The sequence below is a fragment of the Arachis hypogaea genome, chromosome 3 (genome assembly GCF_003086295.3).
Source record: "Arachis hypogaea cultivar Tifrunner chromosome 3, arahy.Tifrunner.gnm2.J5K5, whole genome shotgun sequence".
In the NCBI taxonomy this organism is placed as follows: Eukaryota; Viridiplantae; Streptophyta; class Magnoliopsida; order Fabales; family Fabaceae; genus Arachis; species Arachis hypogaea.
In genome coordinates, this window is record NC_092038.1 from 16,385,345 (window position 1) to 16,457,433 (window position 72,089).

At 35.6% G+C, this 72,089-nt stretch overlaps 4 protein-coding genes across 10 annotated transcripts; 3 read left to right on the plus strand and 1 right to left on the minus strand.

Annotated features, from left to right (window-relative positions):
- Window positions 1-767: 767 nt before the first annotated feature.
- On the minus strand, window positions 768-16,254 carry LOC112789663 (uncharacterized). 4 transcript variants are annotated; one of them, XM_025831650.3, is made up of 10 exons: window positions 15,992-16,254; window positions 14,946-15,180; window positions 3,494-3,719; window positions 2,427-2,570; window positions 2,214-2,329; window positions 2,045-2,136; window positions 1,905-1,926; window positions 1,749-1,817; window positions 1,175-1,243; window positions 768-1,088 (listed from the first exon to the last, which is right to left on the minus strand). In XM_025831650.3, the coding sequence occupies exons 3-10, from the start codon at window positions 3,696-3,698 to the stop codon at window positions 1,008-1,010; spliced, it is 798 nt and encodes a 265-aa protein (XP_025687435.1). In that variant the 5' UTR covers window positions 3,699-3,719; window positions 14,946-15,180; window positions 15,992-16,254; the 3' UTR covers window positions 768-1,007. The 4 variants fall into 4 exon arrangements, with proteins under 4 accessions (XP_025687435.1, XP_072088556.1, XP_025687436.1 ...); XM_072232455.1 differs by having other exon boundaries at window positions 14,946-15,227; window positions 15,992-16,236; XM_025831651.3 differs by lacking the exon at window positions 14,946-15,180 and having other exon boundaries at window positions 15,992-16,246.
- Window positions 16,255-21,698: 5,444 nt separating this feature from the next.
- On the plus strand, window positions 21,699-22,379 carry LOC114927449 (uncharacterized). The gene has a single exon (XM_029297375.1). The coding sequence runs from the start codon at window positions 21,699-21,701 to the stop codon at window positions 22,377-22,379; it is 681 nt and encodes a 226-aa protein (XP_029153208.1).
- A 14,482-nt stretch (window positions 22,380-36,861) lies between these two features.
- Window positions 36,862-40,294, plus strand: LOC112789665 (peroxisome biogenesis protein 22). The gene is made up of 8 exons (XM_025831652.3): window positions 36,862-37,230; window positions 38,001-38,237; window positions 38,326-38,373; window positions 38,817-38,873; window positions 38,960-39,061; window positions 39,241-39,306; window positions 39,586-39,687; window positions 39,840-40,294. Exons 1-8 carry the CDS (start codon window positions 37,138-37,140, stop codon window positions 39,942-39,944), a joined length of 810 nt encoding a protein of 269 aa, XP_025687437.1. The 5' UTR covers window positions 36,862-37,137; the 3' UTR covers window positions 39,945-40,294.
- A 1,631-nt stretch (window positions 40,295-41,925) lies between these two features.
- LOC112789666 (zinc finger CCCH domain-containing protein 13) lies at window positions 41,926-50,052 on the plus strand. Of its 4 annotated transcripts, none has more exons than XM_072232457.1 (13): window positions 41,926-42,152; window positions 42,321-42,608; window positions 43,624-44,471; window positions 44,572-44,679; window positions 45,827-45,860; window positions 46,410-46,551; window positions 46,647-46,703; window positions 47,593-47,690; window positions 47,810-47,881; window positions 48,022-48,242; window positions 48,417-48,619; window positions 48,853-49,053; window positions 49,642-50,052. In XM_072232457.1, exons 5-13 carry the CDS (start codon window positions 45,847-45,849, stop codon window positions 49,708-49,710), a joined length of 1,077 nt encoding a protein of 358 aa, XP_072088558.1. In that variant the 5' UTR covers window positions 41,926-42,152; window positions 42,321-42,608; window positions 43,624-44,471; window positions 44,572-44,679; window positions 45,827-45,846; the 3' UTR covers window positions 49,711-50,052. The 4 variants fall into 4 exon arrangements, with proteins under 4 accessions (XP_072088558.1, XP_072088559.1, XP_072088557.1 ...); XM_072232458.1 differs by having other exon boundaries at window positions 42,013-42,152; window positions 44,546-44,679; XM_072232456.1 differs by lacking the exon at window positions 43,624-44,471 and having other exon boundaries at window positions 42,013-42,152; window positions 44,546-44,679.
- Window positions 50,053-72,089: the final 22,037 nt, after the last annotated feature.

Sequence of the window (72,089 nt, forward strand, 5' to 3'; positions counted from 1 at the left end):
GGATAATTCGATTCCAATTGCAATGAAAAAGTGACATATGACATATTTTAGTTGTAAAATTAGTAAGGAGAAGAGAATTATTTAATTTGAGAGAAAATTTTGATTTCAATTACAATAAGAAAGTGACATGTGACACATTTTAGTTATAAAATTAGAAATATATAATAAATAATAGATTGATGGCGGCTAGAATTTTTCTTATCACTAAATAGCTCATAAATATTTTCACCTCACACCGTTTTCTCTAATCCAAAAATTGGCATTGCTCTCCCCATGCTTTGAGCATGGTAATAGAGTTATCAGGGAAATACATCTTAAAGATAACGCATCAGATATTCCATAAATAAATGCAATTGAAAAATAAATAATTTAACAAATTGAGAGATAATCATCGTTCTTGACCATAAAAAATTTAGACATTATTGACAATATTTAAATAGACTTTCTAATTTCTATACAGTAATTTTTACTCTATTTAAAACTTTTGGAAAGTTTTAACCAATCATTAAAGTGAGTTTTAAAAATTATACTAAATATTTTTTTTTATAAGAATAATCCTAAACGCTAAATGCTTCTGATTTGTTTGACAGTCTACTTTAATATATATGTATATCAAAAATATTATTTAAATACTATAATTAATCACTAAAGTCAACTACCATGTATAATTTAACTTAATTTTAATATATATATATATATATATATATATATATATATTAAGAAAAACCACATCTTGAATTAAGAGCAAAATGAAATAAAATCAGGAGTGTTGTGAAATCATGAAATGAGTTTCTCATCTTATTTAAACTATTCAAATAAAAATGTAATTCCACTCCATTCAATTACTTTCTATTATCTATTAATCAAAACACAGTCAAGGTTAAAATTGCCATGCTCATTTTATGTATATTCAAAAAATTGCCAGAATACCAACAAATTCCTACGTATAACGAGTAACGACAGATAAGACAGTCAAGCTTCAACGATGTTAGCAATGAAACTACAAATCAACCTTGACTAATTTCTTTCTCCTTTGCTTTGCATGTATCTTCTGCATTCTTGATAAATTTTTTGGTCAAATCATCAACCTGTAGGCAGGAAATATCAGAAACCATACTACTAAAACCATGAAATCTGTGTCTCTTCACAACAACAATAAGCATATATAACTTACCTCTTTCTCCAATCTTTTTATGTCATCCTTTGGGAGGCTTGAATACAATTTCTTAATTGCATCCATTGCCTGTAAAATTAACCATATCAATAAACACAATTGCAACAAATTCTAGTACAATACCAGAATAATAATGCAAAATGATCACCTTATTAACCGGGAAAGAAAACATAACCCAGAATGTTAGGCTGAAGCCCTATTCCGTACTTTTGATATCACCATTTCTTTTTCTTTTTCTTTTTTAAAGAAAAATATAATAAACATATCCAGTCCACTCTAATACATACATTATATAACTAGGTACATAAAATTGTGGGATTTCAAGTTTTCAACATTAGTATAACCCGGTTCATCCGACACTGCAAATCAAACTTCTAAGCTTTAGAGAATGTATGAATGCCAAATAAAGCATGATGAATTCAAGTTTAAAGTGGGCCAAGTGATTCAGGTACAACGGAGAACTCTCAATACTTAACGCAGCCCTTTTCCTTAATACTTATCACTTCACTTATGCAAGTAACTGAAAATAATACAAAATACCAATCAAGAAATAGCAAAGCTTTCTATGCCACACCTTTTGTCGTGCTCTTCTAATACTTTGTCGAGCATCTTCACAAGATTTAGCAACCAACTTAGTCATGGCCTGAAACAAATGTCCAACAATAGGATATAGCAACATGTCATGTAATAAGGCGTGCAAAGCAAAAGGAATTAAGTATTATGACCTTACCTGCATGTGCTCTTTGGTCAATCTGGTCATTCAGGGGCCGAGAGGTGAATTAGTCAATTTGTTATGAGCATATTCTTTAATAGCCACTAAAATTTCCTCAGAGGCAGGAGAAACTAAATGTAAATGGACTAAGTGCTTACGGTGGGATAACGGCAATTAATCTCTCACCATCTGCTTTAGGATTTAACCCCAATGGTGATGAAACAATGGCATTCTCTAATTGTTTAAGTGTCTGCAAAGTAACATTACTTCAGTATTTAGGACCTTGCAAAAATAAAATAAAACAAACATCTTCAAAGATATAAGTACCTCTGGATCATAGGGATTAACAGATAATGTTTTTGGATCCATGACTGAAACAACAGCAATCCGATTCAAAGGCATCTTAATACCACCAGTTTCTACAATAATGTGGTCCAGCATTCCTGTGGAGACATTTTCATGATTTGTGTGTACTGTGTCAACTATTTTATCACATACACGGAGATGTTTTATAAACTACCAATACAACCAATAGTATACCTGGAGAGGCCCTTCCAGTTCGTAGTTTGCTTAGTTCAGTTGATAGCGCAGCCATTGCAGCCTCCATCTGTGACATAGCACTTGCCTTGATATTAGGCCCAACATTTGGTGGAACTTCAATGGTACTGACACCGGCTTCATCCTCTAAAATGTATGGACCAATGACCATGAGCATTCAAGAAAGTAAATAATGAGCATTAAATTATGCTTGACAGTTGACATAATATATCTAGCAAGATGAATATGCAGCAGCGGATGAATATGTTTTAAGTCAAAATTATCACATACCAACTCCAAAATCACAGCCTTAAGATAGGTGATTTTTTTTATGAAAGAAGAATTTCATTAAGATGCAGAGAAGGATAATACAAACTGGGGATAAGAGTTCCTCTATATACTCATTTTCCTTTGGCATCTACAAGGGGGGAGGGCAAAAACAAAATACTGGATGTTTATTAGCTCCATCCTTTGAAACCCATATTTGCTTCACAATCTTCTTAGGTGCAACTTGCGAAGGTAGCTTGGAGGTGTGAACAAAAATGTCTCCAAAAGATGATGTAGAAGGATAACATTTCCTCTAGGGTGCTTCACACTACAAAAGACACTGCTTAGATTTCTTTTGAAAAAGAGGACAAATCCCTAGAAATGTTGTTAGGTTTTTCCCCTCCTTGAACCCAAGACACCATCCTTTTCTTCCCCAGAGATATCTTTATCAGAATGATCCCGTTTAACAAGCCTCCGCCGTTCACTTGATCAACATCAAGGTTCTCATAATCATCACAATTTGACAACATTTAAGAAGGATCTATTCCCAAACACAAGATAGGATATGACCCACCCACTTACAGAAATCTAATCCTTTGTTTACCTTTATCTAGGACCAAACTAACATGAGTCCAGTACAGACTGCATGCACCCTAAGTGTTTGTTCTGAGCTTGAACTTTCATTTAAAAGCTTATAAAATAAATAATGACAAACCAAGGCCCATCGTAGCTAGAAGTCAAAAAGTGAACTGCGCAATATAAAAACTGGTTCATAGGTTAGCAGAGATGTAGTGAAGACATACTTAACCTCCTTCCTTTAGCAAAGGATCTGCGACTTTCTATGATAAAATTAGCTGCTGGAACTGATAAATCTCTATTGTTATCAAAGATCTGAGTGTTAATTGGTGATCTGATAATGTGAGTGGCATCAAAACCCTGAAGAGCAGAGCTCCGAAGCATAAAAAAGTTCCTACAGGACAACGTACGTCTAACGTATCCAGACATCATCAGTCTTCTTCTTTCTACAATCTGCACCTCACACAAGTTGAGGTTAACCAACATGAGTACAGGAATGAGGAGTGTACAAACATCATGATCCTACACTAAAAAACTTCCAAAAAATGCCAGTAATCTAGTAACTTTTATTATTTCATCGAAGAAAGAACTAAAACAAAAATCTTGATATTGGTCTCAGCATCTAATATAAACATCTTATATCGCAACCATGAGTTTCATCATTTCAAATAAGACAATCCAATTGATGGGTTGCATAAAATTATCAATAACTAAAAGCTTAAGATGGAACCAAATAAACAACTAAATCTATCCAGGTTTTTACTCTTCTCTAGATCGTTAAACAAAGAAAAAGCATGTGATAATATGTGATCTAACACAACTCTGAATAATAATTTGAAATGAAAATTTTGATTGTTGTAGACCTATGTTATTTGCAGAGTTACCTATGATAGTAGTCAATCCCATGGGACCCTAATGGGATTGAGGCAACCCACCCCATCCCAGCACGCATCTGAGACGAGATCAGATGAGATATCGGTTTTTTCCAAGGTTCTGAAAATCGAACCGGTTATTGAACCACTCTAGCTACTAATTCACTGGTTTACTGGTTCAACCAGTTCAACTGTGATTCAACCGAAATAACCGTTTTATAATAAAAATGTAAATAAAATCAAGCTCATTCACAACTGTTTTATTTGCAAAACAAGGCCATTCACAACATGAACTAATACTAGAAAGAAAATGAAAGCTTTCATGGCCAACTAGACAGAATTGCTTGCATATTTAGAAAGGAGTAATCACCTAAATTTTGGTTCAAAAGAAACAATTTGGTTTTCAAAAGTATATACATTATTCTATCTGACATATCTCTAAAAGAAAAGAAAAGAATAAACTACTCTACTTACTAGTTAGTACCATATGTCACAAAATTTGATGCCTTCTATCTACCAATATGCAACAATAACTAACAAAGGCTATCGGATCAAAGGCATACAGATCACTACGACTTAGTGAGGAATATGAAAGAATATATTCACACATCAACAAACAGAATTACGAGCATCAACAAACAAAATTTCGACATCCAATTTAAAAAAGAAACTAAAAAGTTAATTCCTAAAGTGGGTCACAAGATTTACATCCTTAATCATCACAGGGCCAACCTAAGAGAGAAGGTCCAAGCATGGTGGTAGAATCTCTTTGGAAGCAGGGCTTGAGCCATACTAAACCAATAGGAGCAGTTTTAACATGGCAATTTTTCATCTTCCGCTCAATGAACAATGTATTAAATAAACAACAGCAAAACACAATATAACAATCAAAAGGTCAAGAACACCACCAAAACAATAATTTATCAAATTAACAAGTTAATAAGATCAATTAAAACTGAAAATCAAAATAACAAGAACAATTAAAATTTTAAACTACAGCAAACCAACAAAAAAAATACCCTGGGATGGGGCAGTTCTGAGATTCAAACAGCACAGGAAGAGGGAGGAGCTTTAAAACGCGACGGAGATGGCTGAACGGAGGCGGAACAACGGCGGAACGGTGGCTGAAAGGCGGCGGAACAGAGGCTCGAACACGCGGCGTAGAGGGCTGAACAGAGGGCTAAGCAGCTCGCACACGGGCAGAACAAGGGTTGGCCAAAAAGGAGGCGGACGCGCGGCGAACAAGGGCGACGAGATGGAGGGCTGCTTCGGTGCTTCCTCCAAGCTGCGTTCGAGTTCTCTTCTCTGCGTTCTTCAGTGTGTTCGTTCAGAGGCCAGAGAGACGGAAGTGAGGGAGTGAGGAAGTGAGGGAGGAGCTCGATGAGAGGAAGGAGGAGAGTGGCTGAGTGAGACTGTGAGAGAGGATAGGCCAAGAGGGTGCTGCGCCTTTTGGACTTTTGGTTAAGGGTTAGGGTTCCTCAACCAACGGCGTCGTTTTGAGCATAGGTCAGAAAACCGGTCAAGTTCCAGTTCGGTTCGACCGACCTGTTCCTGACCAGTTCGACAGTTCAACGGCGGTTTTTGAATTTCCTATTTACAACACACGTGGAATTAATGATATTTTTTACTTGAAAGAAGTATCATTTTTTCTATTCTTTACAATAGAACAAACTCTTCCAAAAAATTATACGATATAGATTTTAAAAATATTTCAAGAATCAACATAAAAACCTATACAACTATATTATACAATTGATTTATAAATTGTATGCAATCTATAAAAGTCATCACAGAAAAAGCGTTTCTATCATGTGAAGAGAGACTAACTATGCTTTGCTAGAATTTTTGACCTAAAAGAGTCTTGGTATTATTACGGTTAATGATAAACTATAATTTTATGCTTTATCTTGTATTGAATTTGGTGTATTTTATTAATTTTTCTCATATTTATTCATTAAAATAGCATAATTTTATGAATTCATCCTAATTGTGCCTAATAATTAAAAACATGTTTTTTAGGCTTTTAATTTACTAAATTTAATTCACTTTGATTCCATTCGATACCTTGATATGTTTGTTTAGTGATTTCAGGCTTAGGAGGCAAGGATTGGATCAAAGAAGTGAAGAAAAAACATGCAAAAATAGAGAATTTATGAAGAAATGAAGTTTTGGAAATCTGCCGATTCCGCATACCGTGACCTAAAATTTCGCCATGTTCCGCGTACGCGTGACACGATCACACGAAGCACGTGACTTCATTAAAGAAAACGTGGCTAGCGATTTCTGGACTCACTCAAACCTAAATCCAACTCATTTCTGAAGTATTTCATGTAATTTTCAATGAGGAACATGGTGGGAGCAATTAGGTTTAGTTAAGAATCATGTTTTAAGGTATTTTTTAAATAGAGAAACTCTCTCTTCTCTCTAAAATTATGTTAGATTTAGGTTAATTTCATCTTAGATTTAGGTTTTGATCTTACTTTGATTTAATTTTTCTTGCAATTTCTTATTACTACATCCTTACCCTTTTAGTTTTACTTGTTATTTCCTTTATTTTGTTGATTTATGCTTATGAACTCTTGTTAATCTTGGTTTCTATTAATTCAATTTGATGTCTTTATGTTAATTGATATTTAATTTAGTTGTTATTATTATTATTTTGCATTTGGTAGCTTTAGATTTTACTATTATTGCAATTTGTGATATTTTTTCTTTTATGTATATTAAGTGTTTGATGAAATGCCTCTTTTAATTTGAGGGTAGACTTTTATACTCTTGACTTGGATTGGTAACTTGGAGGCTCTTGAATTATCAAAATCTAATGTTGATTGGTAATTGAAGGTCGCTAGTTGGCTTGAATTCCACTAAAGCTAATATTTGATTAGGACTTGTGGACTAGAGTCAATATTGATCACTTGACTTCAATTGTTAGAGGATAACTAAGTGAGAGAAACTATATTTACCATCACAATTGAGGATGATAATGAGGATCGAAATTTCAATTTTCAACCCTTGTTAATACCTTTCTTAGTTGTTAGCTTTACTTTCTTGCTCATCAATCTAAAAAATTCGAAAAATACCTCATAACCAATAATATGCACACTTCCCTGCAATTCCTTGAGAGACGACCCGATGTTTAAATACTCTCGGTTTTTATTGGTTTGACTTAAGTGACAAACAAAATTAAACTTTGATTGATGGTTGATTGTTGGTTTGAATCTATACTTCAACAGAAATATTTTGTGAAAATTCCTAACCGATGATTTCCCTCCGTCAGTCAACGTGTTCAACCATAACCAACGTGAGTCATATACTCTCACCACAGCCATATTGTCACACAAAAAGTCTAAATTATGTAGAGCCATGCAAAGCATAGCACAAGGGAGTGATGAGGAGAATGAGGGGGTGATACAATTGGAAGAGGAAGACATTAGGAAAGGGATACAAACGTGCATCAATAGTCTTATTGGAGGACTTTTTGCGAAAAAATCTTTTTCAGCTGGAACTACAGAGAATGCTCTGCGGGTGATATGGGGACGTCTAGAGGGCTTTCGCGTGATTGTGATTGGTTACAACCAATTTCAATTTTCTTTAAAAGAGAGGTAGATGCCATGAGAATTGAAAAGGGAGATCCTTGGTTGTTTAAAGATTTTGCGTTGCATGTTCAACGCTGGATGGAGGAGGTAAAGATAGAAGATCAAGTGTTCACAAACCTACCAGTGTGGATCCAATTCTGGGGCTTGCCAGAAAGCTACAAAACCATGGAAGTGGCTCGAAAATTAGGTGAAGGGATAGGTAGGGTGAAGGAGGTAGGTTTCTTTGATGTGCGTGGAAGAGAATTAAGGATTATAAAAGCAAGAGTGGAGGTTGACCAACTCGAAGGGTGAAGGACATATTGCAAGTGGCTGGTCCAGATAAACAAATCCTGCTGGAGGTGGTTATCCGATATGAAAGGCTAGGATTTGTGTGCACTTATTGTGCCAAAACAAGGCATGATCATAAAACTTTCTTACAATTCATGGAGGATTCGAAGCTGAACATTGTAAAAAAGGATAAGATTGGTGAATGGCTGAAGGCCGATCAAATTGGTGCAAGGGTGGAGGATAAAGAGAGCGGTAGAAACTTGGGAGAGGAAGGAAGCCACAAGGCAGCAACTGCCGGAGAAAGAAACCCACACCAGATTGCTTAATCAAAAGCCTTAGGAGACTTAAGGTGAAAGGGAAAGCTAAAGGAAGTGATCTTGGGAGGGGCTCTAAGATGAATGATGATTGGAATGCAAAAGAAAATGTGTCGCTTGAAGAAAATTCTCTTGTTTTCTTTGACAACCAAAGGAGCCCAGGTTTTCAGAATCAAAATGATAGGAAGGCTGAAAGGACTGCTGGTTTATTGTCAGAAACTTGGTCGAACAACACCATATAGTAGAGTCGTCTGGCCGGTTCAATAAACTCAAAAGCATGGCTAGAAAAAGGTTTTGATGGAGTACGAGCTATTAGTGGGTTAAAAGAAGAGCAGTAGAAAGAGTTGCAGGTGAAGATCAACAGAATTTGCTTGAAAAGATAATTAACTCATACTTGGAGATGGTAGAGGGTGCCAACTGTTCATTGGCACCCAAATCACCATGAGAATTCTCACGTGGAACTATCGGAGTTTGAGGAGACCCTTGACAGTTCACAACTTGAAAAGGATTTGTCAATCCCAATCCCCTGAGGTGATTTTTCTATGGGAAACAAAAAATCAACCTCGATTGGTGGAAAGGAAGATCAGGTCATGTGGGTACAGTAGCTGAAAAATTGTAGAACCATCTGAGCTGGCTGGAGGAATAGTTTTGGTATGGAAAGAGCACATTGAGGTGAGAATTGAAGCACATACTGAATACTTTGTGGAGGCAATTGTTAAGGATAATTGTCACAACCTAGAATGGAGACTGTTTGGTGTATATAGCATAAATGAAGTAATAAGAGTGAGACAGTTCCAGGAGTTAACTTCACTAATTCAACATTCTTATGAAAGAGTGGTAATTTTAGGAGATTTTAATGCTATTAGGAATCAGTGAGAAAAGGAGGGTGGGAATCCTCGATTTGAGGTCTCAATTGAAAATTTTAACTCTTTTATTGATGATAATATTCTATTTGATTTGGGGATATTGGGCTGTCCTTACACGTGGACCAATAAAAGAGGAGGAGATGAACTGATTAGAGAGAGGTTGGATCGTGTGATGGTCGGTATGCAGTGGAGAGAACAATACAGGTTGGTTGTGGTGAGAAGACTATCTGAGAATGGATCCGATCATTCTCCCCTTTTGCTAGATTCTGACCCACTCACATGAAAAAGTAAAAGGCAGTTTAAATTTCAGAAGCGATGGTGTGAGAAGGAGGAGGCTAGGCAGCTGATTTTTGGAGGTTGGGGGATGGAAATTCAGGGGTCGCCCATGTTTATATTGGCACAAAAGCTCAAATTACGCAAAAACATATTGGTTATTTGGCACTAGCAACATAAGTCAAATTCCAAAAGAGAAATTGAGGAGCTAACTTTCAAACTAGAGGAGTAGAGAGCCAAGGGTACCTATGGAGGTCCTGAAATAAACGCATTGAAAAATAGATTGGAAGAAGCTTACAAAGCAGAGGAAAGTTACTAGAGAGAGAAGTCGAGATGCAATTGGCTCAAGGATGTGGATCGTAATACAAAATTCTTTCACCAAAAGTTCCAAGCTAGAAACCGGAAGAATAAATCTGGGGACTAGTTGGGGCGGATGGTACTCTAGCCACTAATTCGAAAAACATTGCCAAGGTAGCTGAGGACTATTTTAAACAGCTTTTTTCCTCGACAAAAAGTGTTAATCCGAGTATGATTTTTGAGGATTTCAATCCTTCGATTACAGCTCACATGCACCGAAAGTTGCTGAGATCGGTTAATATTGAAGAAACCAAGAGGGCAGTATTTAATGTTTGTGCCTGGAGCTCCCTGGGGAGCGATGGATTTACGGTGAAGTTCTTCCAATTCTATTGGGATATTGTTGGCAGAGATGTGTTTAAAGCAGCTTGCAATTTTTTGGTAGGGGAAGAATCCTGAAAAGTTTTAACCACATTCAGATTTGCTTAATCCCTAATATTCTAGATGCTAGAGATATGACACAGGTCAGGCCTATTAGTCTTTCATCAGGTTTTTTATAAGATTATTTCTAAAATACTGGTGCATAGATGACGATCTTTCATGAATAATGAAGTGAGTGTGAATCAAAGTGCATCTGTAAAGGACAAGCTCATTTTTGATAATATACTAATAGCTCATAAATGCATGCATCACCTAAAAACTAAAAGGAGTGGATTGCAGAATGAAATGGCAATTAAATTAGATATGAGTAAAGCCTATGATCAAGTTGAATGGAGCTTCCTATGGTTTATTATGACAAAGATGGGTTTTTATGATAGATGGATTTCTTGGATTCGAGAGTTGGTCACAACTGTTTCTTACTCGATTCTTATGAAAGGTCAACCTTTTGGTTATTTTAAATCAACCTTTATCACCCTATCTATTTCCTTTTTTGCGCAGAAGGACATTCCTTCTTGCTAACACAAGGCACATCAAAACAGGGTTATTCAAGGTATCAGGATTCATAGAAGGTGTCCAGCCATTAACCATCTTCTCTTTGCAGACGACTCTATTTTATTCAGTAAGGCATCTCTAGAATCATACAATGCTATATTAGGACTCCTAGAAACGTATGAAAGAATTAGTGGACAGAAAGTCAATCTCAACAAATTTGTACTTTTTTTCAACCAGAACACTACAATCCCCTTACGATTACAACTAGCTAACAGGCTTGGTATTCAGCATATATGGATACAAGATAAGTATCTGGGTCTCCTATCCATCATTCAATGATCCAAAAAGGCTACTTTTTGGAGCTATTAAAAGTGAAGTTAAGAAAAAGTTACAAGCTTGGAAGAAGAATTTATTGTCAGCAAGAAGAAGATATGTGCTTATTAAGGCAGTGAGGGAAACAATTACTGTGTATACTTTATCATATTTCAAACTCTCAGAAATACTTCTGAATGAAATACATAGGATGTTTACGCAATTTTGGTTGGGAAAACGAAGAATAGAGAAGAAGATGGCATGAATCAGCTAGGACAAAATGACCAGACAAAAGAGAGAAGGTGGTTTTGGCCTCAAGGATCTGAAGGCTCAGAATTTGGCACTTCTAGGTAAACAGTTTTGGCGGATAAATACCAATCCTAATTCTTTACTGGCTTGCATTTTAAAGGCTAAATATTTTCGGTATACATCACCATTGACAGCAAAAAAAAGTGTACATTCTTCTTGGAGCTGGCAGAGCTTACTAGAAGGAAGGAAGATAGTGGAGAAGGGGCTTAGATGGAGTATAGGAATTGGTGGATCAGTTCGTATTTGGAAATGATAGAAGTTGGAACCTGGAGCTGATAAACGAAGTTTTTTCCCCTAACATAACTACTCGAATTTGTGCCATTCCTTTTAATGGAGATGGAATTGACAAGATCACTTGGGCCTATAACATAAATGCGCAATATGATGTAGCCTCTGGATATCAAATTGCATATGCTTTCTCTCATGGCTCAATAGAGCAATTTCCGCAGGCAATGCATAACCCAGCAATCTGGCGAAGACTATGGAGCCTGAAAATTCCACACAAGATTTAGCTATTTTTATGGAGGTCTATCCATGAAAACTTCCTGTTCTTAAATTGCTATATTAACGATTTTCAACAACTTTACCGGTTTGTCTAAGATGTGGTGTGGAAGAAGAGACCATCTGTTACTATTTTATACGTTGCAATGCTGCGAATGAGGTTTGGGGTTTGTCTACATTGACATCGACAGCATTGAACTAACCCATGAGTTCCTTTGAAGAGTGGTGGAAACAGATGATAGTTTCAAATGGAATCAGAAGAGAAGGTGACCGAAAACTGATATTATGTGCTATAGGAGTTTATAGAAATCAAGAAATCGAGAGACGCCTCAGGAGACCTTCAACCTAGCGATGAGACTTCAGCAAGAACTTTGGCCCAATTAAAATGTCTACCGTTATTACTTCCCTTATCTTTACTAAATGATTTTCTGTTTTTCTTTAAGTAATTTTCTTTTCTTTAAATAGTCCAGAGCTATGTCTTATGGGAGAACCCCATCTCTTGTTTTTTGTCCCATTTTGAACAGTATATTTTCTTTCCATTATATGAAGTACAATAACAATCTCTTTGAAAAAAAAAATCTATAAACACCATCACATTTATCATCGTTGTCAACTATAGCAATTGTAAACCAACCATCATCAACTTAAATTCATTATATTTTTATGGTTAAGGAGACATTCAAGTAAAATAAAAATACTATCAAAATCTAATTAAGTAACTCTAAAATCAATAATAAGTAATCAAAGTTCTCTCTCAATACACCTCTACTCGCCGAAGCCTTCACTTCAACTATCAATCCTGAAAGTCCAGTTCACTCATTTGCTGCCCTCAAAGCACCAATAAAATCCTATGTAGGAGGAGCAATTTGAAGTTCTTTCACAGAAATGAGAGGATTTCTTTCTTTGAGTTAAAATCAAACATTACTCATCATTAAAGCAGTTTCTTTCAGAATATAAATATACATAAAACTGAGAATAAAGCAAATCAACCATGTAAAACTTCTATAACATTGTTCCACACAATCTCTTCCAACTGTTACGGGGCGGATTGCCCTCACACCATAGACCAAAACCATAAAATTCAACAAACAAATGTATCCCAAAACCAATGACATTGGCTTGACAATTTTCAAGGTTACTTTTTGCCCGATCAATGTTGCATCTGTAAGAAAAACGAACTACCTCATAATTTCCTACATCATGGTTGCCAATTCCCATGAAATTGTACCTATTCAGGGAACTATGCATCTTTTTTAATATATAATTAAAGCAAATCAAAGAGACATGAATTTTAATCTCTCATATTTCAAATCAAAGATTAATATTCATGTCGGTTTCATTATTAGGAATTTTCTAAATAAATTAAAAAAAATAGGAAGAAGGAGGTGGTCAATATATCTGGAGGGAGAGAGGAGGCAGCTCCAGCGACCTATTACGTTACTTCGAATGGAATCTTAGCCCGCCTCACTTTCTTAACAGGGAGCGGCGACGATAGCAGTGCAGCAGTGGCTGCAGCCGCAATGGCGGGAGCGACGAAAACGGCGGCGATAGAGCGACCAACGCAACGCAAGGAGTTCACGCAGTCTTTGAACGTTGTTGGTGGTGGCCAACGCTGGTGGAGGGGCTAACAGAGGTGGTTTATGATAGAGAGAGAGGGAGTGACGGAGAGAGAGAGGAGAAGGTTAGAGAGAGAGAGAGTAGTTCGAAAATGAGGGGGGAGAAGATTCGCGGTTTAAATTTAGGGCAAGATTATCGTCGGATTTACCGCGCATAAATCCGACGGTAATGCTTTGCGAATGACCAAAACGCAACGTTGCACTAATTCGAATTACCGGCGGATAACTGCCGATAAATCCGACAGTAATGATCGCGCCAATTTTTTTTCCCCCCCCCCTCCAATAATTACCGACGAATTTACCATCGGAAAACCGAATCCGACGGTAATCTTTTTATCCGACGGTAATCTTTTTATCCGACGAATTTATTGCCAAATCCGCCGCTAAATCCGCTGTTAATGTCCGACACTAAATCCATTGTTAATGTCCAACACTAAATCCAATGGTAAATCTTGTAGTGTATTATCTAACCAATTCACAGAACCTATCCAACCAGAGTAGAGATGGCAAAACTCCCTGAAACGCGGAGATCCCGCATGGACTGCTGCAAATGGGGACCCGAAGACGGCGAATTTTTTCCGTGTGATGGGAACGGGGGTTAAAATTCCCCCGAGGCAGACGTGGGTACTCGAGCAGGATCCCCGCCCTGTTCTGCTAATCCCCGAATTATTAAATTTATTTAAATACCTGTAATAATTTATTTCTAATATAAATTTTTTTGTCATTTCACATACCATATATATATTGAAAAACCTAACATTAATTTCAAAAGTGTCTTCCCTTCTCTCCATAACACTAACACTGCGTCGTCCCACTCTCCAGTCACCCCAGAAGGCCAGAAATCGCAAATCCCAATTTCCCATAGCGTCACAACCATACCCCTCGCCACTCCTGCTCAGTGCTCATCGTGTCATCACCCCCTCGCCGTCTCATTGTCTCTGATCGCGGCGTCCTTTCCCCTTTTCACCGCTGCATGACTGTGTCCTTATATGTTGTAATAATGTTTTTTTTTTTTTCATTAGAACTTTCATATAATAATCAATATAGGAAGAAGGGGAATGGGACCCCGCGGAGAATGGGGATCCACTAGGAATGGGGATAGGGGAAATATTCTCCCACGTCGGGGGTTGGGGCGGGGAGGAGGAATCTAAGGGCGGGGACAGAGAGTGGGAAGGTATTTCCCGCCTCTATCTTGCTCCGTTGCCATCCCTAAACCAGAGCATCTATATACATATCTCTAAAAAAACAACAACGATCAACATAGAATAAATCAAGAGTAAATAGCCATTTTGGCACCCAAAAGATTCTGATCTTGATAAAAATGGACCCTAATATTTTCTTTTAACAAAATGAATCCCAAAATATATATTCCCTTTGACAAAATGACCCAAATGTTAAGTCAACCGTTAATTTATCCAGTCAATTGTTAAATTTTTATGAAATTACTAAATTAGCCTTGTTTTGTTAAATGACAAATATATTTTCATTCCCTCTCTCCTCTCTCTCCAAATATATGATGACCTTACCGAGGTTGTAGAAGTGGCTGTCGGAGAGCTTCTTGGTGTGGCAGATAAGCTCGGATTTGAGGTGGGACTCGCCAATGCGGAGGCAATCCTTTACTTTCAGGACAATGGCTTCCACCAGGTTTGTGTTCTGCTGCATATATCCATTCTTCACTGCGAAGAATTTGGGGTGTGTAAAAACTACGCTCTCAAACTTTATGAAGGATTGGGAGGCGAGGAGGAGGCGAATAGGTCTTTGCTGCCACAGTAGAAAAAGGAAACATTGGAGTGACGGGTGAAGGACTCCTTTAAGTACACATGGATGAAAATATTAGCTGTTGACTTGATGTTAGTGACATTTTGTCAAACGAATCACATATTTGGGGGTTCATTTTGTCAAAAGAAAATATTAAGAGTCTGTTTTGTCAAAATCAGAATATTTTAGGTGCCAAAATGGCTATTCACTCATAAATCAATATAGAATAAACAGTAACATCAACCCCTAGATAACTTTTTCGTTCATTGTATAATGATGTATTAGAACTTATAACATTGAAAATAGAAGAGCAACTTTTCTAGAATCAAATGAAGCTGCACGCTTATATCTTCTCCAACTGTTACTTGGTAAATCATGTGACTTCTCACTGACTGGTTTATCTGTTAATTGAGATATGAAAGTTCAAAAATATACAGAAATCACCTGTCTAGTCGGTGTTGGACAATACAAGCACACAAACACACTTGGTGGCTTAAACATCACAAAAAGGACCAAGATAAAAACATGGAAACTATGTGTTACCAAACTATGAAGGCTTCTCAATGTGATTAATCAGGAAATGCATAAGGATTATAAGCAACTTATAATTTTCCTCATGTTCAGATCAACCAAGTGTAATTATCAGAGTGTTTAATATGTTTGATTAAATGCAAATGGAATGATGCAAAACCAACCTATCCATATTTACCACCTTGCAAAAGTTAAATATATGGTTAATCAATACTCTATAGTACATGTCAGTATCATCCAGATCCAATCAGTCAAAAACACGTTTCAATAATAAAAAGCTCACCTCAACAGAGAAGAGAAGCCACGGGCTCACAGCTGACGGCACGCAGAGAAGCGAGCTCACGCCGAAGCACAGCAGTGAAGGCAACCCACTGCGGAGGAGGACGACACGAGGAGCACGGCGAGAGGCTCGGCAACGAGGCGGCGATAGTGCAGTGGCGGTGAAAGCTCTGTGAGCTGCGGCTAACGTTCTGCCGTTCAGTTCAATTGAGAGAGAGAGAGAGAGAGAGAGAGTGAAAGCGAAGCTCTGCCTCCCTTCCTTTGATCAATTAGTGAAATAGGTTTTTTTTTTTAATTACAAATTCGAACCGGTCCAGGTTTTTCAAACCTGCCAGCTCACCGATTTTTCACAAAAATCGGCCGGTTCAAACTGATTTTCACCAATTCTATTCCTTATCCGGTCCATTGTCCAATCTAGTCCGATTTTGAGATTGGGTCACCGATTTTTTAGTCCGATCACCTGAATCGGTCCGGTTTTTATGTTTATGGTGCCAACTAGGTGCCCGATTCTCTATTGAATTTTGATCTAATTATTCAAAACACGGTTAAATTCGATCTAAAAATAATCATAATTTAATTTATTCATTCGTTGGAGTTAAAATTTCTACAATATCAAAGGAAAAAAAAAGTTAAAATTTCAAGCCGAATAAACACCAACCTATTAATTAATGACTCCATGACATAAATCTAAGAAAAATTATTTTTAGTAGGATAACTTAAACGTATTTTGATTTCGTTATATATCTAAGCGTTTTTATTAATCTAGTCTAATTAAATTGGTTAAAATTTAACAAAAATTACTCACACAATATGTATGTGAATTATATATCTTTTTTATTTTTTCTTTTTCACATATTTTTTACTCATTATCACTTTTTAATTGCTATTATTATTGTTGCGTTTTTTTTCTTCTTTTTTTTTGTTGCTAGTGGTGGTTATTACAACATTTTTTAATTTTTTTTTATTTTTATTCTTGTTAAAAGGGTGAAACAAAAGAAAAATGATGAAAATGTAAAATAATAATGAGAAGACGAAAAGAAAAAAAAGAATATGATGATAATGAACAAAAAGATTTTTAATTGTGACACCGAAAAAAGAGAAGAAGAAATCAAACAGAAAAATTCTTAACTTTGACACTAAAATTTTTTATAACTGTAATATAGGTTTTTATTAAAAGGTAAAACAAAAGAATTACGAAAATGTAAAATAAGGAGGAAGAAGAGTTTTGAATTGTGTAGAATTTATTAAAAAGATAATACCAAAATTTTTTAACGTTAACGCAAGTTCTTGTTAATTAAGAGGGTGACAAGAAGAATTATGAGAATGTAAAATAAGAAATATGAGGAGGAGGAGGAGTTATTGTTTTGAATTATGCTAAATTTATTAGAAAAATAGTACCAAATTTTTTTAATCATGATACCGTAAGTTTTTTAATTTTGACACCAAAATTACTTATCCATGACACAAAAATTTTTTAACTAAATAAAATTTATCAGAAATTTTGTTAACTTGTGATCCTTTGAAAATTTTGTGTTATTCACCAAAAATTTTTATGTTATTTTCAACTAAATAATGTGCTTTTTTATTATTGAACTCATCGTATATAAGAGATCTAGCTAATTTTATGTCATTTACAATAAATTGATGTATTTTCTGTTACAAAATATATTTAAATATATTTTGTTAATTGAGTAAGTGATGATTTTAGACTTATAGCTTTTTAAAAATTTCTTGTGTAATTTATTAAAATTTCAGTGTCATGTCAACAAATTTCTTGTGTCACAAACTAAAAATTATTGTCACTTTTATTATCATCAAATTAATTGTGTGTGTTTTGTCGATTTTTAGCAAATCGATGGTGGTTCGATATCTAGTGGTTTGGAAGCGAAACATACTCCTCTTTGCAGATACCAATTTTCTAAAAGTGCATCAAAGTGTTTTTGATTAGATGGGAATTGGTAATAAAGATGAATTTAAAAATTATAAATCAAAGAAAGAAATGAAAAAAATAAATTTTTCGAAAAGATAATATGCTGGAAACGTAAAAGTTTGCATAAAAATTTAAAAGAAAGCAGTAAAATGCCTTCGATTGGATCAAAGGTCTTTGACTTAGAAATTAAACAATGTAAAAATGTAAATTAAACATTGAAGATAAATATATTTGGAAGATAAACTTGCTTGAGAAAATAAAGTTTACAAGAAAGTAAATTGAAAGAGGAAAAATAAACATGGAAGGAACCCTATAGAAAAGTAATTCGATCGCAGACTCAGAAATTTGCTGGGATGTGAGTGTGCTTGAGTGTTTTTCTAAAACAAAGTTTCAACCTTTATTCCCTAAGAATTCCTAGTATTTATAATATATTTTTAGTAACTGACAATTAATTATAAAATCACAACTTTAAATGCATTCTCCTTGGTAACCGCCTAAACGTTTCTCATGATTTCCTCGCGTAATAGAAGCATCTAACTTCTCCACTACCATAATTACTCGAATCACTTATTCGAATAACTTATTTCGATTACCTTACTCGAGTACCTTGTTCGATTTGACTTGCTCGATTTATCGAAAGGCCTTGAAATCGAATTCGTGTCGAGAACCTCCGTATAATGCTTGCGCGTGTGTCTTTTCGAAAACTGCTTATGTCTTCGACCGCTTTACCACTTCGAACCTTTTACCTTCATCGGAAATATTTTTTCGATCAACAGTGTGATACTGAATTAAGAAGAATATGATGATGATGATGATGATGATGATGATGATGATGATGATGATAAAGGAGGAGGATGAGGAAAAAGAAAAAAGAGAAGAAGAAATCAAACAAAAAAAGAATGAAAAATAAAGAGGAAAAGGAGGAAGAAGAGAAGATGAAAAAGGTGGATGAAAAGATAGCGATAATAATGATGATGATAACGGCTCAGTTTTTTCAATATTGGGAGGGAGAATGAGTTGTGCAGAGATATGGCAAATGGAGGTGTTAGACAATGGTGTGGGACAGCTTTTTCTGATCCATGGCAGGGGGCATTCGGACCGAGCGATTGGCGTGGGCGGGAATCAAAGTTGAAATTGTATATGGGAATCGGTGGGTCCGATTCCTTTAGGGTGCAATGTTAAGTTTTTTTTATGTTGTGTATGAAAGTGGAATCGCTGGGTACGTTTGTGGTTTTTTTAATTTTTTTTTTTTTTTACTCAAGGACTCGTTGGGTCCGTTTGGTGGGGGAGGTGAGTTTTTTTTTGTGTAAAGGAGTCGTTGGGTCCGTTTTGGGGGAGGGAATTTTTTTTTTTTTTAAGGAGTCGCTGGGTCCGTTTTGCAGAAGAAAAAAAAAGTTAAATTTTTTTAGTAGGATTCGGCGGGTCCGATTTGTATATATATATATATATATATATATATATATATATATATATATATATATATATATATATGTGTATGTGTGTGTGTGTGTTTTGGAAACTCGGATGCACTCCTCAAATCTGATTCCTTTTTGCTGTTCCGCGTCTTCTTCCCTTCTTCCTCCCCCTGTTTCTCTTCTACTTCTCATTGAGTCTCTGTTATTTCATTTGAACTCCAAGAGTAAATGAGAGTTCACTAGATATTTATGTATGAGAGTATGAAAAATGGTTGATAGAGTTACAGTTAGAGTATATTATTTTGGTCAGATTCTATTACAAACACCTGAAGGAGTGAGATTTAGTTGTGAGAAGCCGTTAGATATTGTAATCCCTTTCACAATCTCATTTGAGGAGCTAAAAGGTGTGATTTGTGAGAAGATAGGTTTTCAGATATCCAAGAAAATATCATGTATGGTATATAGATATCCCATACCGGTATTTGGTGGTTTCGTGCAGTATCAAACCAAGTATGTAACCGACGAAGCGAGTATGCAGGAGATGTTTTCAATGTATTTTGAAAGTCGCGGTCAGATATCGGTGATAGAGTTGTACGTCGAATTCGAACAATCTGAAGTGGACCGAAATATTGAAGAGGAAGAATATGATAGTGACAGTGAGGAAGAGTTTGAAAGCAATTACGAAGCTGTTGCTCCAAAAGGAGAAGAAGATCAAGGTGACGGGGTGGTGGGTCCAAATGTGGGAGACGTTGCACATGCACTTGCAAACGAAGATCCCTTTGAGGAGCCGTCCTTCATGCGGGTTCTGGACTTGGAAGCCATGCATGCGCCGGAGTTTCCGGAATATATGAGTGCCGGTACGTATTAACATATAAATATAAATAGTAGTAGACTTTGGGAAATAATCTATGTTGATAGATGTAAATAAGAATATAAGTCACGTGAAAATTAAGTTGTGTGCATTGGTCCAAAGTTTTTTATGTGTTTATGTTTGTAGGATGTTAAAAGTGGGATGACAACATGATAGATAGGAATAATATTTATATTGATGGGGATATAGGGAGCATTGACGTAGTCTTTAAGTTATTAAATGTATTTGCCTTAAATTATTTTGATTTGGCTGTCGTTGTGGTAGAAATTCCTATGGTCGCAGATGGTGAATTTGCAATCGGAATGGAATTCAGTTCTAGGGAAGCTGTTATGATGGCGGTGAAAGATTATACCATCCGAAGAGGCGTAGACTACCGTGTGTATGAGTCGGAGCCATTGACCTTCTATGCGAAGTGTACACAGTATGGATCAGGGTGTGATTGGCTTATCAGGGTTAGCATGATCAGCAGAAAGTATTGTTGGGTTATAAGGAGGTACAACGGTTCTCACACTTGTACTAGAGCCACTATTTCTCAGGATCATTCGAAGCTGGATTCGAACACAATTGCGGAAGCAATAAAGCCGTTGGTTGAGGCTGACCCGTCGATAAAGGTGAAATCAGTTATTGCGGAAGTGCAGTCGAAGTTCAATTACACCGTCAGCTATCGGAAGGCATGGTTGGCGAAACAAAAAGCAGTGGAAAAAATATTTGGTGGTTGGGAAGCATCATATGAAGCTTTGCCTATTTGGTTTCAGGCCATGTGTAACAAGGAGCCATCAGCAATCGTCCATTTCGAGACTATGTCTGCATATCAAGGTGATGAGGAAGTAACTGATATCCGGGTATTGCATAGAGTCTTCTGGAGTTATTACCCCTGCATTAGAGCGTTCAGACACTGCAAGCCAGTTGTCCAGGTTGATGGGACTCACTTGTACGGAAAGTATAAGGGTTGTTTGTTGGTCGCCGTTTCACAGGATGGTAACAATAATATCGTCCCTATTGCGTTTGCAATTGTGGAGGGGGAGACTTCAGATGCATGGCACTTTTTCCTTAGTAACCTGCGACAACATGTTGTGACTAGGGATGGTGTGGGACTGATTTCTGACAGGCACGAATCCATCAATGCAGCTATTGCCCGGAGCAACGGAGCTTGGTCGCCCCCGAAAGCATTCCACATGTTTTGCATCAGGCATATAGAGTCGAACTTCTTGAGAAAGTTCAAGGCACCGTACCTGCAAAAACTTGTGGTCAATATAGGTAAATGTTAACTAACAATAATTTCCTTATTAACCGAGTTACCTTCCAGCAGCTTTCCTCATGAATTCTTCTCTTGTGTGGCTTTGATTGTTGTCCAGGTTATTCGAGGACGGTGCGCGAGTACGAACAGCGCTACCAGCGTTTACGTGAACGGGGGGAGGCATATACCAACTGACTTAACCGAATCCCACGCGAACAGTACGTGTTGGCGTATGACGGTGGCTACCGCTGGGGTCACATGACGACAAACCTAGTGGAATGCATCAACTCAGTGTTGAAGGGGGCACGCAATCTTCCTATAACTGCACTTGTGAAAGCCACATTCTACAGGCTTAACGAGTTGTTCACTAGAAAAAGAGCCGAGGCGGAGTCGCGGATAACAGCTGGACATGTTTTTTCTGAGGTTGTCACGTCGAAATTGAATGCCAATCAACTTGCAAGTTCTAACATCCAGGTTAATTGCTTCGATAGGGTGAAGGAGGTCTTCGAGGTTCGTGAGATGCCAGCTGGAACTGAGTATGCCGTCGATCTCCGTCAACAACGCTGTGACTGTGGTGAGTTTCAGGTGGATCGGATTCCCTGTCGACATGTTTTTGCATGTTGTGCGAATCAGCGACTGGATTGGCGAGTGTATGTCCACGAAGTTTACAAGATGGACCAAGTTCGGAGGGTTTACCGAGCTAGGTTTCGGCCACTGGGCAATCCCACTATGTGGCCTGTGTACAGCGGCCCTCGATTTGTCCCGAATCCAAACATGAGACGGGTGAACAAAGGTCGCCCGAGGATGACACGTTTCTTGAACGAAATGGACACACGAATGTTACGTGCTCCTAGGCGTTGTCGGCAATGTGGAGCCGAGGGACACAGCCGAAGTAGATGCCGTCGGTCATCTGGTGTAGGTCCCAGTAACCCCGGATAGTAGTTTTATGCCTATCATGTTTCATTGTAGTACTTTATGGCATTTGCTTGTTTATTTTTATGCGTTTGTTTATGTTTATCGGGACATTGTTCTTTCATGAAACTTCTTTATGAGACCTGAGACTTCTTTATGACCGTAGATATCAAATTAACTTAATTTCTAATTCATTAATTAATTAGTATCTATTACACTATTTAAATATATGTTAAAAAATATTAATATTAATTCATATCATATAATTTATCAATAACAAAAATAAAACAAAAATATTAATTTATAGATATTTAAGAAAGTTTAATTTTTATTTTAATAATGATATGATTAAACCGTAATTAATTTAAGAAAGATTAAATATAAAACAAAAATAATTTAAATTAATATGAGTAAAGGATAAGCAAAATCACTCTTAGCAGAAACCGGTCCGGTTAAACCGGCAGAAACCGGTCAAAGTTGGTAGTTACCGGTTCGACCGAACCGGAAGAGTTTAAAATTTACTCAAAATGGATCATCTGAGGTTCGAACCCCCATCCCTGCACGATATAAAAAGGAGCTGCTTCCACCAGGCTAGCTTATCTGCTACTAAGAAATATGCAAATTAAATTATATATTAATATTATTTAGTAACTAAATTATTTTTATTCTAATTATAACTTCACCCATGTTTAAGGTAATTATATTTTTTACGTAACAGTAATTATAAACTCACTTATTATTTTTTTCATAATTACATAATATATATTAATATTATTTTTCAATAAATAGTTGTAGTATATACTAGTATAATACATATAAACTAACTAATAAATTATTAAAATTAAAAAAAATTACGTATTTTACTATAAGAATATTAAGTTCAAAATACAAGTACTCAACATAGAAACACAACATTAACTTCAAAATACAAGTATTCAACATAGATACACAATATTAAGTTCAAAATACAAGTAATCAACATAGATACACAACATTAACTTCAAAATACAAGTACTCAACATAGATACACAATATTAAGTTCAAAATACAAGTACTCAACATAGATACACAACTACTTTCTTGTTGCCCACTTTATGTTCTCGAGGATGTTCTTGCATTTCTTCTTGGCCTTCTTGAACATGGACGGGGTGTAGCGATTAGCGCTCCGACGTGGCGGGTCCACCCTGAGATTGTAATGTTTACCTGTCTCACCTGTACATAATTTAATGAAACAGACTATCCAAAATGATGCAAACACGGGATAAAAAGGCAAAAAAAGAAAAAAACCAACAAGTTCAAAACATAATCATAAAGTCGGACCTGCATCATCCGCATCGTCAGGAGCATTGTTGCGGGATTCTTCATCCTCATCCATCTCGTCATCCTCGCTCTCCTCTTGATCCTCATCCATCTCCTCATCATCCGGTTCTTCCACGAGATACTGATCCGTTTCATGCTCACCTATCCCGGCATTTTCTTCAATCTGACCCATTGATACACGCCGTAGGTTCCGGCTAGTAAATATCCCCCGACCGCCTTCACTTCTACTGGAATCTCCAGTTTCCAAACCTCCAGAAGCAACTGAGCCAGTGTGGCATGGAATCCTCGCGTCCAAAGAATACCTCCCGGGCATAAATTCAGGTTGATGGCCAAATTGTGACTGCCCTGCATCCGCAGCCATGAAGCCAAGCAACTGGCTAAAAGAAGCACCCTCTCCAGCATCCCATTGTGGAGTACTCCAATATTGTTGATCTATTGGGTATGACGGGGTATATTGTGTCTGAACAACATATGGTACCGAGGCCTGAAATTGTTCTTGGGAAGCTGGAGGTGGAGGTGGATGTGGATGTGAATGTGCCCCCGGTTCTTCATTGGCTACATGAATAACTGGGCTACCCTCATCTTCCATTACTGGGCTACCCTCATCATTTATAGGTGGGTTACCCTCATCATCCATTACTTGTTCACCTTCATCGTTCTCTTGAACCACAACATTTGACAATCTCAAATGGTTGCCATACCGTGCACGATACCAGTCCATGTAAACATCCAACGGATGCTGTGAAGGTTCCACATACTCACGTAGAATGTAATTATACCTGTTTGTCCAGCGCATAATCCAACATGAATGGGACGGGGCTGTGGCCCAGTCAAGATTCTTAGGACCAGCAAGTGTTTCTCCATGTGCCCTTCCCAGATTTGTTTCCTCAGATGGAACTCCCTGAACCAAACCAAATTGTCTTCTAATTCTATCCGTTGCATGCCACTCAATAGATTCGAATGAAATCAACGGAACCGTAGCGCTCCAGACTACTGCGTGAAGGAAGATGTCTTCTGGGATTATGCCCGGATCAATGCGATCCACACCATAAGCAACCCACACGAACTGCACATAGCATAAGACATACGTGATTACAAGCCAAATAACAATCAACCTCAGTTGGAGACAAATATTTTCTATTAAAAACACACCTGCCCTTCCTGAACCTCATCTAACGCCTTCCTAAAGTGGGCGAGACTAAGATATCTATACCGATTGTCACCACGCTCCCAGTTACGCCACCTGAAATTATTTATGTTACTAGCACATCTTAAATAGACTTATGAACATAACAAGTAAGTTGACAATGTTACCTGTTTGCAAGCGGAAAACTGCGTGGTTCCCTAGTAGGGGGCGCAAGATAGGGTAGGCGGATCCAAAACCAACCTAGCAGCAGTGTTAACGGACCATCGATTTCTTTACAATCAAAACGAGAGGCCCGGCATAATGACCGGTATAGGTGCGCCAAACATGCCGATCCCCAACTAAAATTACTGATACTATGAAAATCCCGGAGCAAAGGCAGAAACTTCCAGTGCACAGATGCCCCTGACTTGTCTCCAAGTAAGATAGTACCCAATAACAACATAATGTGGCACTTGACGTACCTCTGCATACTGTTTTCGTCAGTCAGTTGTATACGTTCTTTTAGATTCCTAAGCCATGTCATTTTTATGCCGCTCCCTCTGCAGTCGGCCTTTCTCGGTGCAACCCCAAACTGATGGAAACACTCACCCTCCAATGCTTCAAAGCTGCTCAAGGTCATCCCCGTCACCGGAAGGCCGTTCGTCGGGAGGCCCAAAATAACAGCTACATCCTCCAGGGTCACTGTGCACTCACCAATCGGAAGGTGGAAGGTGTGTGTTTCCGGCCGCCACCTCTCAACTAAAGCATTTATCAATGCTTTCTGTCCTTGAACTACTCCAATCTGAGAGGCATGATAAAACCCAGTAACCCGTAAATGATCCTCTACACTTGGATGGTACCGATCAGGAGGCAGTGGGTGGTCACATGTCATCATCCGTGAACTCTGAAAAAACATAACATGTTCCTAGTCAAATCAAGAATGATTACTAATTTACAACTTAAATTAATCTTACTACTTCATCGATTAATCATGATTTCTAGCCCAATTACTAAAAAATAACTAACAAATTACCAAACTACAGCATGTAAACATAACTTCAAAAGGTTATCATAATTCCTATAATTATAATTTCCTAAAATTAATCATAATAACTTACTAATTAATTATAACTTCTCAGCTATTTACTAACAACATATGAACAACATTGTCTAACTAACAACATACAAAATTAAGGTTACTTTAGTATTCTTAGTTTATTTACAATTGAATTCTTATAATTTACCTTTCTTCCCAAATGAACTATGTATTAAGTAAATTGGCCTTGCAATTAATATTAACAAATTTCGTTATTAATGATGCAGTTCCGGATTATAAATTCTTAAATTAATAACAAAAGTAAATTAATAACAAAAGTAAATTAAGTAATTCTAAATTCCAAATTCTAAATCTATTACAAAATCAGAATTATAATTTCCAACCTTGATCACAAAAGTTAATTACTAAACTACAATATCTACTCGTATTACAAAAAGATTTCTAACATATATTCTCCAACAAAAAATTATAATAAATCCTAAATATATAATTTCCAACAATAATATCTTACATTTCCTCCAACTAACTAACAACATCTATACATAATAACAAACAATTTACAATCATAATTTATAACTTTAATCATCAAAATTTATTCATTAATCAAAATAACCGTCTAACAGAATTTTTTTTAACATATTTTCCAATTAACTAACAATATCTAAACATAATAACAAAAAATTAAAAAAATTGCTAACATTATAATTTTAAAATTAATCATCACATTTTATATTAATTAATGAAAATTTCTAATACCGCTCTCAAAAAATTCTTACAAAATCTGTAACAATCAACATTTATATATCTATCTACCTAACTGCAACATTTAACCATAAAATACAAAAAAATTTTCTACAAAATTTAATTAAAATACAGAAATTTGCAAATAATTAAAAAATTTAACTTACATAATCAGGATTAGACAAATAATTAACAATGTGAAGTTCAGGACGATCAACATCTCTAGCCTTGTGTCTTTTAGCCATATCCACAGATTCAATTGCATGTAGAGTTTTTGAAGAAGAAGGGAGGAGGAGGATGAACTCACAGATGAAGAAGAAATGGGGTTTCACTTTGAAAAGGATGTTTCGGACTGAGGGAGTGGTGGAAAGGGAAAGGGGGGTATGCTGGCTGCTGGGGCACCGTTCTGGGGAGGAGCTCGTCTCCGACACGTGGAATGCTCAAGCAATCGGACCGTCCGTTTGCTCCAATCGCTGGGTCCGATCGGTGAAGAGGAAACGCTGGGTCCGAATGCCGTGTTGGGGGAGAATCGCTGGGTCCGATTCGTGTGGGGGGGGGGGAAACGCTGGGTCCGTTTCCTTCTATACACTGCTTCCTGACACCACAGCCAAGTGAATCACCCACTCACCCCATATACCCACAAAACACCAAACACTACCCAATATCAAAATTAAAAAGCGGATGATAACAATTATGACATTACATATATTAATGATTATTATATGTGATAAATTATTTTTTATTTTTTAAAAATAATTTATATATAAATCAACTAATCTTTATAACATACTATCTATTGCATAATTTTTCTCCTCTCTTAATATAGATAAATTGATGAATTTAATATACAAAATATCATTTATATTATTTAACATAGGAAATAAGTAACTTAAGCCATTATCTAAGACAACAAATATAATAGTACAAATATCTACATATTTATTAGTATTAAAAAAATATACAAATAATATAAACATGATTTTTTTGGTAGAAAAGCAATAATAAAGGTTATTAATTAAGTTAATTACACAATAAAAAATTATGAATAATATTTTAAATAATAATGAAAAATAAGATCACTATTTTCATATATTACAAAGTTTATAAAAAAATTGATAATAAATTAATACTCAATAAATTATACATTAATTCTGTTAAAAAAAATTAAATTATATGTTAGATATTATAATTTGTTTACTAATATATATTATATTATATATATATATATATAATATCAATTGTTAATATTTGGTAATTTAAATTTAAATTATTAAAATTATTAAATGTTGAATATTTTGTACCTAATTAATTTTATTTTTATTATTAAAATCTTAAAAAATGTGAGTTGTTAATCAATTCTAAATTTTTTTCATTAATTAGAATTAATTTTAAAATAAAAAATTATTTTGTACATCATATTATAAGATAATGTAGTCATTCATTTTTTTTAATGGCAATTATTGCCAAATAAAATATATAAAAATGAAAAAAATATTTATTAATCTAGAAATAATAATTTATTTTTCAATAGAATAAATTATATATTGAATAATAAAAGTTGTGTTTTGGTAATATTACCAAGAAATATTAATCAATCTAATAGCTTTTGTAATGACATAAGTTTATAAGTTTAGAAACTTGAAAATCATGTCGTAAAATATAAAATTTTAACCGATAACAACGTTGATCATATTGTTTGACTTCCTAAATGAATATGATACCAATAAATAAATAAAAATGTCGCAGGTCGAGAACTAATTCTCCACGGATTGAAGCTCTATTTATTAAGGGTTCGCCGCTGGCTAATGAGTTGTTACATACAGAAGGTGGAATTCGAAACTTTAATACTTACTTAGGTAGAAGAGTGAGATGACCACTCAACCAACCAAATCAGTTAAGACAAATACTAATTATTTTTAATATTTTTAACATTAAAAATAATTAAAATTTAATTTTAATTATAATTTTGTAAAATATTTACAGTAATAATTATTATATATATTTTTTGTTTAATCTCTTTTAATAAAAAAATTTATATATTTTTATTAATTCTTCTGTACAGTGTACACAGAAATATACACTAGTTGATATAATTTTCGACAATAAAATATTCTGGTAGTGAATTACAAAAGACATACTATATATAAGTTTCTTTTCCCTGTCTTCTTCGGCCAGATCAAACTCGGCGTTCCTTGCGTTTATATTGTGTTGGGCATTGTATAGCTCGGTTCTTAATGTGGGAACTCCGACCCCCACGGGGATTAATGCTTCTGACCCATAGACTAATTTGAAGTGTGTTTCGCTCGTAGTGGTTTGTACTATTGTGTTGTAGCTCCATAATATGTCTAGGATTAGCTCTGCCCATTCTCCCTTTGTATTATCGAATTTTTTCTTTATTGCTTGCAATATAACTTGGTTAGTAGCTTCGGCTTGCCCATTGGTTTGTGGGTGTTCGACCGAGCTAAAATGATGCTGAATATTAAAGTTTTTTAGAAATAAGCCGAGCTTATTATCTGTAAATTGTCTATCATTGTCTGATATTATTTTTCTTGGTATACCAAATTGGCATATGATTTTTTCCATATAAAAGATCGTACCTTTTCAGCTGTTATTCTTGCTAATGGCTGTGCTTCTATCCATTTTGAGAAATAGTCTATTGATACTAAAAGAAATTTTACCTGACCTGGTGCTATTGGAAATGGGCCAAGAATATCGAGCCCCCATCTGTGGAAAGGCCAGCTTACCTCCATGTTGTGTAATACTTCGGCAAGCTTTGTAGAGATGGCTGCGTGCTTTTGACATTTGTCACATGTCTTGACTTTTGTTATGCAATCCATTTTCATGGTCGGCCAATAGTATCCTGTTCGGACGATCTTTGCGGCGAGAGCTCGTCCTCCGATGTGGTTCCCACATACACCCTCATGAACTTCGTCCATCACCTCTTTTGCCTCATCTTTATTTAGGCATTTTAGCAATGGTTGAGAGTAACCGCGCTTGTATGGTTCTCCTACTATGTTTGTGTAGAGACTTGCTTTTCGTCTGAAGTGTTGCGGGTTGAGTTTGTCTCTGGGTATGATACCTGCATTGATGTACTCAAGGAAAGGTGTTCTCCAGTCACAGAGGTGGTTAATGCTTGTTATAGATAATAGTTCAATGCTGGGTTTTTTAAGTGTGAGTTGTGATAATGCTGATGTCTGTGTGTCCGCCCTAGTGGCAGCAAGTTTGGATAATATGTCTGCTCTAACATTCTTTTCTCTATGCACATGTAGTATAATGAATGAACTAAACTTTGAAATGAGATCCTTTGCTATGAGCCAATATCGCTCTAGCAAGGGATCTTTTACCTGAAACTCTCCTCAGATTTATTGGACCACCAAGAGGGAATCGCAATATGCTGTCAGGCTTTGTACTTGGAGGTTCAGGGCGAGCTTGAGTCCTGCTATGAGGGCCTCATACTCAGCCTGATTGTTGCTTGCCGGGAAGTAGAACTGGAGGGATTGCTCGGCGACCACCTTGTCCCCTTCTTTTAGGATTATCCCAGCTCCGCTCCCTCCTCGGCTGGACGCCCCATCAACATGTAACTCCCAGGGTTTATTGTGCTCGTCCGGGGTCAGTTCTGATATGAAGTCTGCAAGGATCTTTGCTTTCAATGCCGACCTTGGTTGAAATTGGATATCGAACTCCGAGAGCTTGATAGACCATTTGGTCAGACGTCCAGCCAGTTCTGGTTTTGTCAGTATTTGTCTTAATGGTTGGTTCGTCCTCACTATTATTGTGTGACTTTGGAAGTAGTGCCTGAGTCTTCTTGCTGTTATTACTAGTGCTAAAGCTAGCTGTTCTATTCTCGGATACCTTTGTTCCGTTGGTTGTATGACTCTACTGACGAAGTATACTGGCTGTTGTATTTTTTCTGTCAATGACAAGAGCCGAGCTGATAGAATAATTAGAAACAGACAAAGATAAGTAAAAAGGTTTACCAACTTCTGGTCTTTACAATACAGGTGGTGATGATAGAATGGTTTTGAGCTTGGCAAACGCGTTCTCGCACTCTTCTGTCCATTAAAATTTCTTATTCTTTGATATTATTTGGAAGAAATGGTATGATCGGCTTGACACTACCGGCAAGAACCGAGATAGTGCCGCTACCTTTCCTGCCAATTGTTGTACCTCTTTTATTGTTTTAGGGCTCGCCATGTTAAGTATTGCCTCACATTTTTCAGGGTTTGCTTCAATTCTTCGTGAGGTTAGCATGAATCCAAGGAATTTGTCTTCTTGTACCCCGAAGGCACATTTCTCTGGGTTGAGTCTCATATTGTATGCTCGGATCTGTTCAAATATCTCATGAGGTCGTCGCAGTGTGACTTTTCTTGAGTGGTCTTTGCGACCATATCATCCACATAGATTTTCATGTTCCGACCTATTTGATGACGGAACACTTTGTCCATCAGTCGTTGGTAGGTTGCACCTGCATTCTTTAGACCAAATGGCATTACTCTATAACAAAAATTTCCATGTTCAGTTATAAATGCCGTCTTGCTTTGGTCTTCTGGATGCATGAGGATCTGGTTGTGACCAGAGTATGTATCCATGAAGCTCAAGCTTTTGAAACCTGATGCATTGTCTACGAGTTTATCAATGCATGGTAAAGGATAAGCATCTTTAGGGCATGCCTTGTTTAAATCTGTAAAGTCGACGCACATGCGCCATTTACCTGAGTTTTTTCTTACCATTATCACGTTTGAGAGCCATGTGATGAAGCGGATTTCTTTGATGAAGTTAGCTTTAAGGAGCTTTCCGGTTTCTTCTAGAACTGCCTCTAATTTTTTTGCCCCGAGATTCTTCTTCTTTTGAGCTATAGGTCGGCTTGTTCTGTCGGTGGCGAGCTTGTGGCAGATAATGTTTGGATTGATACCTGGCATGTCCGCTGGGGTCCAGGCAAATAAGTCGGTGTTGTCTTGTAGCACTTTTATGAGCTCCAATCTTTTTTTTCCTTGTAGTGCTTGACCGATGTAGGTAACCTGTTCCGGTGTTGATGTCAGCGAAACTTTCTGAAGCTCATCTGTTAGTTGAGGCCTTTCTTGGGTGTCTCCTCGGGGGTCAAGCTCGGCTAGGGATAGTACCTCGTTTGTGCTGTGAATTGCCTTGACTTCTTGTTGATATCTCTGTCTTGTTTCCGACCCCTTCAGACTTGTGATGTAACATTGCCTAGCTTGTTGGCGGTTTGAGCAGAGTGTCGCTATCTTGCCGTCTTGTGCCTGAAACTTAACACATAGGTGATAAGTGGATACCACTGCCTTGAACATGTTCAGAGCAGGTCTTCCGAGAATAATGTTGTAAGGATTGGGGCAGTCAACTATGAAATATTGTACATCAAGGGTTTGTGACAACGAGGTTTCTCCCATTGTAGTTTTTAGCCATATGTAACCTTTAATCAGGACCCTTTCTCCGGAGAATCCGACTAATTCTCCGGACGAGGGTTGCACGAGTTTTTCAGATATTTTTATTTTCAGAAAAGTAGAGTAAAAGAGAACATTTGCACTACTACCTGGGTCCAAGAGGACTTTTCTTACCAATAGTTCGCCGGTTTGGATGGAGATTACCACTGGATCATCTAAGTTCGGTGCGGCCGAGCATATATCTGTCTGGTTAAAAGTGATTTCGAGGTCGGGCTCATACTCAATTCTCAGCTGTACTGTTCCTTCAATTGCTAGCATCGCACGATAGCTTTGTTTTCGTGCCGAGCTTGTCTCGACTCTCCCAGCAAATCTTCCGGATATGCAGTTTATGATCCCTTTTGGTGGGATATTGTTTGACCATTTGTTGTCTTCCTTGTTGCCCGAAGTTTGTTGACGCTCTTCTCGGTCCCTGCTGTTTTCTTTGTGCTTCCTTCCTTCGATATATTTGTCCAAGAGGCCTTGTCGAGCTAATCTCTCTAATAGATCCTTTGCTATCACGCATTCGTCAGTTGTATGTCCGTATTTTTTATGGAAAGCACAGTTTTTGCTTCTGTCTACAAATCGCTGGTCTTGGTAGTTCCCTGCTCTTGCTGGAGGTTTTATGATTTTAGCATTAAGTATCTCTTTAATTAACTTTTTCCTTTTTGTGTTGAACCTGGTGTAGTTGTCAACTTTTGGGGTGAGCTTGAATGGCTTCCTAGAGTCTTTGTTATTTGCCGACCTTGTGGTTCTGTCTTCTTCCTTCCTAGGTTGCCTTCTTTCCGTCCTTTCGACTTTGCAGAGCTCCTCAATCTCCATCTGTCCAGTTGCCCTTTCCTGGAATTCTTCTAACGTCTTCGGCTTAGTGACCGCGATCGTTTCCCTAAATTTTCTAGGCCGAAGACCGACCTTAAGGGCATGTAGGTGCACGGCAGGGTCCAGATCTGGTATCTTCATGGTTGCTTATGCAAATCTGGTCATGTAGTCTTTCAAGCTTTCTTGTGGACCTTGATGGATGGTGCCATGGTAGTCTGATCTGTGTACGTATATCTGTGCTGCTGCGAAATAGTCGATGAAGGATTTTGCCAGCTCCTCAAACGAGGAGATTGATCCTGCAGGTAATTTTGAGAACCAGAGTAATGCGGCATCGTCAAGGTAAGTAGGGAAAGCTCTACAAAGTACGGGCTCATTGTTAGGGCCGTTAAAAAACATCATGGATTAACATTTCTTAATGTGAGCCCGGGGGTCACCAATCCCCTTATATGGCTCGAGAAAGGAAGGTAGTGTGAAGTTCTTCGACATCTGATAATTGGTGATTTCTTCAAAGAAAGGATTGTCTAAGGTCAGCTTCTCCTTTGGCGGGTTAACGCTTAACATGTATGCGCTGCCTTTGACTGAGCCCTTGGAACCATTTTCCTCATTTTTGTTGGTGCTGTTTTGAGTAGATAGTTCCGCAAGTCTTCTGACTTCAGCTTGTAGATCGGTCATCTGGGCTAAAAGGTCGGCTTGAGTGAGTTGGTTGACTCTGTTATCGACCATGCAGGAAGATTGAGGAACCCTGCGTCAAAGAGAAACACAAAATGCAAATATTGAAGAAAATAGTGGGGTTAGAGTAACTCTCGAGTCCCACCGTGGGCGCCAAATGTTCCGTTCTGGGCGAGCCGAGGCTGATGGCTTCTTGAACAGTCACTCAATCCCTGAGTTGAGTAATACGTCGTTTGGGAATTGTTGCAAGTAAACCTCGATGCTCTGGAACACGGTGGCGGGAGCACCTGCAAAAAGGACTCCGACGCTCAAGTAAGTATGTGAATAATGAGAGACGAAAGTATTAAACTGAAAAGAGTTATGTGACCTATCCTTCTCGGGATGATGTGGTGTGGCTTTATAGACGAGTGATGTATCATCCTCGTACGTTTGTTCCGATATCTTTAGCTTGGGTAGTGTATTCTGTTATAACGTATAAGAGATAATGCTTGACTTGTGGGAGGTTTAGTCAAGTTTGTGATTTTAGTCCTGGTTGTTTGCTTCCGGATTTTTTAGGTTGGTTATTGATTCTGATATCGTTCCCGAGCTTAGCGGGACCCATCCCTCCAGGAAATAAAAGGTAGTTACATCCACTAAGCTAACTTACCTATTACTAATATATATGCAAATTAAAATACATATTAATATCTTTCGGTAAATAATTTATTTTTATTTAATTTATTTTAATTTTAATTATAAGCTCACTCATTTTTAAGTTAATTATATTTTTATTTAATAGTAATTATAAATTCACTTATTATTTTTTTTATAATTATATAATATATATTAATATTATTTTTCAATAAATACTTGTAGTATATAATAGTATAATAGATATAAACTAATTAATAAATTATTAAAATTCAAAAATAATACTTATTTTAATATAAAAACAAAATAAAAATATTTATGATAGAGTAAAATTAACAAAATTCTTATTGTTTCTATTCCATATTGTTTAAAATAGCTAGATATTTTTAAAATATTAGTAAAAATATGTATTTTAAATTTTTAATTCTAAATTTTTTACTATATTTTGTTTTTTATTTATATAGGACTGGATTAACTGGTTCAACCAGTTACCATCGATTGAACTAATGATCCAATAACCCAATAATTTGACCTGTTTGATTACCGGTTCGATTTTGACAACTATGGTTATATCTCTATGCACGGATGGTAGATTTAAACATGATGATTCTTATCTTTATTTTGAATTGATTGTTTTGGTTATTTTTTTATATTTTTGAATTTGAGGAATAATTCAGACCAAAATAATGCTATTGATGATAACAAAAGAAATACGGTATTAATTCCTTTGTTTGATGATTATAGAAATCGTTTTATGATGCTTCAACTACTTATTGAAGAAGACACACAAGAACTAATAGAATTACCTTTTAACGATAATTTGGTGCACTTTGAAACCGTTGCTGCCAGTTAAGAACTATATCGAGGAGAAAGATAAAGAAGAGGACACCAACAGATTGGCCGGTCAAAAAGTTATTATTGTTCTGTTTGTATAGAAGAGTTTAAGAACGGGGAGTTAATTCAACTTTTTGGAGTTTGTGCTCATGAGTTCCATTCAACTTGTATAAAGTCTTGGTTGCAACCTGGAAAAACTAATTGTCCAATTTGTTGTGCAGATTTAGAATTTTAGATACATTTGTTCATTGATCAAAAGTAGTATAGTTGTTAGTAATCTTATTAATTAGTTCTAGTTCTTGGTGAGAATCAAACTCGATATTTTGTGAAAAGATAATGTTAGGTAACTAATAATTTTTTTGAACAATATGAACAACTACGAATTAAATTAAAATATATTACACTTTTAAATTATTCACTTAAATTTTAGTATTAGAATAATTATTCGCACATCTAATAAAATGAACATCTGATATATCTATTATTAATATTATTTGGTATTTTTATTATCTACCTATACTTTTTTTTTGTAAAATGTTAGTTTATTTACATTCTTTATCCATTAAATTTGTCACATCAAACACGGAATGTTAAAAAATATTAGTTTATTGTATTTTTTACCAATTATATTTGGGATCTTTTTAAAATAAATAAAAAAGTATATTTAATCTTTTAATTAATTTTTTAATTTTTTACTGTTTTGAACATTATGTAATTATGTTGCAAATAGCTATAGCTCAAGCACTAACTATAAATAAGGGAAAAGCAACTATAACGAAGCTGCTGTACGGATGGCAAAATTTTTCGAGATGCAAAAATCTCTGTGGGGACCGCCTCAAATAAAGATCTGATTATGGGAAATTTTTTCTGTGGGGATGGGGATGAGGGACAAAATTTTCCTGAGGCAGGAACGGGGACTCGAGCGGGAATCCCCGCCCCATTCCCGCAAATTCTCGAAATTCATAAATTTATTGGATTGTCCTTAATAGTTTAATTCTTATATATGTTTTTTAGTCACAGAAACACAAAACTCCTAATCCTCATTTGCATAACTCTTCTTCAATTTAGAAATTTCTAACGGAGCAATATTCCCCACGGCAAAAACAAAGACAGGGACGAGAAATAAATCTGGGGACAGAAATGGGAAGAAGGGAGGCATCACCCGCCCCCGCCCTGCCCCATTAACATCCCTAAGCTACTGGAACGCAATAAAACAATAACGTAATTGTTGGCAGCGTAATAATGTGATAATGAATTTAATGCTGGTATATCCATTGTATATGTATTATTATAACGTTTTAATTTTAATATTATATACTCGTATTATATTTATATGGTTAATTAAATATTCGTTTTAAAAAAATAATGATTTTAATTTTTTGAATTAAAAAATTATAATTTAAAATTTTAAAATTATTCAAAATATATACAAAACCTCTTTAATACGTCAATATAATATTTTGAATAATATTATGTTATTTTATTTTTATTTTTTTATTTTATTTAATTTTATTCAAATATTTAAAATTTTAAAATTATAAAATTTTTAATTTAAAATTTAGATAAATATAATTTAAATTAATAATTAAATTCAATCCAATAAAAATAAATATACTCGTATTATTGTACTCATATAATTAATTATAAATATTATCTAATTAATTTATTAAATTTTTTAAATATAAATATAAATATTAGATGACTATCTAATAACTACAATAATCATATATTTAACAAAAACAAGCTATATAATTATTCCTTGTTATATAATAGTCCTAAGTCTGTACCCAGTATATTAAATATTGTGTATATAGGTACATATTTTTGTAAATATTATATTTAAATAATTTATAAAAAAAAATCCATTAGATAGATAATAGTAGTCATTACTCATTAGTCATTACATAGGTTGGCATCGTTGACGGCTTGACGCCCAAACGGGGGAAACGAAAGTTTAGAAGGGAAAAAAAAAGAAAGAAATTGTGGAGAAAAGAATTGGGGTTTTCCGTTGAAGAAGCGTGAATGGCGATGGAGCAAGAAAGAAGGTCCTAGATTTTTATCTGATCCATATTCAATACAATTCTTTTTCCTGCAAGGTACCTACTCTCAGATCGAAGGGAAAAAGAGGGTTCTTTCTTCTGAGTTGTTGTTTCTGCCATGGCGGAGAGCTCGAAGGAGGAGTTATTGGAGCTCATCAAGCGCCTCACTCTCAAGATTTCCGACCTCTTTTCCTCTTCCCTCAACAACCTTGTACTCTCTCTCTCTCTCTCTGATGATTCCACAAGATTCCATCTTTTTCTTTAATGCCCCCCCCCCCCCCCCAAAAAAAAAAACTTGTTGTGTGAATTTCGAGCTTTTCTTCTGTAATGATTGGGGATGGTACAATTCTTAGCTCAAATAGAGAGCTTTTAAGTTTCTCTGTTTAATTTTTTTTAATTGTTGATTTTTTTTTTAAAAATTCGGTTATTTCAGTTGAAAGTTTTGGAGGGACTAGGATTGCGAAACAGGAATGTCATTATGGGCACTTAAATACAGTCTTAGGGTTACAGTTTTCATTCATGTGTTTCTTGTCTGTATGAAAAATATGAAATTTTTGTAGCTTGTTTGACATTGATAATAGTAAATATTATAGTGCTGAATTTGAATTGCTTATTTGCTTGGGCTACCTTTTTTCTGAGTAATTGTAGTTGAAGTAACTGGTTTTTCAATTCATGGCTATGACTTTAGCGAACAATGACAATGTAGGACTTGAGTCTGTTCCTTTGTGTCTACAATGAGTGTGTATTTCTTAGTTGGATTATGTTTCTTACATTGATGCAGTGTTTTATTAATTTCTTATAGCAACTTACTCGGTTGGCGTTGTAATATGCGCTATGGAATAGCAGTGTATGTAGAACTTATCACCTCCTACTGGTTTAGTGAACCTCTCATTGTTGCCTTGACTGGTAGTGTAATACAGAGAAAAATTACTATCTTTGTGCAAACCTATTGGATTCTCATTTTGCTCAACTTGGTGTTAGGATACACACTCTATTGGTGCTGTTGCGGGCCTTGCTGTTGCAATTTTTTTCACCTGGAGGCTGTTGAGATCACCTTCTGTGTCTCAACGCAGGCAACAAAAACGACAAGTTGCTTCTTCCAGCACACCTGGAGTCAGTGCACATTCAAATGCTGTGGTGGTTCCTTCTGGGGTTTGTTCAACATCAGAGGATTCAAGGGCACAAAATGTTGTTGATGAGTTCTTTCAGCCAGTCAAAGTAAATGTCTTTGCCTTGTTTGAGTTTGGTTGCTTCATGTATAGTTGGTTCACTATTCTTAGCTTACTTTTTCTGCCATTTTTTCCAGCCATCGTTGGGCCAGATTGTGAGGCAGAGGTTGAGTGAAGGAAGAAAGGTAATTAAATGTACCCTGATTTTAGGTTTATATATAATTTTTCACTAAAATTGCTTTTTGTGATCCCTAAGTTATGTGATAAATAACTTCAAAGGTTAAAATTTCCTGAACATACTTTTTCTGGGAAGAAACACAAAATAGAATTATTGATCATAGTAATCTGTTGGGAGGAGTTTTTTTGCATTATCAATGCTTTTAATTACTAACGATGTATGTTGATAGATGCTATTAGTCTCTCTGTCATTTTTATGTATTTATTTATTTATTTTCCGGTTGTAAACACAAATAAGACTTGTTTCCCAATTGACTTTGAGCAACATAGGTACATGATGAAATGATGCAAATTTAGAATTACTGGATTTGTTAAACTTTAGACATTGCTTATGTCATTTTTCCGTGTTTTGTAATGCTGAATGTTATGCTATATTTTGGGTTCTATGCAGGTTACTTGTCGTCTTCTTGGAGTGATCCTAGAGGAAACTAGTCCAGAGGAGCTTCAGGTGGTGAGATTGTTCCTTTTTTATACTTTTGTCTAAGACATTAATGTGAACCAAGATATCAGTGTGGTTCATTCTGTTCTTGACAGAAACAAGCAACTGTGAAGTCCTCTGTGCTGGAAGTATTGTTGGAAATAACAAAATTTTGTGATTTATATCTCATGGAAAGAGTCTTGGACGATGAAAGTGAGGTATGTCATTTATCAGTCTATATTTGGTGTCCATGTTTCTTGTCTGATTCCGATGAGCTTAATGCAATTGATTATCAACTATTCACATTAGATGCAGTTTATACTATTGCTCAGCTGTTATGTTTCAGATCATCAAAACTTAATATACTTCTCTTCTTTTGGTGTAATTATTTCTGCAGAAGAGAGTTCTTGCTGCATTAGAAGATGCTGGGATATTTACTTCAGGTGGTTTAGTCAAAGACAAGGTATATAAATGTTGCATTGTAAAGTTTAAATGAAAGGTACTGTTGTAGTTAGAGGTAGAGATCTCGTAATACCTGAGGAGAGTAGATTAAAGTTTAAAGGTTTAAATTCAGACAAGATCTATGGTAAATTATTATATGGTTGTTTGATCCTTGTAGTAGTTCTTAATTCTGATAATGAGTGGTGTGATTGAAATTTGTCTTTGTTTTTTTTTTTTTTTTTTTTTTAAAATCTGGATGCTTCTCAATAACCATTTTTTAATCTCTGGTACCTGTAATCAGGTCCTCTTCTGTAGCACAGAGAATGGACGGTCATCGTTTGTTCGACAATTGGAACCAGATTGGCATGTTGACTCAAATCCTGAAATCATTTCTCAGCTAGCAGTATGTTACTGTTTAATCTCAACTATATTAAGCAATAATTGAGTTCGTGCTCTTGCAAGATAGCTGTTATGCCACCATATTATTTGTTTCTGGGCCTAAAATACCATCCTAATTCATATCATCTAATGATTAACACCTTGTGATGTTTGCAGAGATTCATCAAGTATCAACTTCATGTCGCTCCCTTTAGACCAGAACGAGCTGCTGCTAATGTGTTCTGTGCTCCGTCCTTGGAACATTTCTTTGGATCCATATGAAATTCAAACAACTAAAAATGAGATATAATTCATTAAAAAAAAAAAACAGATTAGTTTGTTTGTATTTGCATCTCCGTTGCCATACATTTTTCCTGTTTGTTAGATATTTGAGAACTAGGTTAGATTTTCAAGATTAGTTTGTTTGTGTATCCCTGTATAATGATATAAGGAAGAAATTTCTTTCTTTATACTTTTTTCTTTTTTGCAAATTTGGTTTGAAATTGTGCATTGAAATGGATCACAGCCCATGCTCTTAGGTCTTTTAACTGTCAAGGGGCAAGTTTTCTTAAAGATTTTTGTATCTGATCATAGTTAAATGATATGCCACCAGGGACAATTGTTAATGACCATCCTCTAACATTTTGTTGTTACCGAACTTTTGTTCTTATTGTATTTGCTTCTCTTTCATGTTGTAGGCATGGCAATACTTTTTTGAGAATTGAGATGGTTCAACTTATGTATCTAGACATAATTTGATAAAGAGAGAGAGAGAGCGAGTATATTTAACATTTAGTTACTTCTAATATGAAGTTGGTTGGAGTTGTAGATATCTTTTCTCTCTTAGGTAATGTTTGGTTTGGGGATAAAATGTGGTTAGTCTTTTCAAGGAGAAAAGTTCTATGAAACAAGCTGTTTGGTTATTGAAGAACAAAAATACTTGTTGCCATGGAATTTTCCTGATGATGTTCCCCAATCTTCTTGATATGGCATTGTCGTATTGATAGGTTAGCGGATATATTAATTGTTTGATACCAAGCAATTTGGTCTTTTAATGGACAAATATGATTTTATGGTTGCATGTTTTGTTTTACAGGTTAATTTGAAATTTCTGATTTTTCGAAAATCGAATTGATCTAGGGGTAGTTTTTCAAGGATCAATTTCTTTTTCTAAATTTGTTTTTAAAATTTTTTATTAGAAAAAGCAATTGTGTTTGGATAAAAAATATAATAAATACTTTTTTAATAGACAATTCACTAAAATATTTTTTCAATTTTTTTAAATATGTTGTTTGCTTAGAATAAAAGTTTTTTATAAACAAAATTATATTCTTTTTGAAACCTTTAATTTTATTTATAAATAATTCATGAACACAAAAATCTAATATCATATATTTCTTTATATTTATATATGTTATTTTACACTTTTTAAGAATAAAATAATTAATTATTAAAATAATCAAACTTATGATAGCAGAATAAATAAATTATTTAATGATTGATTTTGGTGTTTTTATAGTATGGTTGAATTTTTTTTAATTAATCCCTTTTAAATATTCCTATAACATAATTAGATTTATGCTTATGTAATTTTATTAAAATACCAATAGTTGATCTAATGTAATGAAATTAAAAGTTAAATTGTATCACTGCATATAATATTCCTAACAACATCAATCTAAATAAAATCAAAGTTAAATTTATAGTTTTAAGCAATTTATTAAGCAATTTATTTTTCTTTCAAACTTGAACCAAACCTAAGATTGAACACCAATGCTTATACGAAAAAACGTAATTGGCTATATTTATTAGGATGAATATTAAAATTATCATTTAAAAAAATATATAAAAGATAAAAAAAATTTATTTATTAAAAAATTAAAATTTTATTATTACTAATTTTATCATGTGTCTTTAGCTAATCTTTAAAAAAAATAAATAGTTTGGCACATTTCTGAAGGTCAATAACTAATTTATACTTTAGAAAATATTGGCCTACACTTTGATAAGTGTTAATTTTTTTTAGTTATTAAAAAAATTTTGATGTAATACTCAGTTATTAAATTTTATAATATTTTTTAAAATTTTGGAAGTAGAATAATATGCCTTAATTTTATGGTGTCTTTTAAAATTTTAATGGCATAAAGCTAAGAATATATTATTCTGTCTCCAAAATTTTAAAAATACCATAAAATTCAATATCTGAATGTTATACCAAAATTTTACGAATATTTAAAAAAATAAACGTCCAGAAAGCCCTAACATGAAAAAGCTTCTACAAACTACAAAGTAGCACTGACCAAAAAATAAAAAAAGTGTCACAGAAGACGATTCGGGTCGGGTCACGCGGGAACTAAACAACCCAGGCAACACCAAAAGTCAAGTCTTCTGAAAAACAAAAACAAAACCATTCTACACTTTCAGTGTCACTCCTTCTCTGTTGTGACTTGTGACTTCACATTCCTCTTTCAGTTTCAAATTTCAACCAAGGTACCACTTTCTTGCCGAGTTTGTCTTTTCATTCTCCTCATCGATTTCTGCTCAACAAGAAAACACCGTTCCCTTTTCCTTAATACAGTATTTGTTGTTTGCTTCAATTTCTTTTAACGGATTCTTGTTTTTCTCGTTGATATTATTCGTTTTGTGGCATTTTCACAGCAAGAGGCATTGTGTTTGGGAAATTTGGAATTTAGGGTTACTTGTTCGCGCGGGAACTAAAACACTGATATTGATTGTTGTAATCGCATCTTTTGGCACAACACAACTCTTTTTCTTTTTGGTTCTTTTTTCGTGGGGTCTGATTAGAGCTGAAGAGGAAGATGGTTGAACGAAAGCAATTCAAGACAAGGTTATGTGTTCCTTATCAGAGAGGACGCTGCACGCGTCATAATTGCAACTTTGCGCATGGTAATGCTGAGTTGCGAAGGTTCTCTGCCACTTATAATGGTAAAACTTTTCATCTTTGAATTGCTTGTTTATTTTTATTTTTGTGTGGGACACTTTGATAGTATTACTTGAATTTATTCGGGTGAAATTGCCTTTCACATGTTAATAACTGATTGGGTTAGGTTAGGTTCCTTTTGTTTGTCGAGAATAATGTTTTGGTATAAGTTTCTTGAAGAAGTAAATGTGTAGCTGATTGATTTCAGTTCGTTTTGTTTCTCAGTATTTGTCAAATAATGTATGCTGTAGCTCCTTGGACGAAGGATGAAGCTTCTTTATACTGTGACTCTGCTTGTTTTTTATTTGAATAGAAATTTATCAGACTAGGAAAGTCATGTATGAACAGAAAGGAGCTGCAGCACGAGGGTTTTTATGCTCAATGCAGTTAGCTGTTAGGTAGTTTAAAGTATTTTAGATATGGGCATATTATTTGAATTTATGCACATACAAATAAAGTGAACCTGAGCAGTTTGAGGATCTGTGTGCTGGACTGATTCTTATTGAAATTCAATAAAGAAACAATGGATAAGAGGACCATGATCGCATTGGTTAATCATTAAATGTTGTTTTGTTGCCATTTATCTTGCCTATGCCATAAAAAAAATTGAGAATATTATTTTTTGAAATGGTCAAATCCATCATTCTTCTTGGTTACTGTATTCTTGATTGTATATTGGCGCAGCCTATAGTTGCTAGTGTATCATCACAACCACTGCTTTTCTTAATTTGTTATCGTTCCAACTTCTTTCTCTTTTTTATTTTCAAATACGTAGTGCGTTTTCAACTAGTTAATTTGCACCTTCACATGAAAGTGGTAATACCAACTTACCCAAATGTCTATAGTCATGCACTTTGCGGAGGCGGTATATCTTCGATCAATCTTTTTCCATACGGCTTCTTTTCACTCTAATGTGGCTATTGGTGCCACTGTTGCTCTCACAGTATTTCCAGTCAAATATTTAATCATAGCCCTATTCGCTGCCTTGTTTTTTGACACACTATTCTTCAATTTGTTTAGCTGGATTCCATATTCTTAAAGGAGTGAGGATCTCAATACATATCTGACATACTGGACCTGATGTACTTTGATTCTGTGTCAGCAGAGCCAGAAGCTTAGATATGCAATAACAAGTAGCATATGAGAATAATGTCAAATTAGTTTGTCAAGGATAGGACATCATCACATTACCTTGTTGAAACTGTTGCATTTCCAGCAGTATGGGCATTTCATTTTAGATGAGTGGTTCTTCAGGATGGATGCTTCTGGTTGAAACTATTCTTGGCATAGCATTTTCTTGTCAACCATTTTTATGCGTCATTACATGAATATGTGGAACTACTGTGTTTCGTGAAGGATCATGATTATGCTCATGTGGATATGTCTGCTTGCATTATATCTTGATCAGAAGCAAGTTCAGCAAATTTCCCAATTATTTTATGCCCAAATTCTACTGCCAGAATGCATGGAGCTTATGTTGTTCATTTTGACTGATATTTCTGTATTTACTGTGGCTACTTGGGCAATGGCAAAGTGGAGCCATTAACAGAAATGATGTCCGGAGAAATCAAGTCTGATAGAATGTGGATTGTTTTTTTGGTTTACTAAGCATCTTGGATATATCTCTGCATTTGAGATTGAAATCATTAAATTCATATGTTACTGCTTATCAAGATGAGGATCTGAACTGTTCTTTAACCCATTGTTACCTTGATTACACTCCAAAGCTAAAACTACATACATGGGTTTTACCATATCTGTCATAGTATGAGGGGTGCTAGTTTCTGTTCCCTTTTTGCTCTCACCAGGGAAGCTCTATTACTATTCATTATTATGTTTCTCAGTTTCTCTTATTATTCCAGTTAATGGTAAGTGTGGTCTTGTTATTGTTTTTTGTATTTTTATTTTGTTTGCATCCATTGCTTTTGATTTTGGTCTGTAGCAATGGAATTTCTTGTCTTATTGCAGGTAGGAAAGACTTAGCCAATGACTTGAGGGATACACTAGACAGAAGGTATTTATCACCTCGAAGACACTCACCAACTCGAGATGGTAGAGGACACCAGGCCATTCATGGTCAGATGCATCTTCATATCTTTGTTTACTTTCATTGTTTTCTTTATTAATTCTTAATGTAGTTCTGTTCTGGTGTTACTGCAGCTTTAGTAACACTCAATAAATGGTTTTTATTTCCATTTATAAATTTTACCTTTTTCTTACATTGCAAGATTGATCTTTCTAAAATCTCGAAACTAGATCTTAAGCAAGGTATTGTTTGAGGCATGGTTGTCAATTTCAGATGGCTGTTATTTGAAAAACTACAGGTAGTGTCATGTCGTCCTTATGACATATATAAATGTTAAAAAAAAAGTCATGGGCAATAAAACTCATTCATTATCAATAATGAAGTATCATCAACCCTTCCATAGTCTAAAACTAAAAAACCCTCAATGGTTAAAACATAAACCAGAAAGCGATGGGAGCAGCAGCCACAATAACCTATAGAGTAGAGGTTAAAAGGAAGAAAAAGTATAGGACATTGAGAGATGGAGATGGAAAATATTTAAATAAAACAGACAGAGGGCAAGAGAATCAAAGAGGGAAATAGAAGAAAAAAGGAAGAACCTGATGGTGGTTTGGTGGTGTTCTTGTTTGTCAGATGTGAGCGCTGCTTGATGTAGTGCCGCCAGAAGGAAGAGAGAGCCAAATGAGAGTGAGGAGAAAGGATCCAGTTCACAAAAAAAAAGAAACCCTAAGGTATTCCTTTAGAACAATTAAAAAGAAAAGAGGAAATGGAAATTATTTAAATGCTCTCTCATTATGTCAATATTGGTAAGAAATATGGGGCAAAATAGGATCTCCAACAACAAACCAAATAAAGTCCACTACGCTTTTACAGCCGCAACTGCAAAAAACGATATTCTGTCATTGAAATAGCAGTTACCCTCTGCTCTGCTGTTATCACGCACTATTGCAGCGCAACTAATATCTATGATTTGAGGCACAGTTTTTGTTTGTGGGTGTGTTTATTTTGTTTCTTAATACCTATGGTTTGAGACAACTTTTTTATAGGTGCATTTGCTTCAATCTTTTAATGTGTGTAGTTTGAGGCACATCATTTATACGAGTGCATTTGTTCTTATACATGCAAATGCACGTGTTGTTTACTTAATGATTTTCTCCTTTTCCTGTTTCCTAATCTTCCTTGAATTGAAAATTGCAGAACACAGTCCGTCAAGATCCATGGAGAAAAAAAGGTAATTTAACATGAATCACTATTGATAGTATGACTTACTGCCTTCCTGCTTTTAGCAACTTAGCATTGTTGTCTACTATTTGTTCGTTGTTGAAACGTGAATGTGTATTAAATTAAAATATGCCATATTCGAGAGAAACAGGAAATTATTATTCTCTTTGAAAAGAAAAGATTTGCAATTTGACATTGATTTGGGAGAGGCAACCATTGAAGGGAGTGGAGATTGCCAAACTATTGGGTGATAATCAATGCATCATTGTGATTCATAAGAGATGAAAAAATTTAGAAGCAGCATGCATGCTAAGTAGACTTAAATTGGCAATGTGAACTGTCCATGTTCTCTCAGTTGCTCAGAAAGTGTTGTTTAATAATTAGAGTTACAGGCTTAACCATGTTCAGCATATGATACATGAGGGAACTTCAAATATTAAACTTAATGACTGGAATATGCCTCTCTCAGGGCCAATCTTCAATTTGTTCATTCATCATTTCATTTTATTTCGGATTCTGATCAATCTATTTGTCTAAATATCTGTTATTGCCATCGCAGTGACAGAAGACATTGGAGAAAACAGGGCATTACTGGCCAAAGTGATATTTCTGCAAGCTTGAAAGTCTCAGATAGAATTCAAGATCCGGTTAAAGAAGGAAAATTCGTTTCTTCTTGTTCTAGAAATACACTTGAGGAGCAGGTTTTTAATTTTTCTTTCAGAAATTCATTTTCAAAATCATCTTATGCGTTCTGTGAAAACTTGTTTACGTTATTAATTCTTGGAACTGTGTGCAGTTAAAGAAAGTACAATTGGACATCAGGACTTTTGAGGACCGAAAATTCCAACTATCGGTTAGATTCATATCTCTTAGTTGCATTTTACTTTCAATTCTCAGGCTTCTCTATATGTTTTGTCTTTGTTATCTAAACACTTGGTAGGTTGGCTATCTCAACTATCATGCATACTTCTAATTGTTTTGTAAGTTTGTGCTATTTGAAATTATTTCTCAGAAGTGGTTTTATTGAAGTTTCTTCCTAGATTGGTTGGGGCTAATGATGCTTATAGTCTTTTGGGGGCAGTGGCTAGGTCTTAGCTCTTATGATGTGGACTTGTGCATTTTAGAATTCTGCTATGGCAAGGTGTCTCTGCTTCTGACGCTGAGGTGTTTGTTTCATGAGAATATTTATGGAATTCACCTTCAAATTCATTTCCTTAATATAAAAATAGGAAAAGAAAATCCATCGTCTTTTCAGTTGATGGATACTAAATTACTAATGGTCTGTTACGGTTTCTCTAGTATCCTTACTGTTAGGGCAGAATTGAGTGTAGAAGATAAGGGTAGAAGGGAAGAACAGAATAACTGAACAGAGGAAGGAATTATCGATGTGATAATTACCTCACTGACAGAATAATATTATAGATTTAAATGAAAGAAAAACAAGAATAATTGACTTTCCAGAGGTCAATTCTCTCCCTCTAGATTTTCACTCCACTTATTTCCTGCCTACTAGCTTTTCCAGCCTACCTATTTATAATATCTAATCCTATAACTATTGTCCTAAAGATGTGGAGTTTCAGAATTTAAAATTTAGTTTGCTACTTTTTCTCCTCTCCTTTTATAAGTATATTTAAAAGGAGTTAAATTCCTATTATCTCTCTGGTTTGTTGCATGGTCCTATTGGAGTTGGGAGAAAATTCGATTCAATACCTTTTTGACTTTCAATGTATGAATATAAAAAGGTTTACCTGGATGAGAGTGCTCAAGAAGTGGATAGCCTTAATTCTAGAATTCAGGAACTTGAAGCTCAGTTAGTTAAAGAGAATGAGGAGTGTAAAAGGTACTGCATCTTTCCTAGATGTAACATGTTTTTTAATTAATAACCCCTTTGCATTAATCATTTATTGCCAACAATGTTCCTTTTCCTGGCATTTTTCCTTTGTTCAATGGAAAATTCAGAATCAATTCAGGAATAAGGAAGTTTATCAGAGTGTACAATCATAATTCGCAGCTACAAGAAGAACTGAAGAGGTAAGTTACATAATATCGTTTCTGTTTGTTTTCATAGTTTGATGTCTCTCTATGCTTTTTTCTTGAATTGATAATTTATTTATGTTTTTCTATTTTAATTGGGGGACGATTTTTGTGTTCAACATGGTTGTTTAATGTAGATCACAAGTCCGACTTCAAAAGCTTGGTGATCAGCTTGTCTCGGATATTGCTAGAATTGGTGCTGAGGAAGAAGATCTAAGCATTGATATTGTAAGCAATGGTGAGAATAATAGTCATCCTCCAATCCCCAAACATAATGCCGAGCAGAATGATGCATCTCCCCATGGAAAAAAGCTGCATGTGCATGCTGAGCAGGATGTATTGGAAGAGTTAAAACAAGGTAGTAGTTTTGGAAAATACAGTGTAGAAACAGTTCTGTTTACATTGAAAAAAATGGTAACAATTGTTGTGAGCTGTGACTTCTTTGTTGCTTTTGTTCTGGTAATTACTCACGGTTATTGCACTTGCCTCTCTATTTTGTATACTGAGCTGAATTCTTGTTACGTGCATACAGATAGATCAAAAGTTGGGAATTCGGTTGAAACAAGAAGAAACAGGAAGCGATCTCGTTGGAATTTGCCTGCTCAATTGAATGACAAGGATAATGTAGGCCTTGAAACTCCAAACGATGGAACTGAAGATGCTAGGCCTTTAGATATTGAAAGCAAGCAGAAGAGAGGAAAGCTGAATTCTTCTGACAACCTTTCTTCAGAGAAGGTACAAATTCAATTAGTTATTGGTGGCTATGCCACTATCTATGTGGGCACTCTCTTTTGTGGTGTTATAATTCTTCCTGGGTTGTCTGTGAACCTCATGTTACCATTTTTCAAATTAATTCACATATTAAGCTGCTCTATTGTCTATACCCTGCATGGTGTAATTAATATTTTGCAAAGTGGACTTTTGTCATTCAAGCTGACCTTTGTCTATTCTTCTCTATCAATGTGAAGTTGAAGGAATTTAGGAATGAAATGCCGTCAACAAGCATGGCAGCTCATGTGTTTGACGAGGAAGTTGAGATTGTATTTGATGATAGAATTGACCTCAACGAAACTGCACATACAGAAAATGACAATGAAGTGGTATTAGAGGTGAAGGGCGTACCCCTTATGCTTCCCCCAGCGTTGATTCCCCATACCAATTATTCGCAGGTTAGTTATTCCTCAGATATTTCTTTTTAAATCTTATCAGATTAATTTAATTACTTTTGATCTTTTGTTCTATAGATACTGCATTTTTGTTTTGACAAAATGTGGTTTCATTATGCTAATGTAATTGCTGTCTACGCACATCAACTATGAACTTATATAAATCATACCCGAGTTTAGAAAATTCAATTGTCTCCAATAAACTTAACACTTGCAAACAAAACCCCTTTTATCAAGCAAATAATTACAGGATTACTGTAAAGGTTTTGTGACCTGCGTATGTATCAGTCAAACATGTTTTAACATTCAATATATAAAAATCATTTCTGCCATCATTGCAAAATGCAAATGAAAACAGGTCTTTAATGCATGAAATTTCGGGCAGCCTTTTATTATGCCTTATACACTCAAATTATGAAGTTTATGCGTTATCCAATTTTCATGTATTCAAATTTTCCAAATTCTGCATCACAAAAGTTTAGGGTGTATAGTGCAATTTACACTCTTCTATGACCATAAATATATTGTTAAGTGCATTGAAAATCAGACATTTGTTGTTAAAGACTTAAAGACCATTTCAATCTCGTGCAGTACGAGGGGGACGACGAGAATGTGGACGTGGATGGTCTTGATGAAGGGGGAAATGTGGATATTGTCTGATTAACATTATGGAGTAGCAATTTCTAACCTCTGGTGATGTAAAAGTAGATTTTGAAAGCGACCAAATATCTTGAATAGAGCATTTTGGAATACGTTAGGATGTAAAACGGTGGAAGAAACACATGACGTTAGTACTTTGTCTTCATGGGGTTGTAAAGTTTTATAACGGTGGATGTGCTTTCCTATGATGATGTGCTTGAAGCGTAGATGAATGTCTATATACTGTAGCACTTATTAGTGATGTGATTTATACAGAACACTTGTATAATAGTCTTCATGACTCGGATTTTCGGTGGTTCAGCTTCAATTATTGGAATGGGTTTATATTATCAACCATAACATGCAATTTTCTACATTTTCTGGCTTTTACGGTTTATGTAGTTAAATAGATGTTATTTAAATTCACACGGCTTTCATATGTGTGAAAATTCTTACTACTGTAGTAAAAGGTGGAATCTAGACAAGAAATATGATATTCATAACAAATTTTATGTAGATTGGGAAAATTAAATGAGAAGATTCGCTCCCTCTGCATATAAAAGATGTTGGGAAAATGATGCTCTACCAGCTACCTGGAGAGTTTAATATCATTGATTTTTTAGTTTACACCTGAATTTTACTATTTCGAATTTGATTTAATGATGTATTAGATCTTTAGTTTTTATTTTGTCAATTTTTTTTCGTTTTGAAAGAATTTAATCCTGACAAGATTTTTTTTTATTGTTCCACACTAATTCAAGGTTTTTTTTCTTATTTTTTTATTTATGGTCATGCAGTTGAAGTTGATGATATTAAAAAATATTATGTTAGATGTACATTAAAATTATTTATCAAAAAAATATATAAATTAAAATTTAAAATATATATATTAAAAATTAGTTAAATTATACGGTAGTTGATTTTAACGTGTAAATAGTATTTTTATTAACAAATCGGTATTTTTTGTCCTATGATGGCTACATGCAAATTTGCACAAATTTGCACCGAAAAAATTGCGCGTTTGCTATTAAGAAAAGAAAATTAGTACTAGCTGGTAATATATATATTCTGTTTGATTTATACCTCAAGAGGAGTGAACATTTGAGGTAGAAGTATATTGTCTTGCTAGACGTTGATGGAGAACGTCAGAAATTAATTTAAAAATAGAGTAAAAAGTGGTGGCAAATGGATAAATTTGTCTGTCTCATTCCGTCTAATAAAATAATCCTAAATTCCTTTCTTATCTCATTTAATGGAGGGCTAAATTTGTTAATTTTTTTTAATTAATTTTTTATTAATAAATTATTAAATATTAAATAATATATATAATTTTACAACTATTTCAATAAATTTATAATTTTTAAAGATATAAAAAACTATCATTTCTAAATTCAAAAATGTTAAAAGTCTTTATAATTCTGAATATGTAATAAACAATTAAACATAATCATCAAATAAGTTTTTGAAACAAAAAATAAAACTAAAATTGTAAAAAATAAAATATTAAAACAAACATTGTCCAAAATATAATTAAACATTTTTAAGTCTCTAATCAACCAAATATAGAACATAATTCAAATTATAATATCTTTAATTACAAAAAAAAACCTATGGGTCCGCCCTGTCCATCGAAACCACCAAAAGCCGCGGATTAGGCGGTGCGGGTTAGGCGGATTTTTTAATGACGATGGTTTTAAATTTCAAGCTCGACCCACCTTTTTGGGCGAGTTACACGAGTCGAGCAGTGAGTTTTGGCTTGTTTGTCACCCCTAGGTGTAATATAGGTATATTAGTGCATGGTGTGTTATGTAGAGATGTAGACCTATAACTTGACTGTGCTATAAAACGCAAGTCGCGTTTGCCAGAAAAAAAAAAGTAAAATGATTGCTGCAAAAAGGAGACCACATTTCAAAACGTGTCTTCTGGATGCAGACACACCTACAACTTTGATCTTTTTTATCTTAGAAGATGCCAAACGCAATTTGCGTTTTGCAAGTGGTAGAGTATAGTACAAAGTGCATTTTGTAGGAAATATGCTTGCATGTTCGACACATGTACTGAGAGAGGTTTTTATATACTTCGCCCAACTATTTGCGTTTTGTGTGAAGAAAGAGAAAAAAGTGTTCCTGTGTTTTGAGTGAAAGAGAAGTGATCTTCAAGAGAAGGAAGAAGGAAGAAGCTTGTGTGAGGAGTAAAATCAGTGAAAAAAAAGGTTCATAATTTTATATTAGTTCAAGAACATATTATTGAATATCGGAAGAATCTTCAATCGGATGTATATTTTTTATTTTAATTATAAATAATTTGATTTATTTGTGTTGTTATTAGAGTTATTGGTAAATTTTTGCTATATAATGTTTGTGTTAGTAATGATTATTATTATTGTTGTTGTGGTATTACCCGGTGATTATTGTTATGTTATTATTTATTATTACAATATGTTTTTATTATTAACACTATAAAAAATACCGTTAAAATTGACGGCCAAATTGACAGTAATATTGTTAATAATATTAAAAATTAACGGCAAAATCGACACTGAAAGTGATCGCTTTTAAATGTGTCGATTTTTTTAAAATTTATTAAAATAAACGGCTTGCGGGCTGCCAATAATATTTCAATAAAATCGACACTTAGTATGTCGATAATATTAGTTTCAAATTTTTACATATTTAATAAAAGCCACATCTTGATTGTCGATAATATTATTAAAAAGTGATGAAAATGGTGACCGTCAATTTTTGGCGTAAAAAAATATATTATTTTTTGTAGTGTAGTATATTATTATTATTATTATTATTATTATTATTATTATTATTATTATTATTATTATTATTATTTAGAGCTACTGTTATTATCATATTGTTATATTGTTGTTGTTGTAGTAGTATAGGTGATTATTGTTATTTTATTATTTACTATTACGGTATATTATTATTATTATTATTATTATTATTATTATTATTATTATTGTTTAGAACTACTGATATTATTATATTGTTATATTATAATTATTATTATTGTTTATATTCTGGCTCATTATCTAGTCAGATCCAAAATGAATAAAGTTTAATATACATACATTATACAAATCGACACTTACCTGACATCATAGAGGACGGTTATAACGACATAAGCGTAGTTCTACTTATCTAAATAAGTAACCAACTCCTACTATCTCTCATATTTATCTAGAAAAGAGATCTTAAAAACCTCCCTAACAAAAAGGAGTAACAAACCCATCATCAAAGGTGAGACTACTCAAAAGGTGGTTATTGACTCTATATTCACACTTATAAATATCCTGACACCCTCAGGTATTTTTTGAACACAATCTACTAAAAGACTTGCTAAACCCTTGCTAACTTAAGCATCGGAGTCCCTTGCAGGTACCACTCCCACCTCTACTCATAAACAACTCGGATGGATTCATCCTTGTTGGAGAAGACATCGGACAAATCACCCAAAGGCATTTGGACCTCACATTCAAGCCTAAAGCAACCCAGTTTCAGGTAACCCTCGGAACATTCGCGCCATTGCCGGGGATCTAAAAATCAAGACCGCATGATGGCGGACGACATATCAAAAGATGGACACACAACTTCTGATTCGGAAGCCCGAGAAGAAGATCAACACAACGACGAGTGGGCATTAGTCATACTTCCTTGAGCTGATAGAGGGAAAGGTATAGCCAGAGATGCACAACCATCAAATCCAGAAGGAGACAGGATAAGCTCAGAAGTACACCGACCTGAAGGATTCGGGCCAAGGGATTCCACGGAGATCATGGGACTTGTCTATGGACATCAAGGTCAGCTAAAACAACTCAAGCAAGAACTAGAGCAACGGCAAGAATCTGAAAGAGCCCTGAGAAGGGAAGTTCGACGACGAAGGGAGCTAGAAGAAAAACTCTTAAAACTAGAGTCCGACTTTAAAGGCAGGAGAGCCTGCGCTGATCGAGAAGAAACGCCTCTAACAGGTGAAAATCCATTCATAGAAGACATCATACGGGCTAACGTTCCTACAAACTTTAAGAGCCTAGACATGGATAATTATGATGGAACCACCGATCTGAGGCATCATCTGAACAATTTCAATAGTCGCATGTACTTGGCAGACGCATCGGACGCAACTCGCTGTAAAAAGTCTTCCCGACTACGTTAACCAAGGCGGCTGTGAAATGGTTTGATAGTTTACAACCTAGACCGGTCACGTGCTTCAACGATTTGGCAAGGAGCTTTCTTACCCGATTTTTCATCCAAAAGGATAGGGTCAAACACGCGCCAAGCCTTTTCAAAGTAAAGTAAGAAGTCTAGGAATATCTACGGGTTTATATGGAAAGATTCAATATAGCATGTTTGGAGATTCAGAACCTACCTATCGAAGCAATCATCATGGGACTAGTCAACGACCTCAGAGAAGCACCCTTCTCCCGATCCATATCAAAGAAGCACCTGACCTTTTTGTACAAGGTGCAAAAGCGAGCCGAAACATACATTAATATGAAAGAAATTGCTCGGTTGAGAGAGCCTGCCCCAAGACAACACAACCCATATCTAGCCTGAGACAAAGAGAAAGAACCAAAGAAAAAAGAAGAATACAGCTCGGACAAAATTCGAATGTATCACAACTACACTCCGTTACGAGTATCCCTTGTTGACGTCTACAGAGGAATCTATCACACAGAGAAGATTCCAGCTCCCAGACTGATCAACAATAAAAAAGGTGGAAGTCAGTTAAGATACTGCGAATACCACAAAATTTATGGCCATTCAACTAATGGTTGCTATGAATTAAAAAATGTGATTGAGAAATTGGCTAGGAAAGTTCGGTTGGACAAGTATTTAGCAGACACGTCAGATGATCAGGGAAAGAATAAAAGAGATGAATAAGATAGGGTTCACCGAGATTGACCACCATAAACTCCTGAAAGGCACATCTATATGATTGCTGGAGGATTTGCAGGAGCAAGAGTAACAAAATTCTCTTGCAAGAGGCATTTAAAAGAAGTCTACCAGGTCGGTGAGGAAGTTGAGGTGCCTGACCTTCCCACGATCAACTTCACAAAAAAGGATGCCCAAGGGGTAGCGCCTGGACATGAAGACCATGTTGTGGTCACAATGATACTTGCCGATATGAACCTCCATAGAACTTTGGTAGATCAAGAGAGCTCGGCAGACATCTTGTTCAAACCAGCTTTTGATAAGTTGGGCTTGGAGGAAAAAGATTTGAGAGCATACCCAGATAACCTCTTTGATCTAGGAGACACTCCGATCTGACTCCCGGAGTTTATTTCTCTTCACACCACCTTTGGAAAGGGCTCAAGATAAAAAACCTTGAGCATATGCTACATAATAGTTGACGTAGCATCGGCTTACGACACCTTGATAGGTTGAACAACACTAAACCGACTTATTGTAGTAGTCTCCACCCTTCACCTTTGCATGAATTTTTCCACTCCTGAGAGAATACCACTGTGAGGAGAGACCATAAACTGGCAAGAAGGTTCTACAATGAAATATTGAACCTACGAGGGCGCATTAAAGGGAAATAGGTCAACACCATAAAGCTCAGAGGTGTCCAAATTCGGGAGGAACTGAGACCCCAACCTGAAGGAAAGATAGAGAAGGTTCAGATTGGGGACTAATTCGGAAAAACAACCAATGTAGGGGCTAACCTAGAAGAACAACTAAAACAAAACCTCATTAATCTCCTACGAAAAAATTCTGACCTCTTCGCTTGAAAAGCTTTTGACATGCCCATGATCGACCCCGACCTTATAAGCCACAAGCTTGCTATTTACTCGGGCTCACGACCTATCCAGCAGAAATGACAAAAGCTCAGTCCTCAAAGAGTAGAAGTTGTAAAAGAACAAGTCCAGACACTGTTAGAAGCCAATTTTATAAGGGAGATAAAATACCCGTTATTGCTTGCTAATATAGTACTCGTGAAGAAATAAAACGAGAAGTAGAGGATGTGTGTTGACTACATTGATTTCAACAAAACTTTCCCAAAGACCCTTATCCACTTTCCAGTATCGACGCTCTGGTAGATTTGGCGTCAAGCTACAAATACTTGTCCTTTATGGACGCAGATTTGGGATACAACTAAATTCCAATGTATAAGTCAAATCAAGAGAATACCTATTTCATTACTCCCAGGACTAACTATTGCCATGTGGTAATGCCCTTTGGGTTGAACAAGGTGTTCTTAACCCACCTCAAAAAATTGAAGGAGGTCTATATAGATGATATGCTTGTAAAGACTAGAAAGAAACTAGTCTACTGTCCGACCTCACAAAAGTGTTTAACATGATAAGGCAGCATGAGATGAGATTAAATCCCACAAAGTAAACCTTTGCAGTAGAAGCCGAGAAGCTCCTACGATTCATGCTCACTTAAAGAGGCATCGAATCCAACTCGAACAAATGTAGGGTGATCATGGAAATGAAAAGCTCGACCTGCTTAAAAAAGATCCAATAGTTAAATGGCAGGCTGACAACCTTGTCTGGGTCGGATTTGAAATTCCTACCATTGTTTGCAAACCTCAAGAAGGGACATCAATTTTAATGGACTCAAGAATGTGAACAAGCCTACCAAGATTTCAAAACAATTCTTGAGCCAGCCACAATCTTGACCCGACCCGAAGAAGGAGAAGAACTCGTGCTATACTTAGCCATTTCAGACAGGGTCATACACTAGAAGAAAAACGTTGAGTACCATCAGAAAAATGAAAAAAATTCGATTGTAATTAACTTACTATCGAATTTACTATCGGAAGAAATCTGACGGTATAAACCTTGCCCATAAATGTTTACCGTCAGATTTAGTGGAGAATTACCTGTTCGAAAAATTATTTGGTTATCGAAAAATTTTTTTGACGGTATTGTTGGCGCCAAATATATTGTTGCCCGCACTATTATTGTCAAATTATTCTCTCGGTAAATCCGACAGTAAACGTCAATTTTAAAAAAATGAAATAAATGATCAATTTTAATTTTCTATTAAAATTTATTTTTGGTACAATTAATGATCAATTCATAAAAAAGAAAACCTATTATTTAAAATAAATAATACAATATTCAAATAAATTAAAAGTCAAGTCCATCAAATAAATACAATGAAATAATAAAATGAAACATTAATAACTACAGATCCAGGTAGTCCTTGTCGCCGTCCTCGTCGCCGTTGGTCCCGTGGCCCTAAGGAGGCAGCGTAGAAGGTGGTGATGTCTGTGCAGGACCGCTGCTGGTGCTGCCACCAGCAGTGGTGCTACCACCAGCAAGGATGATGCCAGCGGCGTGCATCTGAGACTGGTATACTTCCATCTGAGCCTTCATCCCCTGAAGTCACTCCAGCTGCTCCCTCCACTCCACCATGAGGTCATCCATATGCTTCATGCAAGTGAGGATCTCTTGATACCTTTTCCGATAATCGTTCAGCTTATGCGCCTGCTAGTGAAGGATGCATTGGAGCTCCTGCACCTGCAGCCTCAAATACATGCCTTCCTCGGGCTCGACGGCTAAACTGGTGGCAGAACCTAACGACGGCCTCAACTGGAGGTGCGAAGGCTACTGGCGAAGAATGACCACAACTCGTATTCATGGTTCTTGCATGGTGCTGAGGTGGTCTCGCGCCAAATTGCATCGGGATCGACAACTAAAGTAGCAGAGCCATTGGCAGCGTCCTTCCAACTTTGCTGAGATTGCTGAGTCGCGACATCTAGTTTCTGCGTGTAGGACTCATGTATAACACATGTTATTATGATTAGTAAGATAGTTATACAGTTAATCCCTAATAATTTGAGTAAACACCCAACCCGGTCCTTGTCCATTTTCACGAAGGACAAAGCGATCCCTGTCCAAAAAAAAGGGACACTTCAACCCTCAACCTTTTTATTTTGGGACAATACGATCCCTCTGTTAAAAAATTCGTTAAATAATAACAAAAATTAGTTTTGTGGGGGATTTTATTTGTATTTTGTGGAGGTTTTAAATCTCTACAAACTATTAATAAGTTTGTTTTTTAAAAATTCCTTCACCAATGGTGGTTAAGTGACGAAAACCATTGATGAAAATGATGCCGCAAAAAAAAGTAATTGTAGTGCAAATACCTTTTAAAGGAAAAAAATAACATCGAATAAGAAATGAAAGAAGATAACTTTAATATTGATAATATTGATATTGGTGATGATGACGGTAGAGGAGATAATGATGATGATAAAGCAATAAAAATAATAGAGGTAGGAGTGATAATAATGTCGATGAAGAAGATAGTGGTAGTAATTGGTTAAATTGTTAAAAAGAATTTTGTGGAGGTTTAAAACCCCCCACAAAATACAAATAAAATCTCCCACAAAACTAATTTTTGTTATTATTTAACGGTTTTTTTAACAGAGGAATTATTGTCCCAAAATAAAAAGGTTGAGGGTCAAAGTATCCCTTTCTTTTGGATAAGGATCGCTTTGTCCTTCGTGAAAATGGACAAGGACCAGATTGGGTGTTTACTCTAATAATTTTATACCAGAAGATAATCAGATGTATGTTTATTCACATAATGGTTCTGCAACTGCTGATCAGCAAATCTCTCTTTGTTCTCCTTCAACGTGTCGGTGTACTTGAACGTTTCCGCCAATATCGCCTCACGATCCAACGACTTCGACCCCTACACATGTTGTATTGAAACAATATGATTAGGATTCCTAGTAATGATATGTAAAAGAATATTACTAAATTATTAACAAAATTAAAAACACTACATACCATATTGGCCTTAGTCTTTATGAAGGTCGTTGAGTCACCGGTATACTTGGATGACCTGGCCGATACTTTGTTTGTTTTGTTGGTGAGATGCTGATGCCTGAACTCCTCATTGGTCTCCCACTAACTAACAGAGCCTTCTTTATTTCTAGTCAAAGCCAGGTCGTCAGGTGGTCCCACCCCTGACGAATATGATCCAGCATCTGCTGGAGCTGTCGACCCATTCTATGATCGAATAACTTTCTGATGGTAAGATTGTGCTCAACGTCCTATATAAAGTGCAGCTGCACAAAGAAACTTTAAAATTAGTTACTCAAAACAAAGGATATAAACTAGCTAAAAAGGTTTGAAACTTAAAAAAATTAATTACCGATAATTTCTCAAATCATCAATGTTTGGTCTCAGCGGGGATCTTTTTGTAGCTAGGCCAGGGGTGGTCGTACATCAGCTTGATGACATTTGTCATCTTCTGAGTACATGCATTTTTGTTTTGAGCGAACCTATCAACAATCCACAAACAAAGCATAATATATAGAGATTTTTTATAGAAATTTTGTCAGAGTTTTATCTATAACTGGAATGCGCCACAATCAATGAAATAGGAAACACACTCAGGCAATGGAACCTAAATCCACTAAACAAGAATCAATAACCAGGAACTGAACTTTCAGCAATTCCACAATCAATTAAATAGGAAACACATTCAGGCAATGTAACCTAAATCTACTAAACAAGAATCAATAACCAGGAATTGAACTTTCAGCAATTCCATAATCAGGAAATAGGAAACACTTTCAGGAAATCAAACATAGATCCACTAAATAAGAATCAATAACCAGGAGTTGAACTTTCAACAATAACAATAATCAGCTCAAAGGTTACCTCGTGCCGCCATCAGGATAGATGGTCAACCGTACGATAGAAGGTGGTGGAGGGGCATCAGCTGCCTCACTTCCATGAGAAGACTTTAGAACCACAGCTTCCGTTGCTGGAGGCAGCGTCACCATGGCAGTGAGATGCTGAGCGATAGGAGGCAGTGTCGTTGCCGTAGACAGAGACACGTAGTTAGGGTTAGGGATAATGATAAACGGCTGTCCTGCTAAATTTGCAACCTGTGATGTCACTGGAGTGGTCGGAGTAGAGGGAGAGGATCCAGAAGTTTTGACGGTATCGGAAGAAACCCTCCCTCTACCCCGACCATGGCTACGACCACGACCAGCAGCTCGATCCGGCAGACCTCTACCCGTCATCATATCTTAAAATAGCATACCAATTAACAGAAATTCAGAAGAACAAATCAATGCCATTCAACACTAAGTTCAACATTAATTCAATTTTATTCAAACAAATTTCAGCAAATTCAATACAAAATTAGCATCATTATCCATCAATTCAATCAATTTCCAACACTTTCACCAATATAACACAAACTAATAATTCTAAAACTAACTTATCTTAACCCCCCAAAATTAATATACTTGGCAAAAATTCTGCGTGTATAAATTATAAAAATATTGGCAAACAACTAACAAACAGCTGCGAAAGACAAACTACTAAAACCCTATTGCATGACTAGCCAAAGGCATAAGTACATACTTATCAAAGCATCAATATCCTCATCACAGAAACTATACACCCATCCTAAATTTTTAATTCAACGATAAAAATTTAATATACTTGGCAAAAGAACAAAAGATTTACAGCAACAAAAGATTTAGCTAAGTGATTTTTTAGGCAACACAACAACAAATTCAACCAAATTTCAGTAATTGTTCAATAAAACAAATAGTCTTTTAACATCAATTTGCACAAATTTAGCATATTCGACACAAAATCAACAGTATTATCCATCAATTTAGTCAATTTTCAACACTTTCACCAATATAACATAAACTAATCATCCTAAAACTAACCTATCTTAACCACCTAAAATCCACTAAAAAGAAAAAATTAACTCTAACTAAATTAACAAACTAAAATTAGAATAATAAAACAACTTAAACAAAACATAATTTGAAGAAGAAAGAAAAAGAGTTTAAAGAAACCTGAAATGCAGAAATAGGAGAGAACTGAGAAGATGTGAAGATGCAGCGGCATTATGACCTTGCCGGAGCTAAAGGAAGCGAAAGGTTGGTCGTTGAATGCTCGGGAAGTCGCCAAAGGTTGGAGGGCAGCGGCAATGCAATGATAGTGGGGGCGACGGTGGTTTAACGACGCAAGGAGAAAGGAGAAGAGCGGAAGAAGGAGAAGAAGGGAGGTGTCGGCGATGTAAGACACCAGATTTTCAGAAATTAAATAATAAATTATTTAAGATTTATTTTATTTATTGAAGATATTATTTTAAGAGAATTTTATATTAATTGAGTATTTTCTTATTATTGATTTAAAACTTTAGTGATTGAGAAAGTAATGAGGATTTTATATGCTTTAAATTTGAATAATTAGATTTTGAACTTTATTTTGTAATTAAAAAAATTAATTTGATTATCTCTAATGATTGAATTAGAGTATTTATTAGAAAATAAATTGTAAGTTGATAATTAAATAGTATTTTTATAGATATTATTATTGGATTAAAATTGATTTTTTTATTACTCTATTACCCCTACTTTTAGTAAAATTTAAAGACCCTCTTTTGAAAATCAGCGAGAACGATGTTCTCACCCGTACATATTTTTCTTTTGAGGACGGACGAAGAGTTTAAGGAATTCCTTCTGTGCATCTTATTGTATTATATATTATTGTGTATATATATTATAGTTCTCCCTCGCCTTTATTATTATATTTTTGTAAGAGGGATAGGAGTTGTAATGATATGTATGCTTATATTATTTATAAGTTACTTGTATACGAAGTCTGATATATATATATATATATATATATATATATATATATATATATATATATATATATATTATATGAGGATTGTGATTGATTTTGGTTATATATGCATGTTTGACTAAAATAAAAATTATTTTCGTTTTTTCAAAGAAAACAGCGATACAGTTTCGAGTTAAAAGCTCCTATTCTATTATTTAGTATATAGAAGTCGTCGTAACATCCTCACTATCAGAGTAGCACAACTGGAAATGTGACATTCTAACAGTAAGGGTATTACAGTTGGTGGTGGGTTGACGGCGACGGAGAGAAAGTGACGTTAGGATTTTTGCCAGTAAAGAATTTCATAAAAACAGTCGCGTTGTAGATATAGTCTCTAAACCGACAAAAATCCATTCGTACAAACGTTTTGGTTATCACAAGTAACAAACCCCTTTAAAATTGATAACCGAGTATTTAAACCTCGGGTCGTCTTCTCAAGGAATTGCAGGGAGGTACGTTCTTATTATTGGTTATGAAAAAGTGTGTTTGGGGTTTTTGGATCAAGGTAAAAGGTTAGTTGGGCAATGGGCACAGGTATATTTTCAAAGCAATAAAAGTAAATGAATGACTGTAAAATAAACTCTTGGCAAGGTATGGGAACTGGAGGTCCTATCCTGGTTATCCTTATCAATTGTAATGAGAATTGGATTTTTCTCCCACTTTGTTAACCTCTGACTATGAAGGTAAGTTAAGTGGATGAATTCCAATTTTCAATTAACAATGAGTTTGATAACTCAAGAGTCGCCAGTTATTTAACCAGAGCCAAAAGGAAAACTATCTACTCGAATGAAAATAATTTGGATAAGTACCGACAACATAAATTAAAGAAAGCAATCATAGATATGAAATATCTCAAATAGCATTACTTTAAAAGAGTGATCTGTAACATGGAAGAGTTCATAAATTTAATTGGAAAAATAAATAAAAAGGAACATTGAACCTGAATCGAGAGTCACTCTTAAAAACCAAGAGAAGTCCTAAATCCTAGTTTCTAAAAATCCTAATTTCTAATCCTAAGAGAGAGAGAGGAGAGAACCTCTCTCAAAACTAATCTAAATTATGAGAAGTGAATTATGAGTGCATGATAATGAATGGATGCATTCCCCCACTTTATAGCCTCTAATCTGTATTTTCTGGGGCGAGAACTGGGTCAGAAACAGCCCAGAATTCGCTGGTTGCGAATTTAACTTCACTGATTTTCGTCACTTGCAACGTGGCCGCATGGAGCACACGGTCGCGTCGCCTAGCGTCAGGGCCACTATGACATATTATATATCAAATCGAAGCCCCGGATGTTAGCTTTCCAACACAACTGGAACCGCGTCGTTTAGACCTCTGTAGCTAAAGTTATTGCTGTTTGAGTGCGAAGAGGTCAGGCTGGACAGCTTAGCAGTTTCTCCAACTTCTAGTATTCCTTCCACTTTTGCATGCTTCCTTTCCATCCTCTGAGCCATTCCTGCCTTGTAATCTCTAAAAACACTTAACACACATAGCAAGGCATCTAATGGTATAAGAGAAGAATTAATATTAATAAAATTAAGGTCAAAGAAGCATGTTTTCAATCAAAGCACATAATTAGGAAGGCAAATACAAAACCATGCAAATAGTATGAATAAGTGGGTGAAGAGTTGATAAAATCCATTCAATTAAGCACAAGATAAACCGTAAAATATGGGTTTATCAACCTCCCCACACTTAAACAATAGCATGTCCTCATGCTAAGCTCAAGAGAAACTATAAAGATGAAGAGGAATGGTAAGAATGTATAAAATGCAACCTATAAATGCAACTACATGCTAAAATGTTTCTACCTACTTGGTTAAAAATAAATAAGTTCCTTAAGACAAAAATAATTTAAATTCCACTAATTCCAATCATATAAAATAAAGACAAGTAAACTTGTAAGAAGATAGCTCATGAAAGCAGGGAACATAGAATTAAGCACTGAACCCTCACAGGAAGTGTATATGCACTCTAATCTCTCAAGTGTATAGGGTTAATCACTCTACTCTTCTCTAATCATACTTTCTAAACCTTGTTCTTCATCTAACCAATCAACAATTATTTAGCATACCAATGCAAACATCATGAGGTCTTTTGTTAATGTTGTAATGGAGCCAAGGTAAAGGTAAGGGTATATATAAGGCTAAGTGAGCTAGTAAAGTGAATCCTTGATTAGTCCAAGATCTCACCTAACACATACATATTTTATAAAATTTAAAATGCTTTACCTAGCTACCCAAATTTTCCCACTTTTTGTATTACATGCTCATGTATCAAACTTATTTTGTTGAATTTTGTCCCATGTGCATTGATTCTTTTTATTTTGCATTTTGGGGTAATATTATTTTTCTTCTTTTTTTTTGTATCCCCTTATTTAATTACTTAATATTTTTTATTTATTTATTTTTTTTCAATGCACATGGTAATTTAATTATTTTGATTTCACATGAGCATGCTTCCCAAATTTTCAAATAACTTATTCAATTTAATTCCCTACTTTTTTCATATCATCCCATGTTCCCATAAAATTCCCCACACTTAAATTATACACAATATCTATCTTAAACTAACCAAGGATTCAACTTAGGATTTTTATTTTGTTTTTCTGCTTAAGGCTAGTAATATAGTTATAAAACAAGAAGGGATTTAAAAGCTCAAGGGGGCTAACAAGGATGATGTAAAAGGTAGGTTAATTTTGGGATAAGTGAGCTAGAATCAAACAATAGCCTCAATCATATGCAAGCATGCAAATATATTAAATATTGGACATATAGAATGGAACAAAATAAAGATTACAATCATAGAGAAGTGAACACACAAGAATAAAAATTTATGGTTAAATAATGTAACCATGTAATTAAGCTCAAATCTCACAGGTTGTGTGTTCTTTGGCTCAAAAACCATGTTCCAATTACAACTTCAAACAAATTTTTAACATAAAAATTTTCAATTTAAATTAGTGAAATTTTTCAAAAATAGGGTCTTAAAAGAAATTTATTATTTTAAGCAAGTAGTAGCTAAATGCATAAAATCAAACAAATATGTAATTAAACATGCAAATGCAATAATGAACAAACAAATAAAATAAAATATTGGTGTTGAGTCAAGAAGTACTAACCCATGGAGATCAGTATCGACCTCCCCACACTTAAAGATTGCACCGTCCTCGGTGCATGCTGAGATGTGCAGGTGGACGGGTTGCTCCAACTGACGCTTGTAGATGGAGGCGCCTTAGTTGGAGATCTCTTGGTTCCTTTCCTTGTTGGTGTCTTGTCAGTGGCCTTCTCTTTTTCTTTCTTGGTACCCATGCCTAAGGAAGAAGAAAAAGGAAGAGTGTGAAATATAGAAAACTAAGACCAGAAGGGAGGAAATTCCAAGTGATAAAGAATGCCAAAGAAAAGATGATAGTCCATCTACATGGTAGCTACAACATGTAGGGAAGATAACAATAAAGAGCAATTCAAAATAATTAGATGCAAGAGGGTAAAAACATGCAAATAATAGGCATGAGAGGCATAGCTCAAGCATCAAGTAATAAATGTGCCAAATTAAAGAGCATGTGTAATGGTGACAATTGTGAATGATAATTCCAAATACATTGGGTGTGCAAATTAAAATAGGGATGAAAATAATGTAATCCAAATGTATATGAGAGCCATAAGTAAATGTCAATTGTCAAATCTCTTCTCCGAGTAGCCATGTGCTCAAATAAAATAAGGCACTTATCCAAATAAAACTCCAACACCAATGAGAATAATGTAATGAATGAAATATGCAAATAAATGAAGTAAAATAAAATGAGAGGGAAAAAGGAGGAGGAGAAAAAAGAAAGTGAGAAAAGAGAGAGAAGGAAGAAATTAGGATTAGAAAAGAGAAGATAAGAAAATTGGCACTAACCTGGATAGGTTGTGCGACGCTGGCGACGCGGTCGCGTGGAGCGCGATAAGGTTGGGTGACGCGGACGCGTAGGGTACGTGATCGTGTGACTCAATTTGTGCTAGTGGCGCGAGTGCAACCTCGCGGTCGCACAACTCTCTGTTCAAAACGTCAGTATTGCCAAAATCCAGGGTGACGCGGTCGCGTGGTCAACGCGATCGCGCGGGTGGCCTTATTTCCAATATGACACAGACGCGTGGGTGACACGTTCGCGTGGCAGGGCTTGTGCTGCTAGCACGGGTCCAGCCCAATTCCAGCTCAACTTTCGGCCATACACCCTTTTTACGCCGATTTCAGGTCACGCGGCCGCGTGGGTGACGCGGTCGCCTGGGAGGCTATTTTTCCAAATGACGCGGACGCGTAGGTGACGCGATCGCGTGGAGTCAATTTGTGCTAATAGCGCGCCTCCAGCCCTGCTCCTGCGTAACTCTCTGTTCACTTTATTATTCTCTCATCTCCTTGCGACGCGGATGCGTCGCGTGCTCGTTTTTTTTTTATAATATGAAAAATGCAGAATACAGTGTTAATATGAATGTGATGCAAAACTCCAGGTTCAATATAACAAAATAAAATAAAATTCAAAAATAAATAAAACTAAATAAAAATGAAAAAGGACGATCATACCATGGTGGGTTGTCTCCCACCTAGCACTTTTAGTTAAAGTCCTTAAGTTGGACATTTGGTGAGCTCCTTGTTATGGTGGCTTGTGCTTGAACTCATCCAGGAATCTCCACCAATGTTTGTATCTCCAGTAACCTCCGGGGTCCCAAACTAGGCATGTAAAACCCTTGAGCAGCTTCAAAAAGATTCTTAGGCTCCCGGGGTGTTGGATGTCAGAACAGATTCTAGGATCCCAAATCTTGCTTTTACACCCGTCTTCGTGTTGATTATCATGATTCCATCCGGATAGCAAGCAATCTGAATTCTCACTAAAGCGGCCAAACAACTTCCTAGACCCATTCAGTTGAGCTCTATACCAACCTTTACGTTTAAGCTTAAAGCTTCCAACCATGATGAACCTTGCAGGACAATTCTTACCACTGACCATCTTCCTTTTACTCTTGATGCCACAAAGAGCTCTAAGTTGACCATCCGTCTCCAGTAGCCCATATTCAAGTGGGATTAGAAAGCTATGGGATATGAATTTTACCCACTTGAATGTTATGAAGGATGATGGCAACTTAGGGGAGGTATTTTTAATGAAATTGCAAGCTCCACTCCCTTGTGCTCTTCTCTGATAATTACCACCTCTTTGCAAACTTCTTCAATTTCAACCTCTTCCTTTTGGTAGCTCTCTTTCAATTCAATCTCCTTTTCATTGCTTTCCAAGGGCATGGGAGGTTGTGCTTCTTCTTCTTGAATCTCCATCTCTTGATCAACCTCTTCCAAGTCTTCAACTATGATATGCTTTGGAGGTTGTACACCCTCTTCAGCATCAATTTCAACCGTCTTGGAAGGAGGCTCTATGTCTTGTCTTTCCCATGGAGGTTCTGCGTCTCCTAAGTCTTCAACCAACTCTTCTTCTTGAACAATGATAGCTTCTTCTACTTGTTCTAGTATGAATTCATGCTCTGTCTTGTCCACTGAAGTTTCTGGTATCTCCTTTATGCTATGCTCTTCACTAGACTGTCCACATGGAGCTGTGGCTGAGCCTTGTATATTTAAGCGTCTAGAAGCCCATTGAATTAATACTTGCCCCAGTTGTTGAGTGGTTGCCTGAAATTGATCCATTATTTCCTTGAGACGATCCTTTGCCTCTTGATGCACTCGATTTTCATAAATAGGATCATAATGCTCTTGGATTGATGGATATGGAGATCGTGAATATTGAAGTGGTGGTTCTTGTGAGTAATTAGGTTGGAATTGGGGTGGTTCTATATATGGTTCATATGACTCATAAGGTGGTTGGGGGTTAGGGTTATATGGAGGTGAATGGCGTAAAGGGGCTTGTGAGTTTTGTGGGTTGAGGTTGTATTGAAAGGATGATCTCTGAGCATAAGGTGGGGCTTGTTGGTAGCTATAAGGTGGTCCACCATATCTATCATCTTGGGATGCATTGTAGCTTGGTCTTTGTCCATGATATCTAGGATGGTGTTGTTGCCTAAAGGGTTGATTAGATCCTCTTGGCTCCATCCATCCTTGATTGGTCTGACCTTGATGCATATTCCTGCTGTGGTTTCTATTTCCTTCAACAAAGTTAGAACCAAACTCAAAGCGAGAGGGGTGAGAATTCATGGTAGTTATCAAAAATAAAGGGGAAAAAGGAGAAACAAATAAACAGGTAAAAGAAAAATATATATTTTTTTAGAAAAATATTTACAATAACCAATAATAAGGCACACGTTTGCAATTCCCCGGCAACGGCGCCATTTTGACGTTAGGATTTTTGCCAGTAAAGAATTTCATAAAAATAGGCACGTTGTAGATATAGTCTCTAAACTGACAAAAATCCCTTCGTACAAACGTTTTGGTTGTCACAAGTAACAAACCCCTTTAAAATTGATAACCGAGTATTTAAACCTCGGGTCGTCTTCTCAAGGAATTGCAGGGAGGTATGTTCTTATTATTGGTTATGAAAAAGTGTGTTTGGGGTTTTTGGATCAAGGTAAAAGGTTAGTTGGGAAATGGGCACAGGTATATTTTCAAAGCAATAAAAGTAAATGAATGACTGTAAAGTAAACTCTTGGCAAGGTATAGGAACTGGAGGTCCTATCCTGGTTATCCTTATCAATTGTAATGAGAATTGGATTTTTCTCCCACTTTGTTAACCTCTAACTAAGAAGGTAAGTTAAGTGGATGAATTCCAATTTTCAATTAACAATGAGTTTGATAACTCAAGAGTCGCCAGTTATTTAACCAGAGCCAAAAGGAAAACTATCTACTCGAATGAAAATAATTTGGATAAGTACCGACAACATAAATTAAAGAAAGCAATCATAGATATGAAATATCTCAAATAGCATTAATTTAAAAGAGTAATCTGTAACATGGAAGAGTTCATAAATTTAATTGAAAAAATAAATAAAAAGGAACATTGAACCTGAATCGAGAGTCACTCTTAAAAACCAAGAGAGGTCCTAAATCCTAGTTTCTAAAAATCCTAATTTCTAATCCTAAGAGAGAGAGAGGAGAGAACCTCTCTCAAAACTAATCTAAATCATGAGAAGTGAATTATGAGTGCATGATAATGAATGGATGCATTCCCCCACTTTATAGCCTCTAATCTGTGTTTTCTGGGTCGAGAACTGGGTCAGAAACAGCCCAGAATTCGCTGGTTGCGAATTTAACTTCGCTGATTTTCGTCACTTGCGACGCGGCCGCATGGAGCACGCGGTCGCGTCGCCTAGCGTCAGGGCCACTATGACATATTATATATCAAATCGAAGCCCTAGACGTTAGTTTTCCAACGCAGCTGGAACCGTGTCGTTTGGACCTCTGTAGCTAAAGTTATCGCTGTTTGAGTGCGAAGAGGTCAGGCTGGACAGCTTAGTAGTTTCTCCAACTTCTTGTATTCCTTCCACTTTTGCATGCTTCCTTTCCATCCTCTGAGCCATTCCTGCCTTGTAATCTCTGAAAACAATTAACACACATATCAAGGTATCTAATGGTATAAGAGGAGAATTAATATTAATAAAATTAAGGTCAAAGAAGCATGTTTTCAATCAAAGCACATAATTAGGAAGGCAAATACAAAACCATGCAAATAGTATGAATAAGTGGGTGAAGAGTTGATAAAATCCACTCAATTAAGCACAAGATAAACCGTAAAATATGGGTTTATCAGAAAGCTATGACGGTGGTGGTCTCGGCGGTGGCGGTGGCAGAGGGTGGTGAGCGAGAGAGTGGGTGAATCTGAAATGAGGGAGAAGATGGTTCGTGATTTCAATTTATGTCCTGTTACCATCGACAAAATCCGATGATAAACCCTCGCAGGTCACCAAAACGCAGTGTTTCACTAATTGGGGTTACCGTCGAAAAAATTTGGCCGTATATCCGACAGTAAAGGATGCGCCAATTTAATTTTTTCCTTTAAATATTACCGGCGGATTTACCGTAGGAAACTAAAATCTGTCGGTAATTACTTAACCTTATGAATTCGGCGTCGTTACTGACGGTAAATTTGCCGCTACTTTTTTACGCTCTGACAGTACTCAGTATTTTTCTTGTAGTGATAGCCTTAGCCCTTGTTCGAGAAGATAAGGAGGGGCAACGACCTGTTTATTTCACGAGCTAGGCATTACAAGGGGCAAAACTGAATTACCAAAAATAGAAAAATTTGCTTATGCGCTCGTCCTAGCCTGTAGAAGCCTCTGACCTTACTTTTAAGTCCACACTAGTAAAGTCCGAACTAACCAACCTATGAAGCATATCCTCTAAAAAACGGACATTGCAAGTCAGATGTTATAATGGACTGTGGAATTATCTGAGTTCGACCTCAAGTATGAAACTCGTACGACCATCGAATCTCAATATTTGGCCAACATCTTAGCTGAATACTCGAGCAAACAACAAGGAAGCCCAACAACTGGATGGATCATCCAATAAATTTGGAAGTGGAGTAGGAATTATTCTTAAAAATGAGGAAGGAACTCGGGTGGAGATTTTGTTAAAATTTGAGTTTTCGCCCTCCAACAACTAAGCTAAATATGAAGCAAAGCTTGCTTGCTTAAGGCTAGTCAAAGAAGTCGGAGTAGCAAAAGTCACAGTGTTTAGTGACTCCCAAGTAATAACCTCTCAGATAAATGGGGATTACCAAGCTAAAGATTTAACATATAGAGGTACTTGGAGAAAACACTAGAAGACTTTGGACAATTCCAAGAAACAGAGGTCAGGCACATAACTCAGGAACTCAATCGTGAAATTGATACCCTCTCCAAACTTGCTAGTACTAACCCAGGGGACAACAATAAAGCCTAACCCAGGAAACTCTCCATACACCATCAGTTGCCAAGGAAGTCGATAAGTCGGACGCACTGACAGTCTCTAATCTTAACTTGGGTTAGATGACTCCTATTATCGGATACCTCAAATTCGATATCATCTCTAAAGAAGAAAGGGAAGCAAGGAGACTCGTAAGGAAAGCACAGAGCTATACTCTGGTTCACAATTAGGGGTGTTATCGGTACAGTTTGGTTCAGTTTTAGACAAAAAACCAACCGAACTAATATGTTCGGTTCCTACAAACACACAACCATTCGGTTTGCTACTTTTACAACAACCGAACCGAACTGAACCAATAGCAGTTTGGTTTGGTAGATTTTTTTGGTTTTTAATTCCTGATGAACAAAATAAGAATCACAATAACTAGAGGTTTAAAATAGTCAATAAACTGAAATAACAAAAGTATATCACATCCAAATTCAATACATTTTCCATCCATTCTAATAACTAAACATAAAACAAACACACTTAAAAATGTCTAACAAATACAATCTTAAAACCAAACAAACCAACAAACACACTACTAAATAACAACTAAACCATAGGATGAGAAATAACAACTAAATAACAACTAAACCAATCATAGTTCCTTGTTCATGCACAAGCACAGCAAGGTCTTTAAAAATTTCATTTACTTCACCAATTTGCTGCTGAATTTCTTGAATGCCATGCTCTCTTTCTTCAATGATAGCCTCATTGAAGGCAAACTCATTATCTAAAAACAAGACCTCCTGCCTGCAGCAAGATAATGTAATAGTTGAGATACTAAATATTGCATCAGGTCAAATCTAAAATTGTCAAAATACATTTTGGTCCATGACAAAATTGGAATTCAATATTAGTCCCTAAAAGAATTTGCTAATACCTTCAACCCTAAAATAAAAAATGTTATAACAAGTTAGTACTTCTATTTGGTAGCTTGGGCATTCATTATATGATCATTGAAATGCAGTGTGCTTCAATGAATTACAGATTATAATTTTGAAATAATTAAATTCTTACAACGTATCTTTACTTAGGAAAATAATAAAGAGAAAAGAAGCATTTTAGCATCAATGTGATTATAGCATAATTTTCGATGACAAATAGGTTACATTTAAGAAGTAATCTGATATACATTAATTCATGTTAAAGTTTTCAGATTTTCATCAAATTCACATAGTCTTGTCTGTCATTTATAATGTAAATTCCTCCACAGCACCAGAAGAAAAAAGAAAAAATGAATGTGCTTTTAACTATCAATTGTATTTTAGTTTAATGTAATATACAAAAATTACCTTTTGGATTCCACAAGAAGGGCACGCTGTTCTGGAGTCTTACCAGTATTAGCTATTAGCTGTATAGCCATAAAAAGAAAAGGCCAAATTATAAGTGTTATGCACATAGATGACAGCCAGTAGAGAAGCAAAATTAATAATCAATAGTAACATATTCTTCTTTAAGAATGAGTTCAATATATAACATCGTATCAACATATGCATTACGCACACAAATAAACACAGTCTTCCACTGTTGATTCCACTAATGGTTGATTAGTCACCTGGATGGAGCAGCTTGTGGAACAAATGGGGTGTAAGCAGTTTCATTCTCTCTCTGCCGCAGGATGATGTGCCTTCTAAAATTCTTTCAACACTGCCTGAAAATCTTTCACGAGTTTAGCATCTGCTATCTTCTTACTTGCCTGCAAACACTCACAATAAAGACATTAAATGCCTATTTTATTTTATTTTGGTCAATGTAAAAGAACTCAAGGTCATAGCAACCAATACATTAACATATAATTATAACTAAAACTATCCCAAAAATTTCCAGCAAAAACATTCATTCAAAAACAAATCCTAGCGAAACCATCCCCTAAAATAATCTGGGAAATAAAAAGCAC

Bases quoted from the DNA above. Each gene is read 5' to 3' on its own strand.
- LOC114927449 (XM_029297375.1), top strand. From the start codon at position 21,699: ATGACGACAAACCTAGTGGAATGCATCAACTCAGTGTTGAAGGGGGCA.
- LOC112789665 (XM_025831652.3), top strand. From the start codon at position 37,138: ATGGCGGAGAGCTCGAAGGAGGAGTTATTGGAGCTCATCAAGCGCCTC. The intron at 37,231-38,000 runs GTACTCTCTCTC...ACTTGGTGTTAG, and splicing joins CCTCTTCCCTCAACAACCTT to GATACACACTCTATTGGTGC. The intron at 39,307-39,585 runs GTATATAAATGT...ACCTGTAATCAG, and splicing joins GTGGTTTAGTCAAAGACAAG to GTCCTCTTCTGTAGCACAGA.
- LOC112789666 (XM_025831654.3), top strand. From the start codon at position 42,482: ATGGTTGAACGAAAGCAATTCAAGACAAGGTTATGTGTTCCTTATCAG. The intron at 46,552-46,646 runs GTTTTTAATTTT...AACTGTGTGCAG, and splicing joins GAAATACACTTGAGGAGCAG to TTAAAGAAAGTACAATTGGA. The intron at 48,243-48,416 runs GTAGTAGTTTTG...ACGTGCATACAG, and splicing joins ATTGGAAGAGTTAAAACAAG to ATAGATCAAAAGTTGGGAAT.
- LOC112789663 (XM_025831650.3), bottom strand. From the start codon at position 3,698: ATGATGTCTGGATACGTTAGACGTACGTTGTCCTGTAGGAACTTTTTT. The intron at 1,818-1,904 runs GTAAGGTCATAA...CATTTGTTTCAG, and splicing joins TGACCAAAGAGCACATGCAG to GCCATGACTAAGTTGGTTGC. The intron at 1,244-1,748 runs GTGTGGCATAGA...TTAATTTTACAG, and splicing joins TTAGAAGAGCACGACAAAAG to GCAATGGATGCAATTAAGAA.